This window comes from Rhipicephalus sanguineus, chromosome 8 (assembly GCF_013339695.2).
Source record: "Rhipicephalus sanguineus isolate Rsan-2018 chromosome 8, BIME_Rsan_1.4, whole genome shotgun sequence".
NCBI classification, from domain to species: domain Eukaryota; kingdom Metazoa; phylum Arthropoda; class Arachnida; order Ixodida; family Ixodidae; genus Rhipicephalus; species Rhipicephalus sanguineus.
The window spans coordinates 36,127,736-36,199,824 of NC_051183.1; positions in this window are offsets into that span (position 1 = coordinate 36,127,736).

Here is a 72,089-nt window from a genome sequence, read left to right on the forward strand (position 1 = left end):
GGTGCTTATATGCGCTTTCTTGCCGACAGTTGCCGCAAGCCTTGACAATAGAGGGGGGGCAAGGTCCCCGTGGTGCGGTTGATGTTTTCCGCTGTATTCTGTATGTGCCACGACTCGAGGAGAAGCCGCCGGCGCCAACAGCTTTCCTGTTCCAGGATCACCGCATCGTCAGGACTAATGCGGTGTTCACATTTTTCGCAGTGTTCCGCTACTGTACTCCTTTCGCTGTCCAGCTGACGTAGATCGTTCTTTCGCGGCACCCCTGAAGAAGAAGCCGGTCAGGCTTTGAAACGTCGGGTTTCTTAAAACAAACCTTCTGGTTGGAGATTTCTCTTTTTGTCTTTAGTCTATCACCCAACCAGGCAGACTTCTGCCGAATGTTTACCTTTAATTCACTTTAAAACTGATGGGAAATTTACCGCATCGTTTGTCGAGTAGAGCAGCAAGACGCCTACAGGTGCGCTTAATGCGAGCTTACCTGTGGCGTTCTTCTGGTACAGATATGAATATGCTGAAGGAGATGCTCTTACCATTGCAGATAGCAGACAAAGCTACAGCTATTAGTTTTGAAGCCTGCTAACCATCGAACTGCTCACGAAGTGCCGGTGAGCAACTTCATTGCTTACAAGGATGAGCTCTGTGAGTGGCACTGCTACGCGTCTCCAGTTTCGCTCGCTTAGCTATACGCGTCTTGAGTGAGCTAACGCAGCATGTACATTGTCGCTAAACTTTGCGATACTGATGGCGTGTCCTTGCGCACTAGTATTTAATGTTAGAGAACGCGTGGAGAGGCTATAAATCATCGAATACATAACATGTGGCTCTGTAGTAACAATATAGCGTTAAAGAGCTCGTTTTGCAGAAATTCCGGTCGGCGTCGGTGTCGACGGTGGTGGCGGCGTCGTTCGTTGTGAGCTAAAAATCAGTGTTGTCCGTGTAATGCAAGTCAATAAATAAAATAAGTATTCGGTCCGAGTGAGAATCGAACCCAAGCCTACTGCGTGGTAAGCAGGTGTTCTACCACGGAGCAACGCCAGTGCTTGAAACTGCTCCGTGAAAAAAACGTTAGATGAACATTATGCGGTGGAAGGAGTCTCCTTAACGCATGTAACATTGCGTGCTGGAATCGTAGAATCGCATCAGGCGTCAAGACACGTGAATTGCACAACGAGTGGGTGGTTTAAAGCTTCCCACTCATTACAAAGTGTGCAGCTGTGCAGGTGCGCGTGGCACCTTACGGACGTGTAGTGGGTACTTGGCCAACTTGCAAAAGAAAGAATTGGGGCATAGTGGGCACTTCGCAACTTTACGTGCAGTAAGCATTCTAGGATAGTTTGAAACGGCCAATGTTAGGCGCACAAACGTTATTTTTCTTGCGGCACGGTCGAAGGCGATGCGCGCGGCCTCTGATTAGGCTATCGCGTTCTACTGTTGAAGGCGAAGTTCAAGTTTCCTTCAAGTCTTTATAGTACGGAAACACTGCAGAGGCTTGTTTAGAAAAAGAGTACCGCCAGCACACGATAAAGTTGCAGTGTCATAAGTGAATAGCTTATATTTCGGAAGCAACGAGTTACATTGTTTTGTCCTCACCACTCTGAACGCATCTGCACTTCCTGCTAAATTGAAGAACGCATTTGTTTTGGACAGACCTCAGGGACCACTAGAACTACGCGGTGGCCGTGGTTCCGGCTGTAAGTGAGTGTGCCTGAAACCCACAAACTCAGTACGACTGCACGTACATTCAGCGACTGTGTCCCGCATTCGCGTACTCCAACTGCGCAGCAAATGCGCCTCGTTATCACGACCCACTCAGTGGCGATCATTAAGGGCCCGTATCATCGATAACTGCATAACTACTCCGCCAAACACCCACGTAGTGGCCGCCAGCGGTGCGGCAATGCGTCCCCGCATTTCAACACGCTGCTTCTCCCTTTGACATCGTTTCCTCCGTTTTTCCGGCTGGCTGCCTGCCTTTCGTCGAATGAAACCGTGGTTGTAACGTGTTCCAACCTTGTCGTTGAGGCTGGTGGGTGATTTATTCATGTCGAGGCAATCGGTCAGGAGTGGGTGGCCGAGCACATTTCGGCGGGGCCATTGTTCCGCTGGTCACCCGAATCGAACAAGGAAGGTACTGAGCGAGAATCGCAGCTGACCTATATGCGGTGATGCAATAGCACCAGGCGAAGTGGACCGTGGATGAAAAGCATCCGGTAGTATTGAAATGAGTCTGCCGGTGTTTCGGTGAACACTTGCGCTACCAGGCCAGCTCCACAGGAGGGCCGACAAATGGAACGTTAAAGCAGCAGGACGGTTAGACTCATAAAAGTTGCTTAGTTTCTTTTTGCCGATCTACCAGCTGAGGCCTAAACAATCAACATCATCAAGGCACCTCGTCGGAAGCACCACAGGGGATGCCTTTTCTTAATTGTTTTAAAAATAACTAATGTGTTCTTCCCGTTTCATTGTCTCAACTGATCAGCAGTCTAACTAAAGTCAACCTTATAATAAATGTGACCATCAGACCGTGTGACCATGCATAAACACTGCTCCAAAGGGTGCGGGCACATTGTGCATTGTATGGAAAGCCCACGCATCTGGTATCTACACAGCCCGTAAAATATATCGTTTTACGAACTTATCAGTTCCCATGAAATAACACCGTCTTTGTATAGTTGTGACTACTTCTAGGCGCTATCGCACTGCGTAGTTCCACCACCAAAATTCTAGCTAAGATTCGACTTAGTATCAACGTTTAGCACAATTCATAAGTAGTAGGTTGACCGTAGTGCAGACTCGTGCTTGCAGTTGCTGATTAAATCATTAGTTATTAGATATTATACCGTAGAAGGCACACGTGTACTATTAGTTGGCCCCAGAAATATCTAGTTAAAGGAAACAAACTAAAATCACAAACGCTGCCAAGACAAGCAGATGCTGCCGCGGCTTCAAGTTTTCCTTGTCAGAGCCATCTCATCACTATGTGGGACTTCTCATCAAGATGCTCCAAGAATCAGCGAACGTGAACGCACGTAATGATCTGCACACAAACAGACGAAGCCACACAGCAGAGATAATCTCTTGGGTATTGTGACTGACGCATTTTGTAAAATCGGTGATTGCTCAGAGAAGTACGAACAGCGCTCATCTTTTTATCCAATGTATGTACGTATGGGGCAGGGGCGTAACCAGGGGGTGTTGGGGGTTCAACCCCCCCCCCCCCTCGAAAGTTTTCAGTTTTGCTTGCGTATATATACACGCGCATATACAAACGTACGCACGAACATACATAAAGTACGGTTGAACCCCCCCCCCCCCGAAAAATATTTCTGGCTACGCCCCTGGTATGGGGAGTGTTTGGATGTAGGACGCGTTCGAATGGGCCGACAAGGTTTGGATTGTTTGCTAGGTTCGGTTAACTTCTCATGATGCTCTCCAAAGGTGAACAGCCCCTCACAAGGATCGTCACCACACCATAGGCAAGCTCACGGAACTCTTTAGTTATGTTCAAGTCGGTTCCTCGAAATGAGGTTCACTGTAACACAGCCCCATGAAACAAAATTCCGCTTGTCGTGCTTCGTAAGTTATGCTTCTGTTGTCGGGGGCTCACGGTCTCTTCGTCACGCGGAGCACACGTGCACACTCTACCTGTATCCACTTCCGTACACCGCCAAACCAGGAAGCCACGCATCGACGTGGCGCCTAGCTCTCGCACCACCTCAGTCATGGAACCACTTCCAGCACTCGCTCGTACGAAGCTAGGTAGAACGCCGGCACCACACTCCCGTCTGACGCAACCAACGGTCACTCCTGAGCAGTTTGCGAATACGCTACCTGCTAGACAAATGACCTTGCGAGGCTCTTGGGTGAACGCTTGGAGCTGAGGGAATAGGCTGTTGGGTAGGGGATGGGGATAGGCATGTACCGTTTCTCAAACCTAACGAAGTGCTTGCAGAAGAGAAGCCAAAGCACGAAGCGAGCGCACTTAAGAACGGAGATGAGCCCCCGCAAGTGAACCCTATTAACAACGGCTATGCCTGCCCGCCCGAGCATATAGCGGGCTTTCGAGGGAGAGAAAGATGCACCGATCGGCATGGGAAGGAGTAGATGGAGGGGTAATGAAAGGCAGTACCGTTAACTAGGACTTCGTACAGTCGGCAACCTTACACTTCGGCTAGAAGGATGAGGTAGTGAAAGAGATGAAGAGAGGGGGAACCCAAGAGGGCTGAAATTAATCACGCTGTAAGTCTAAGCAAACAGTCTCGCTTCCACGGCGAACTAAGTAACGAGCATCTATGGCCCACTGGAAACAGGTCCGAGCCTTACAGCCTGTGATGGGATTTAGATTTGTCTTGCAGTTCGTGCGGCGAAAAGTCAAGAGTGCCATAGCCTCTGCGGCTCCTGCGGCAGTGGAAGCTAGGAGAAGGCGGCAAGCACAAACTTGGTGAATGCGCGTTCTGTCTGCGGAATGGAATCCGTGACGCAACCTGCTATGGATGCAAGAGTTTGCCCAAGAAGGGCGAGGGATGGCTCGTTGCGAATATCGTTAATTACACGTTGTTAATCCACCGGTGTTCCATAAAAGTTCATGGGCATTTGGCTTTCTCCGTCTCATACTGTGCGTGTTTACACAAGTTTTATGTTTCCAATATATTTGGCACTAATGGATTGAAAACAGCGACTGAAATATGATCGATATTTTTTTTGAGGGGTGAAGCCAGACATTTTTTCTCGAGGGGGCGGGGGATTTATGTATGTTCGTTCGTGCGTGTAATATACACTCAAAATTGAAAAACAAAAATCAGCGCGTGGCATTCAAACCCCACCCTCCCAGGCTACGCCAATGAATGATATTTTCCTATTGTATGCATTTGGTCATGTGCGCGTGCGCGTACGCGGCAGGGCACGTCTGTTTTTTTCTTTCCCTGCATAAGTGTATATTTAGGGGAGAGCCGCCGATAGAAAGCATCAAAATTTCGCAACACTATAAAATACGACTTAATCACTGTAATCGATCAGTCCACCAATTTAAACTATAAAACAACTCAGAAAGCGTGACATAGCATTTAAGTTCTGAGTATATGCGACTGACGTAATGGCAAACAAAGCCGCGTCAACAATTTCACTGCGACAAAACGGGTCTCACTTGTTCCCACAGAAGCCAGCTTCATTTGGGCTCAGCTTTGTGGAGTTTACGTTGACGCAGGATTAACATGTTTGTTTTTCAAGATAAAGCCATTGCTGAGCCACGAACACGTCAGCTTCCATGAAATCCTCCAACAGTATATCCTGGAACGACCGCTTTCTTTGACGTACACATGCTTCCTGCCTCTACGCTAATCTTCTCAAACAATAAATTGCGTGTCGTGAGTCCAGTTTAGCTCATTAGAAATGTGAAAGCACAACATATACTTGTGAGTATAAGCAGACTCAGCCGGAATTTCGGAGTGTCTATGTTGACCTAATGAAGCTAGTAATTTAGATTTCGGGTAACTCGATATTTCAGTTACATGAGCTTACTCAATGTATTATGAAAGCAGCGGTCGTAATAATGTAATTACGTCTGCCAAAGAACCACCCAATCATAAAGCGAAACTCTCGGAGCAATTCTCGGAGGTCTTCACACACATTTAAGACGAAAATGAATTACCCTCGCTTTTAAACGAAATCCTGAATGGTTTTCGTCGACCCTGTATTCGAAAATGAGACATTGGATGAGTTACATAGGGGCTTGTATTACATTCTGTGCCTGCTGAAGGGTCTAATGGCTGTTGATTTGAGTCCGAAGGTCTAGGTTGCCACTTCAAACAGCATTCTTGCTGGTTTCCAAGATTACAAGGCGCAGTTTACGTGAAACATCAGAGGCTTCCGCGTCAATATTCCGCTTCCATAGCACCGCCTAAGACCTAGTCTACTCTTTAAGAGGATTTCAAAAGGTTATCGCCTATGCAAGCGAGCGTAAGCGCTTGCGTAAGCCTACACTTAGGCGGCGGAGTATTTCAGTATTTGCTAAGTGACAATTCAGGGAATCGAGGAAGCAACGCGTGACACGTAATAGATTGAAAACACAAATAAAAAAAAATAAGTAACAAGCAAATTCGAACAATTTTTCAGGCAGAGATGCAAGATGTAAAGGGGTAGCTAATGTACTTTTCTCTGAACGGCAACATTTGTAGTTGCTTCGAGCTCGCATCATGCGCTAGGAATGTAAAGGAAAACTGTGGAGCTGCGAAGGCGATTTTCGTTGCGTGTTCTGTTGCCCTGCCGTTACGCGGAAGTACGCTATCCATGTGGCAATTCTTCTCGCAAACTTCATGTCGCCGTGTTACGAAAACTTCAAGGATTTATTTATTTTTTTTTTTGTTCGACGCAGCAGATTGTCGAAGTTTATTTCACTCAAGAGAGTGTCGCGCGACATAAAAATTGTGATTTTAATTCGTAGAAGTACTGACGTAGCTTTTTATAAAAGAATTGTTGCGTGCAACAGGACTGTGTGTTTTGGAATAATGTTGGGCCACCATTTTTTTTCCGCGCAATTTATTTAGCCTAAGCAACCATCGCAAAATGTGTGTTCTGTATGATTGAATTGAATTATTGCCAAAAATGCGCATTCACGTATTTCTGGTACAACATTCAGAATTTAAAATTGCACGAATTACCTCTTGAGTGAGATTAATGTCACTTATCACAAAGTGTGCGGCGAGAATTTCAAATAATTAGATATGCAAGATTGGTAGAAACGCACTCAGATTTTAACAGAATTGTAAAATCAGCTTTCGCACATTGAGGATGGCGAAAAGATGAATGTAACCATATATCGTAGAAATATATGGATCTTAATCCTAGGCACATGGTCGCGTGAGTTCGCGGTCACTCCTAGCGATGAGAGCAAGGAATCAAATTTAACGCACATGTAAATCTTTGAGAAAACGAACTTTAAGATTACGGAAAGCCTGGAAAGGTACGCTATCTCTCTGAGCGGCAGTGGCGCGTGCACCAAGTGATAGTATGGCACTTTTGATTGTTTTGTGTTTGGCTTAACATCATCTCGTTGTCGCTCTCGTGTTGCTGGTTTTGTTCCTTTAGGTTGACTACATTACTTTCATGGTGTGGCACTGCAGTAAACCTCTGCGGGAAGTTAGCGCTCGTTTATCTGTCAATTTGTCCGCCATCTTTGATTGAGCGCTACCTTTGTAGTCTTTGATAAACCATCGCTCGAGAAACCGTACATGAACGACGATGATGTGATGATGCTTATTGCCGCAAGGGCCAAGTATAGCGAAATAGCAAAACTATTAATAAATAATTCTTATCAATTATAAAGTAATTAATAATTATTTTTTTATTTTTGAAAAGCGCACATGAAGAGCTCTACGTCTTACTAAGGGCGAACCTTTTGTTGCATAAAGAACAAGAAAAAAAATCTATGGGAGCTTCGCAGTAATGGCGCCAAGTCTGGAGAAAGAGCGCAGCTGGGTGGTCTTTCTTTCTTTCTTTCTTTCTTCTCTATCTTTCTCTTTCTCTCTGTTTCTTGTACCTTTTTTTCGCGTCTGTTTATTTCTCTCTCAACTATTTCTTTTTCCTTCCTCGCACTTTCTAACTTTATTTTGTCTTTCTTCCCTATCTTTCTCTTTCTGTCTCGCGCTCTGCCTTTTTCATGTATGTTTCTTTGTATATCGTTCTCTCTCTTTCTATGTGTTTTTCTGTCTTTTTATCTTTATTCCTCTCCCTTTCTCTCTCGATCTGCTTCTTTCTCTCTATTTCTTTGTTTCTCTTCATTTCTCTCGTTCTTTCTCTTTCTGTCTATCTCTCTGTCTTTCCTATCTCTCTTTATCTTCTCGGTTTCTTTCAATTCCTTTCTCTCTCTTTCTATGTGTTTCCATCTTTTCATGTCTTCATTCCCTTCATTTTTCTCTTTTTTTCCTGTTTCTTACTTTCTACAGCTTTCTTTCTCTCTCTTCCTTTGTTCTCTCTTTCGTTCACTCTCTCTCTTCCCCCTCTCCCTATTGTTTTCTTTTTCTTTCTGTTTCTCTTTCTCTCTCTCTTTCACGTGCTCCACTTCGCCATTTCGCCGAGCATAGTTTTCGTTTAACGCTCGCACCTGCTGTACTCGGTAGTGGGGCTTGCCATTTACCCGCATGTGAAGTTTTGCACGACGGAGCATCGACAGTTTAAAGAGCTTCGCTGCTAAAAGTCCGGCAGCACGTTGCGCTTTCTGTAACGCTTGAAGGCGCGAGCCCACTTCGCATTTGCTAATGCATTAGGTTATACAATCGCGGACCAGTCTTCTTGCAAGACATAAGGCAGTCTCATTGTGAGAGACGCGAATTAATTTACTTTGACGTTCTCAGTCGATTGCATTGTTTCTTCCCCATTCCTCTGAAGATTTCTGCACATCACATGGTGTTGCGCTACTCCCGGGATCGACCCACGTTTGACTAACGACGTCATCTGATGAGATCGTAAAAGTAAATATACCGAAAGGAGAGCGGAGACAAAAAATTAACGCGGCTTGCACTAAGTCGTGCAAGACTGAGTCATAGCAGAGCTGCTAGGCACGTTTCAACTTCTGTTGCTAACCATGTGCGCAGAATGCTTGGGTGGTCATTAAGCGCTTGCCGGTTCATGATGATGATAATTTTATATTGTCACAAAGGTGTTTGTGCCACTGTGAACTAGAGGACGCTACTAGCCGAAGACGAAGTTGAAGTGTCTCGAGCGTTGATCGATGGTGTTGCACTTGTTATAGTGCGTCAACGCTACACCCCTTACGTATTGTAAATATACTGTAAATACCGTAACTCTACGCGTAACATTTTGGTGGAGGTGCGGGGTAGTCTCTACGAAGGTCGGACCTGGATCTCCGCAGCGGACGTCACATCGGTTCCGCTGCTATGGCTACCGACAGTGTCCCGGCCAACCCGACACCCGTGCAATACGTCATGAATCCGCTTCGTGATCCGGGAATCTTCAGCGGTACTGGCAAGGTCGACGTCGAAGAGTGGCTGGCGATGTACCAGCGCGTCGCCAACAGTTACAGGTGGGATCCAACCCTTATGCTGGCGAACGTGATATTCTACCTGGGGGAAACCGCAAAGGCATGGTTTGAGACGCACGAAACCGAGCTGACAAGTTGGGACATCTGCAAAGAGAGGCTACGTGATCTCTTCGGAAGACCAATCAGACGCCAAGTAGAAGCCCAGAAGGAGCTAGCCTCCCGTGCCCAGACGTCCACTGAATCGTACATCTCCTACATTCAGGACGTTCTGGCACTTTGCCGAAAAACGGACAGCAACATGCCGGAGGCAGATAAGGTCGGACACATTGTGAAGGGCATCGCCGACGATGCATTCAACTTCTTGCTTTGTAGGAGCTGCACAACAGTTGATTCCCTCATTAAAGAGTGCCGCCACTTTGAACAAGCAAAAGGCAAGCGCATCGTGCAACGTTTCGACCGGCTTCCAAATACGGCTCCGACCTCATCCTGCAACGAACCCGCGCCGTTGCTTCAACCAGCATCACCAAATTTGACGCAAGCCATACGTCGCGAACTTCAGGCTATGGCTCCGAGTTCTCGTGGACCTCCCACTACGCATGACCATCTAACAATCTCGCTCATTCAAGCTGTTGTTCGCCAGGAAATTGCGAATATGGACATGCCCTGCGCCGTTAGCCCCCGTCCCACCTCTACCGCTCCGATCATTGCCTCTGCTGCACCTCGACAGTATTTCGCGAATCGGTACCGAAACCCATCTGAGTGGCGAACACCAGACGACAGACCAATCTGCTTCGTGTGCTCCCGGATCGGCCATATCTCTCGCCACTGCCGTGACCGCTGGAATTCATCGCCTCGACCATATGCTGACCGCCGCTACCAACACGCCTCTCGTCCTCTGTCACCTCAAGTCGAACCGTCCAATGCTGGCCCTGCTGCTCCTCCATTCACCAATAGCCGCTCGCCCTCACCTCGGCGCCGTCAGTCCCGTTCGCCTACATCTCGGCGTCCCCCGTCCCCATCATACTCAGGCCGCTTCTCGGGAAACTAACCAATGCAGCCCCTGGAGGTGAGGCTGCGTTGACGACCTTGACTGCAAAACCTCTGTTGACCCTTGCTCCTAAACGAAACCTAGTTGAAGTTTTTGTTGACCATGTGCCCGTTAAAGCCCTCATCGACACTGGAGCTCAGGTGTCGGTCATGCGCTCCGACCTTCGTAGGCGTCTTCGAAAAGTGCTAACGCCCGCCGAGTCGCCTGTCCTACGCGTAGCCAACGGCAGCACAACAGCCGTAATGGGAATGTGTACAGCCCGTATTACCATCGCCGACCGTTCAACGTTAGTTCTGTTCACTGTACTTGCGGAGTGCCCTCATGAGGTGATTCTCGGCATGGACTTTTTGACTGCTCACTCTGCGCTAATTGACTGCTCAACCGGTATTCTGAAGCTTGAGCTACCCCAGTTTTGTGCCGACACCACCGCAGATATCCACTCCCGACTTCGCTGCACTGAATTTGTTCGGCTGCAACCTGCTGCTAAGACTTATGTGCTCATGTCGCCTTGCCCACCACTTCGGGATGGTAATTATGTCGTGTCCCCACTTCACGACGTCCTGCTGGAGCGCCAAATAGCTCTCCCTAGCTCCATCATTACGCTCACCAACAACCATGCGTGGCTTCCTCTCCTGAACTTTGGCTCGTCTCCACAAGCTCTCCCTGAGGGTGTGTCTCTCGCTGTGTTGTCCCCTTTGGAAGAGTCCAGCGTGTCTGCTCTCAGCTATGAACGACCATCTGAGCTCGCTCAACTTTCGGCTCCGACGATGCCATCTAACGAAAATTCGCCAGAATGATAGCTCCTGACCTACGACCTTCAGACGCTGACGCCCTCCGCCGCGTTTTGATGTCCTACGAAGACATATTTGATTTCGACATCGTCACCCATTCGATCCACACTGGTGACGCTCCGCCCATCCATAGGCGTCCCTATCGTGTGTCGGCGGCAGAACGTCACGTCATACAAACAGAGGTCGAGAAAATGCTCTCTAAGGACATTATTGAGCCTTCCTCCAGTCCGTGGGCATCCCCTGTCGTTTTAGTAAAAAAGAAGGACAATACTTGGAGGTTCTGCATAGATTATCGTCATCTGAACAAGATCACGAAAAAGGACGTTTACCCGCTTCCGCGTATCGATGACGCCCTGGACTGCTTACATGGTGCCAGTTATTTCTCCTCGATCGATTTACGTTCTGGCTACTGGCAAATCGCAGTCGATGACAGAGATCGCGAGAAGACGGCCTTCGTCACCCCAGATGGCCTCTACCAATTCAAAGTGATGCCTTTTGGACTCTGTAATGCTCCAGCCACATTCGAACGCATGATGGACTCTCTTCTACGTGGTTTTAAATGGTCCACATGCCTGTGTTACCTTGATGACGTTATTGTTTTTTCATCGACGTTTGACAGCCATCTCCACCGGCTCTCGGCCATCCTTGACGTCTTCCGTCGAGCAGGCCTGCAGCTCAATTCTGCGAAATGTCATTTCGGCCGTCTTCAATTACGAGTCCTCGGTCACCTCGTGGACGCTACTGGCATACAACCTGATCCCGACAAAGTACTGCGCAGTCCGAGAGTTTCCACCTCCTCGTACCTCTGCTGATGTCCGAAGTTTCCTGGGGCTGTGTTCCTACTTCAGACGATTTATTGCGAACTTCGCCGACATCGCTCGTCCTCTCACCAATCTTCTCAAAAAGGACAGCCCATTCAGTTGGGGACCAGAGCAAGCTCAGGCATTTTCAACGCTTACGAGTCGCCTTGTAAATCCGCCCGTTCTGGGTCATTTTGATCCGTCTGCTTACACTGAAGTTCGTACGGATGCAAGTGGCCATGGCATTGGCGCTATTTTGTCCCAACGACAGCGGGAGATGAATCGTGTAATCGCTTACGCTAGCCGCCTTTTATCACCCTCAGAGCGCAATTACTCGATCACAGAACGTGAATGCCTCGCCCTTGTTTGGGCCATTGCCAAGTTTCGCCCATACTTATTCGGACGACATTTCACCGTGGTAACAGACCATCATGCCTTATGTTGGCTCTCCTCACTCAAAGACCCTACGGGACGCCTCGGTCGCTGGGCTTTACGCCTCCAAGAATTCACATTTTCTGTGTCGTACAAATCTGGACGGCTACACAAGGACGCCGACTGCCTCTCCCGTTATCCCATCGACCCACCTGACACCGCCGAAACTGAGTCGGATGCCTGCGTTTTGTCGCTCAGCGACTTCCTTCACATCGCCGACGAGCAGCGTCGTGACCCGTATTTGCGATCTCTTATAGAACGCCTCACCTCAGAACAACGGAACGGCCTCCTCCGTACGTTTGTTCTGCACGACGGTACCCTATATCGACGCAATATGACACCACACGGTGCTGAATTGCTTCTCGTTGTTCCTCAGCATCTGCGACCATCTATCCTCTCGCAATTGCACGATGCTCCCACCGCTGGACATTTGGGTGTTTACCGAACCTACGATCGCGTGCGCAGGCGTTTCTTCTGGCCTGGCCTATACCGCTCTGTTCGCCGCTACGTCGCCTCCTGCGAGCTCTGCCAACGGCGCAAAAAGCCTCCTCTCCCACCCGCTGGGTACCTTCAGCCTATAGCTGTCCCCAGCGAACCATTCTTCCGTGTCGGCCTGGACCTCCTTGGCCCTTTCCCGACGTCGTCCGCGGGTAACAAATGGGTGGCCGTAGCGACAGATTATGCCACACGTTATGCCATCACGCGAGCCCTCCCTATACCAGCTGTGCAACTGATGTCGCTGACTTCCTCCTCCATCAAGTCATTTTACATCATGGTGCTCCTCGTCAGCTGCTGACTGATCGAGGTCGCTGTTTCCTTTCGCAAGTTGTCGACGACCTTCTCCGCTCTTGTGCAACGTCCCACAAGTTCAGCACCGCTTACCATCCTCAGACAAACGGACTTACTGAGCGCTTGAACCGTACACTCACGGACATGTTATCCATGTACGTGTCTGAGGATCACCGAGATTGGGACTGCACTTTACCGTTCGTGACGTTTGCCTATAATTCGTCGCGTCACGACGTTACTGGCTATTCTTCGTTTTATCTGCTGTATGGCCGCGACCCGCTCTTGCCTCTCGACTCACTACTTCCTTCAGAGGCAAACTCAACCACATTCTACGCTCACGACGCCATCGTTCGCGCGGCGACGGCACGTCGCGTTGCCCGTGATCGACTCGCGGCGTCTCAGGCCGACCAAAAGCGCCTGTACGACAGCCACCACCGGGACGTGCGTTTCAGCCCTGGCTCCCTGGTCTTGCTCTGGCTGCCTTCACGTCGCGTTGGCCTGAGTGAAAAACTGCTGCCGCGCTACGTTGGGCCTTACCGAGTTCTTCGCCAAGTAACCGAAGTCACATACGAGATCTCGCCACTGAACCGCAAGCCTTTGTCCCCCTCACCAGCTACTGAGACTGTGCATGTTTCCCGCCTAAAGCCCTACGTCACGAACACCGATCCGATGCACCGAGACGGTGCTTCTGCCGCCGGGAGTTTATGTCACATAGGTGTTTGTGCCACTGTGAACTAGAGGACGCTACTAGCCGAAAACGAAGTTGAAGTGTCTCGGGCGTTGATCGAAGGTGTTGCACTTGTTATAGTGCGTCAACGCTACACCCCTTACGTATTGTAAATATATTGTAAATACCGTAACTCTACGCGTAACAATATCTACGGCACGCGGCAAACCTTGACCATAACAACTCTGCTGTAAAAAAATAAAAACAGGTTTGCGAAAAGAAGGGACGTGAGGAATGGAAGGATTGTAGTCTTTATAACAGATATCTGGCACAAAAAGAAAAGATACAAAGGACAATAATACTTTGAACCACTTTCTGTGCTACGACGGTTTGCGTCGGCATTCTAAGATTTCTATTTTACGCTTTTCTTCATCGGGATGGAAGATGATGTCGCAATCCCTGTGGCACCGAGGAAGCTGTTTGAACATGTTCTTTGCCGCTTTCTTCGCTAGAAAGAGCACAGGCGTTCGCTCAGCGGCCGTGTTTGCCCACCTTGACGACAGGCCGCTTTTAGAACAGGCTATCTTAGGATAAAGAAGCAAGTAAATAATCCCGTTTCCTGTCTTTTTTTTTCCTTTTGGTACTGCGTCGTCTTTTGCAGAAAATGCTCTTCAAGTCACCCCGCGATTGCTTCACCCAAAAACGAAGCACCCCGCAATTTCATTTAGTGGTCATGTAGTAACAAAAAAAAAAAACTTGGTATTTGGGTTCTAAAAGAACAGGGCCCGTATTCACGAAAACGACTTACACTAAAAAATTTCCAGAGCATATTTCATCCAATCATGACGCGGGACATATCACCGGCGAAGCTGGCTGACCAATCGGAAAACGCACTTCTGAAAGACAAGTTCTGTGAATTCGGCTACTGAACGCTGGGCAGCGTATAGAGACTGAGAGCGACAGTTTCGTCTACGCGGTGATTTCGCCAGGAGGTGCACCATTAATGGTGGCAATCAATGACGTCACGGGAACTTAATCGGCAGCGCGGTGGCGAAGAGCAAATAGTTGAGGTAGTACATTCCATGTTTCAATGACCTAATGTGGACGTAGATATCATCGCCTGGTCACGTATGCCCTGTTATGTACAGTGTTGCGAGTTTCCGCTTCCCTGACAGTTACAGGCCCTCAAAAAATTGTCGCTCGCAGAGTAATATACTTGCTCAGTGACGTATTTCCGGTCAGGAAGCAGTGCGAATACGATGTCTAAAAAAAATCGGTATGCGACCCTAACACTCGACTTAGGTGTTTGGTAGCGACCCCCGCACCTTAGAGTTCGTGTTCTTAGGTGTATTCCTCGGGTTAACATTGTTTCACGCACTGCCAAAGCGGATCTCAGTGCCCGCATAGAAAGAAGCGTCTAGTTGAGACCTGCTCAGCCAGGTGCTGCAACGATCCGAGCTGCTCACAAGAAAAGCATATCCAACTTCAATAAGCTCGCTTAATCAATTGTCATTCATTATACTGAGCGTTAGTTAGCCCTTATCTCAAGTAAGCTGATGCTTCGATATCGTATGTATCCAATATATAACTTTTTATATAATCAGTCAGAAGAACCAGAACCATCGATTTTGCGCCAGTTTTATTTTTTTAAACACATTTTCAGAATATTAGGGAAAGAGGAAACAAGCGCTCGACCGGAAGTGTTTGGGAGAGAAACGAGAACGTCACTCGTGGCTCCTGCCGCTACAAAAAAAAATAAATAAATAAAGCTACACTTAAGACAAATGGTGCCACGCTGCGTTAACTAAGCGTATCGAGCACGTAAAGTGGACGCGCCGTCGCAAATGCAAGAAAAGATTTACGCTAAGTAACGCCGGCTAGACACGCGTCCTTGTTTTTTACGAGCAGTTCGAGGTTAACGAAAGTTGACTTGTCGGTGACGCGTTCGCCTGAAGGGCGCATTCCGTTGACTTGCTGCCGCCATCTCCGGTTGCAGCGTTTTCCATCACTGCACAATACTCGCTGAGCATAAGGCTGGCGGTGTACAGTCCGCGGAGATGCGTCGCTTCCTGTGATCTGACGGAAGCTTATCCCCGCCCATATTTCAACGGCGAAGATGGCGGTCGCCCAGCCGACTGGCTAGACTTTGCTTATGCGCTATTCCACTACAACTATCTAGCCATGGCGTGCATATCCAAGAGCACACTGCGCCCTCCACAGGGCGACTCTATGAAAACAGTTCCGCAACGCTAACAAGGGCCTCGCACCGCGAAGGGGCGCGCAGGAGTGCATAGCTTTATTTGTTTTGTTTCTTGCATTGTTCGCGCCCGACCGCGCTTTGAACGGTGGTTGTGCTTCGGCTTTGACTTCGGCTTCGTCTGCGTTGTGCACGCACGTGGCTCGGCTGACCCAGTGAACTGCCTTAAGTGGTTTTGGAAGCGATGACCACGAACTTGAGAACTCGCGGCTGTGTGGATACGCTGAGCATTTACGCGTGGTAATAGCGAAAGGTCTCAGCGGCGGGTTGACCCCGAGGCATAGCACCTCCTTGAGGCCGTATCAAAAGGCAGGGACCAGGGTCGCTTCCTGTTTTGACGCTACAGAGCAATGGCCCCTATCGTTGGACATTGACCGGTAGGTTGTTGTATGTTTAGGATCTAGGAAACGCCGTGGGCTTTTTAAGTAGGGTTTATCTTCGGTTGCACCCGAATGGTCACGCGTGAAATAATCGCTACGTGTACGGGTGGTGGTGCTTAGTTCAAGTCGAATAAGATCTGTGCAGCGTACATTTTATTATGCTTTTGGACCTCACGTACTGGTTCAGTGGCCTTTGGGTTCCAGATGCTGTGCACGTGATCACAGCTCTGTGATTTCCGGCTACTAACAATGCGTTCCCGAGGTACGGCAATGCAGAAACACTCGTGTACCGTGTATTGATTTCACTTCAAAGAACTCCAGCTGGCCGAAGTTTAACCGCAGCTCCAACCCTCCGCTAATAAGTCCCCGGTTATGGAGTAGGCACCTTCAGAGAGCTGAATCCGATTAATTAACTCTTTCGAATTTTGCTATGCGTATCGAAAAAAAAATTCTCCTAAATTTTAGTTAGTGGATCTTGATGTACAAAAAGCGATGTTTGGAGTGTAAATGAAGATGTTGTCTCACTACGTATTTCGTTTTAAGTACTGTGTAAAGGGAAGCTAACAATTTTATTCAAATTTTTATTTCTACGTGCATAACGCTACAAACGAAGCTAAGACGAAATTTTTATCTGGAAAGTCTATCGGATATGAGGTGAAGTTCCTTACACACACCGGCTGTTAAAGTTTTTCGCTGGCGTATAATTTCATCAGCTAAAGCTTATTTGCGATTCCCGTGTCTCAGCTGATGGAGAGTTGTGCACCGTAAGGTTTTCCAGCGACGAAAATGAAATGAAGTGACCTTAGCAGAAAGTTTACGTATGACGTCACTGATAAAGGCGCACGTCCCTGTCGACTCTACTTCTGTAAGAAGTAGCAGGGCGTAGGTTACTGCCCCTAATGACAAGGGCTAACTAGTGACACTGGCCAAATAGCGTTACTCATAGAACGCCAGGTCGAACTTTTCCCCTTCATTCAAATATTGGCACTGGTGTGACGTAATACGTGACGTTCCCGCTCAGGTCACATGACTCTCCCTGGCGTGACGTAGACCGGAAGTTTCACTGCTGCGCTCTTTGTGGTACGGAAACATGCGACAAGAACGAAGGCACTTACAGTCGGTTACAACATGAGAATAAGTACAGCCTCCACCTACAGACATTACTGTCCCTCCCAGAGAGAATTCGCATAGACGTTCCATCCAATCACACTTGCTCAATTCTGTGACGTCAAGTACCTTTCAGGTGCTTGAGACAGTTGGCGTACTCATACAGACACATGCTTGGGTCACTGGTTTTAAGTTGAAAACTTGAACGTCCTGGCAAACTTCAACGGACGTTCCGACATCAATGCATAGCCAGGTAATATTTTAGGCAGGAGAGACAAACCTTTAGTTTTCGATATACGTTTTATTTACATTGGCAAAAAAAGTACAAAACCAGCTTGCAGGACTGCTTTACGCGGGTGATAGGGAAGCACGCCACGATTTTGCGGGCAAAGCTCGTGTATATTCGTAGGTTGTGACCGACTACAGGAAGCTGCAAGCCTTTCTCTTGTTTCGTATTTTGTCTCGTTCTTTTGTCTTTTGTCTCTGCCATTTGTCTTTGTGTTTTTCTTTTGTCTTTGTCCCACTCGTTCTCTTACTGAAATTGACGCTTGACCAACTCGTCCATCAAAATGTGTCAGTAGTGCCACCTTCGAGAAACCCTAAATGTCTTCACAGTGCAGTCGGCAGCCATTAGCGAACATGCACGAGGGGAATTCCCGCCCTGCCATAGACACGTTGACAGTAAAGCGCCCAGCGGTGGCGGCCACCACCGTTTCTGTCACCAGGGGTCGCTACAATCTGTTCCTCAGACAACTTCGCTTATCGCGAGTATTGCGCCGCCTTTGACGGGAGAACTGGTTTTTACGCGGTGAGAGGTGCCGTAAGTTTGTGGTCGCGCGACTGCCGCAAGATAATGCTTGCCCGCACCGTTCGTGCGGAGGAGTGAGTTTTATAACCCATATATCGTTTTCGTCGGGCTCCAAGTGAACAGGAAAGCAAACTTTAACGTGGTTCGATGACCGCTGCGGAACTCCGGCTAACGCGCCACTTGGTTCATAGTTGCTTTCTGCGCGCAAGTACACGCGACGACCCACCGGCGCCATGAGAAAGACGCACGCGTATCCTGGTTAGTGGCTGGACTTCAGTAGCCTAGCCAGAAATTATTTTCGGGAGGAGGGGAGGGGGGTCGAACCATACTTTGTGTATATTGTTGCGTGCGTTTTTATGTGTGCGTGTACATATACACATGCAAAATTACAATTTCCGGAGGGGGCTCGAACCCCAAACAGCCCTGCCTCCTCCCCTTGCTACGCCAGTGCTAGACAGGGTACTCGTTGGGTGGGTTTGAAAAGGAGCGGGAACTCAAGCTAAAAGCAGACAAAATTAGTCCTGCCATTTGATATTGCCGACAAATTAGTAGCCAAATGTAACAGAAGCTGTATTATATGAGTAGAGTGTTTTACTATTGAAGAATAAAAAGCCATTTTCGATAAGCAGGACCATAAAAATAAGGGAACACTTTTTTTCACTCTTGATTTATTTCAAGACGCAGATCAATCACAAATAAATGAGAAAATTGTGATACATAAAGTGAGCCTGCTTACAGTTCATGTAGCCAACAAATTAGTAGGAACATTAAAAGTTGAAGCAGTTTTTCTTGAAGCTTCAGAGTGAAACTGAGTCGTAAAGTTTACCGTAATACCAGTGGATCTTTAAAAGTGAAATCTGGTTGAAGATGAACAGTCCGGATAGAGAGTACTAGACTACAGAGTGTACTAGAGTGTACTCGTCAAGTACACTCTAGTTTAGCTTCATTTCGCTTTGGATATCTGCTTTTTGTCAACTTGACCTGAAAACACGCAGTGTGCATCGGAATTTGAAACTTGCGCGTATCATCAGCATGGGTAGAGGGTATAGTGTGAACAGCGTGCTAGACGCGCGTTCGCCAACATGCGCGCAACTTCGCTACTCTGGTTTTGCAGGCGCACAACGCATTGTGTTGGTGTGCTTCGATATGTACAAGCCTGCTGGGGGGGGGGGGGGGGGGGGAAGGGGAGAGAGAAAGTGCGCGCGCATGGTCAGAGACGAGAGAAAAGCTTGAAAGCAGTGTATTTTGTTTAGAAATAGTAAGTAAAATGAATACTGAATGCGGCAAAATAAAGTTCAAGAGTATAAGAGGAAGTAGCCGTGGACGCCTCCTGAAGTTATCGCCACCATACCTGGTCGTAAAGTAGCCAATTTGGCACGAAGCAGCCACCACCGGCGACCCTTTTTCTGGATTTCCCAGTTTTACGAAATCACACCTTCAGTAACGAAACAAGTATTCTACCGACCGAAGCCTAACGTCCAGAACTGTCGTATGAAATATATCTAAATTTAATGTTTTATAAAGAACTTAATTCCGCTTCCCCAGCCATTAAAATCCTAGCGGCAACTTCTGTGTGTTAAGAAAAATGAGAATTTAAAGTACTAGGCACTCTACATCTCCTATACCGGGTGTTTCAAGAAATGTGTCCAAGATCCTCAAAAATCAGAAAAATGCGATATTTGCTCACTGCCTTCACAGTTGCTTCTTTTGTAGCGGCAGGCATCTTAAGAAGATTTAATACATCATTTGGGACAATAGTTTGGGAAGTTAAATTAATAAACTTTTTAGCTAGTGGAGTTAGGCGGTTATGTAAAACGGAAGAATTGAAGTTCTTCATGCGAAGAGCCCATCGCAGCTTTGAGATGTAGAAAAAGTAGCCTCTGGTAATTATTGTGACGTACAGAAATTTAACAAAATTCAATGGTGAAACTGAAACCAAGGCACCGGTGAGCGCAACAAGCGGACGACCAGATTGATGTCACTGTTCAAGACAACGATTACAGAGGCGTGGTCTTCCCGCGTTCGCTAACGTACGTATGAGTTCGATGCGGGCTATAATTGCAAGTGCAGCCCGCAAACCCACGCAAAGAAGTTGGTTATGGTTGATATAACTACGCCAACTTATTCTGGATGTCAGAAGAATATGGCAGTTGCGCTATTCCGCGTTTAGTTTTGGTTTCGCCGCTGAGTTTGGTTGGATTTTATTACTTCGCAATTATTACTACAGGCTGCTTTTTCAAAATCTCACAGCTGCAATGGGTTCTTCGCAGGAAGGACTTCAATTCCCCCATGTGATATAACCGCCCAACCCCACTAATTAAGAAGTTAATTATTTCAACTTTATTAATTACTGCCTGAAATCATGTCTTTAGCCATCTTAAGATGCCTGTGTCGACAGAAGAAGTAATTGGAAAGGCATCGAACAAATATCGCATTTCCTTTATTTTAAAGAACTTTGGACACATTTCTTAAAGCATACTGTACTGACTGGCATGGCCTCAACTTGTTTCAGCTGCACGTCAGTACCGATGCTTGTCAGCTTGTTTTAATTACTTTGACATTTATTATCGCCTACGAACAATCTTATTAATGGGCAATATGTGACTGTCTTTAGTGTTTTCCGCTGTTTGGTGCAGGCGTGTGGGCATTTCTGCGTGCCCAAAACTCACAAGGGTTTGAAGGTAAAAACTGGTAAGCGCAAATAAACAAGACAGGGACACAGATACTACAGGGACAATACTAGACAGGGACAAAGATACTACCGCCCGTGAACTGATGGAGGCGTTCCATATATCTGCAAGAGGGAAGGCATGTGTTAGCGACACGTCCGTATCATTGTTTGCTAGTGAACGTGCTTTTTTGAGTGCTTTTCTGTAACCGGTTAGATTTGTGACCATGTGACCACGTGCTCAGGATCATCCCTGTATCATGAGTATATATTGAAGGTTGAAGATAAATAAAAGTTAGTTGAAAGTAGCGCCTGTCCGTGTTCTGTCTTCCTGTGTCCCTGTCTTGTTTATTTGCGCTTACCAGTTTTTACCTTCAAGTATGAACCAACTCGCCCAGTTACAAGTTTTATTGAATCACAAGGGTTTCTTTTGTATTTGCCTAACACGACTCAATTCAATTTCAATTCAGTTTATTCCGACATCACAGGAGACATTACAAAAGTCACAACAATGATGCTGTGGGGCGAAAGCAAAAAGCCATTAAGGCTTGACGAAGGCTTTCGCACCATTTGACAGCATAGCAACAGCAGCATGAGATCATCAGTTATTATACAATACCAAAACATGTACTTCAAGGTCATGCCTATTTGCATTTTATTAACACGTAGAAAAACATTTAAGGAACGGAACAGTATAAATGGTTTATTGTAAGAAACTGCTTAATGTTAGTGGCAGTAAGTAGCTCATCATTTGGCGACTATAGTTAGTACGTGTGTAAGGAATTTTCCAGTCATCGGTGGCTCGTGTGCTATACGGGCAGGTATAGCGTGTCAAACGCGCTAAATCAGTAAGAAAAGAGTCGTGATTCTTTCGGGAAGTACGATATCGCTTCATTAAAATTGTATTGTACATCTCAGGCATTGGTTGTAAATTAAGGGCTTCGAAAATGGGTTTCGAATGTTCATCGCGAGGAACACCTGTAATTATGCGCACAGCCTTTTTCTGTAATCTATATATTCGGCCTAAGTTCTTTTCCGATGTGGTGCCCTATACTAGGTAGCAATAGCTTAATGTAGATAAAAATAGCGAATTATATAGTAAGAGTTTAATTTTTTGTGGCAAGAGAAAACGTAAGCGCGATAAGATACCTACAGTACGAGAAAGTTTAGTATGGCCTCGAAGGCGAAAGCCATCTGCTACTTTTTCTTCTCAGTCTATGCATTCATGCTACCCCGCCCCCCTCCGAAAGCTTTCTGCACCTAAGGCGATTTTAAAGGGCCCCTAAACCACCCAGCGGTCGAAATTTAGTTGAGGTGAGGAAGTTGTGCTCGAGTTTACAACGAACACGTAGCCGTGAGAATTTTTCGAAACGGTGCCGTAATAGCGGAGTTACACGCGTGTGACGATCGAAACGCGACGATCGCTTCTTTCCCTCTTTCCTACGCTACCCTCTTCCAAAACCGCTTTGCCCTCCTCGCTCAGTCAGCTGAGTGCCCCTCCTCATCTCGCGTGGCATACGTCACCGCTGACGCGCTGTTCGAGACAGCGTCTACTTCCGGTTGCCGCGACTCCGGCGACTCCGACGCTCCAGCTCGCCGTCAACTCTGTGTGGTATCTGGGTGCACTGTTCGTTGACTAACCGCTGTTGCTGCCGTGCCGGCCCGTGCCCCTACGAATCGTGCCGGTATGGACCCTGTGTTGCGCGCACGCCTTCAAAGGATCGCCAACGTGATGGACCCGTACGGTGACACGCCGTGCCAGACCACCTCGGCTCGAGATGAGGAGCCGCCGTCACACGGAAGCGTAGTCATCGCAAAACACTGGTTAAGTTCACGGAGCTCATCAAACCGCAAGGCGTGGATGTGTATTTACGCTACCGACTTTGCGGTTGCGTTACGGGCCGCAGATGTCGATACAGCAAGGTGCGCTCGAACAGCTGTTTTTAGAGTAACCGGAAGTCGTCGGTTGTCGTTCGGCCAGTCGCAAGCATCGAAAGTGATAACGTCATCGAGTTTCACTGGTGATGTCACGCATGTCAGTGGCGGGAATGGCGGGGACCGGAAAGGAGAAGCTATTGTTTTTTCGAAATTGTGGCGCGCCCGCGACCTGTAGCGCTGCGGCGTGCGGCATCGTTGATCGCGACGGCATTCTGCACGCGATGCGCTTGTTTACTTGAAATGTTTGGGAAAATGTCGGAGGTGGTTTAGGGGCTCTTTAAGGCGTAAGCCTTAGATGCCTCATCAAACTCGAAATTTGACCGTCGGCGGCATCGGGGACGAGTGATGCAAAAAATCCTCATCACGAGATGACGTCACCATATGACGTCATGATTACGTCACAGATAGCCAGATTTGTGACGTAATTATGACGTCGCAGTGACGTCACGTGGCGTAACATCACACGATGACATCACATAGCACCGTAGCTTGTTCAAAGGTTGTCCGATCACGGAGGTGATGCAAAACCAGGTGAGGTGCCTCCGATCTTGGAGGCAATTTAAAACCTCGTTAGGTGCAGAAAGCTTTCGAAGGGTGGCGGGGCACGATCAATTTACCGACTGAGACGAAAAAGACGATGGCTCTGCCTTCGAGTCGTCTTAAGTGAATGCATAAGAGACTCTGAGTTGTTTGCATTGCCTCCAGGATCAGAGGCATTGCAAGCTTTCTGCACCTCATCTGGTTTCGCACTGATTCCACGATCGGCCTACCTTTGACCAAGATGTGATGACGTCATCATATGACGCCACATCATCACGACGGCGTATGGTGACATCATCACGTGAAGATTCCTTGCATCACTCGTGTTTACGCCGATGCCGAGGGACGCCTACGGTCAATTTTCGCGGTTGATGAGGCATCTAAAGCATTCGCCTTAATAAAGCCATCAGTATTTGTGCTCTGCAAAAACAAAAAAAAAGCGCGAACAATTCAGAACACTGTGTATCCTGCTATGGGAGTGCCGTGAGGCTTCTCGATAAAGATGTCATTCTACAATAACAATGCAGCCCGAAAAAATGCACGTGTACTCAAAATGCGACCGAGAAACTGTATGCAAGTTATGTTGGCTGACGTTAGAATATGCGATGGAAATCTTCCAGTTTTACCTCCTGTCGAGTACGGATTCACATTCGCTTAAATAATAATTTAAAAATCAATAAAACGCATTACCCACTGTCAGCACATTTCTTATAGACCAGTTTGACTGAATGCGGACTGTTACTATTTCACAGCTTACCAAACAGTCTCAATAGAAAAAAAAGAAAAGAAAAGACGTCTGTATAAATGTGCACTTGTTTTCGTCTTTTCGTAGCCCCAGGAACTTTATCAATTCGGTGGATGAACACAAAAACGTATCAAGCCGAAGGCCTCATACGGTTTTGATACTCGCGGCGTCTGTCAGGTATACATGTGCGCAACAAAGCACCGTCATCCTTTAGTGTCATGTGAGCAAGGAGTCGTGTACTCCACGCCAATCTCATGCGGCAAGTATTATGTCGGACAGACGGGTAGGTGTCTTAACTTAGAGAGCACCAGCAGAACCTGCTAGCGGTCGCGTGTACTCATCTAGCGATGCACTGCCGCGATTGTACCTGCTCCCCGCATTTTCAGGGATGCACTGTCATAGCCAGGCACGGCGGGCAAATTGTTCGAGAAGTTTTAGAGACCCCCGATATTCAGACGCTTGGTTAAAGATGTTTCAGCATGCCCTTACTTTCACTCTCCAAGAAGGAAGTACACTACCTACAGTGCATGCCTTCTCAATAGCTCTTTTTACCCCGCTTTTTTAATTTTTATTTGTTTTGAGCTTTGTCTCGTGTAACTGCCATAGCTTGTTTGGTTTCATCGTGTTAGTCAGTCGGTTTTAGGCTTAATTACATATTTTATACTTTCGTTTTGTATATCGGGGGCGTGCTCGAAGATTTAAAAATTTTTGACTGCAATGTCACCTTTGCATGAACGTTCTTTTTGGCATCCTGTTGTGACGAGGCTTTTTCATCGCTTCATTTCATCTTGTAATCTGGTCCGTATTGCTTTGATGCGTGCCATAAAAAGGCCTTGCGCTCAAAGTAATGAATCATCTGTGAGTTCAGCGCTGTGAGTGTGTGTGTCTCGATCCCTAGGTGTTCCTTCCATTTGCGCTGGTAACATTTGTCAAAAGCACAATGGCTTAGATTTGCATAATAATTCCGGTGACTGACAGCTCTGTCTCTTTTTGACAGACTAGTGCCGTGCAAAGAAAATGTTTCCACATCCACTTGCAGTTAGCGGGCCAACATTAGGAAAGGTGATCATTCGGGTGTTCCCTTTAGCAGTGGACAGTACTGTACGTACTAGCATACACCTACATATACACGCACAATTTTTCCAGCAGACACAAGGTCAGATAACAAACAACGAATAGTGCGCCGAACGATGGAGTACATAAGGCGACGGAGCGATAAAGTAATATAAGCGAAGTAAAAGGTAATAAAATAGGTTGACCTATGCTTCTATACATAGCCATGTAGGATTTAGTGGTCGAAGGTGGGAGTATCTTCGAGAGCAGAAAATAGCTCGGCAAGTGCACCTAGGGTAAGTGGCAGGCGATTTGTGGTATGTACTTCGAGCGCTGCGTGGGCACAATATGAAAATCGCCCACGATTCCTCCGTTCTTCCGCAATAGAAATTCGGCCCACCACTTGCATTCCTTCCATACTTGGCAGATAAATTTAGCTACAATAAAGCCGACTCGTGTTTTTGAAGGTTTCAGAGTGTAGGGTTCCTAGAACGTACTCGCCTGTCCACCGACTATGTGGTTTCGCAAGAACTTGATCGATAACTTACATGCGATTTCATAATGATGGGTAGAGCTAGGCGCGTTGCAAAATTGTGGCTAAAGAGACTGAGTCGATGCTTGTTATTAGCTATTCAACTGTCTACGCAGTTATTATCGTCGATGAAATTATATTGTTTAGCTCATTAATTATTATCTGCTCGCCTATAGCCAATATAATGCAGAACGTTCAGGGGAATATGGGGGACTCAAGAGATGAAAGGTCCATGAACAGGGGCTGCCACTAGAGCCCAGGGACACCCGATGTTGAAGGATATGGCGTATAGCCAGTCACTCATAAAATTATGTTAAAAGCAAACGCATAAATTTCAAAAAATGTCCTTCTTACATTGCGTGATTCCTGAAATATGTCGCCGTTATGTTCTATATGCGATAACATTGCGTAAACGGGATAGTATTAAGCATGTATTCTTGTGAAGTGAATGCGCACTACTGAACGCGTAACGTTTTACTGCATTGCAATAACAGTGGTTAAAGATTATTTTCCGACATAAGCCAATACCAGACAAAACTACGCAGTGGTGGTAGTATGCCAGTAAACTTGCTAAAATTGCGCACCTTTTCTCAAGGTTAATTATGCGATAGAGTGTACGTCGTCTTCATTGTGATATCATCGAACAGTTTACGTGTCCTAATTAGCATTGAGACATTCCCTCAATTTTTTTTTATCTAGGAAACTATTTACATGATGGTGGCATCAAAACTTCTTCTCAAGATCACGTCTATTTCATACATACTTGTTAGCAATAAAAAGATAAAAAGTAGGGACAGTGGACAACATTTTTAGTAGCTGTGCCCACTATGGCCTGCTGCCAAGCGTAGTAGACGTCTGCTTTAAAAAATAATAAGCAAGGCGACGTAGCAATAACTGAAAGAACTTAGGCTTTTTCGTGCAAAATATCGCTGTTTTTGATACCATAAACTCTAACGAGACCCCAAGCTAAAGTAAGAACTTGTGAATGTATATGTATTAAAGCACCTTGCGGGGGAATTGTTTAAATGAGATAAGACTGTTCCACGAATTTTGTCTGCGACACACTGTGCACTATCTGTCGTTGTGAGTCTCAGCTGGACAATGCGCTTGTGTGTGATGTGCGACTATGTGAATCCTTCAGGCTGAGTTACAATTCGCACAAATACATTTTAATCTTCTTCATTCTTTCATTTTTTTTTGTTCTTCTCACAGCGAATGTGCTTTTTTTTTCTTACACCGTGAAGAGTAGTCAACCAGTTATGTCTTCTGGATAACCACCCTGTTTGTTTTATATTTGCTTCTACTACTCTACGCCTCGACATCATCATTCTCATATGCGCAGGTCACGACTTGACATGGGCTTTAAAACAAATTCGCTCCTCGCTCTCACACTTCCTTATGGGCGTACCGGCTCATCCCAACTCGTTCGTGCCATCTCTCCAGACGTCCCTGCAGGCGCTTTGACCGAAGGGCTTCTCAATCAGGCCCTAATGAATACGACGCCCAAGCACGAGGCAAATCCAGGAGGACGCTTCGGAGGCGTGTCTCAGTAATGGCCACCCTGGGCTATCTTTATACACAGCGCCAGCTTAGCCCCGGTATACATAAGCCTAGAGAAGACTGAAGACTACATGGACTGTAAGCACCCCGCGGTGAGAGCTCGAGCCATTTCTCTTCGCGGACAGAGTGTTCGCCTTCATCGACCTGGCACATTCGCTCGGCCTGGTAGGAGGCGACCATGCACGTTACGTTCACTACGGGTCAGACCACCGCTGCCGGGTTAGGACTACCCCGTAAAGCACATCTATAGTTGGATCTTAGCCCCTGTGGGCTTCTCGTACTTCTTCGCTGGCTAGGTAGCTCTTTACATGGGTGTCCGCATGCGAGTCGGTCGTTCTGAGGCGATGCTCGTTGGGTGAGCAGTTAACCCGCTTCTGTTTCGTGGTGGCTTTGACTCTAGGGCTTTCGCTGGCGCCACGGCTGGCAGCAGTGAACGCTTGATGTTCGTGGTCAAAGTTCAGAGGTGTGCTTACATACGCGACGCCCCATTTCGCTTGTCACGTAACTGTTTGCGAAGGGGCCTCTGGCTTTCGCCTGGGGAACGTATACCGGCTTGCGCAACGGTTGAGTTTTCGCTTGAGTTGGCTTAAGTTTGTCTGTTTAGTTTTTGTTCGGTTAGCGGAGACTATTTTTGAATCGCCTGCAAAAGGACTATGGTGAGTAACATTTGTGTGAAAGATGGTTTTTGAGAACATTTTTCTTTGTGTCAGAGAATTAAGCATTGTAGCAACACCAACTTTACGTAGTCTATAACGAAAATTTAATCATTTTGTATAAAATGGGGAACCGCGTACACTACTTGGAACATAGCACTGACATTGCGATATGGCGTACGACAGAGTTATACAAGGAAAATATGTATGATAATAATAAAAATTACAATGATGGACACGATACTGTAGAACTGGTGGCGGGACAATAGGCAGCAAAATATTAAGTGCAAATAGCGGCATGACGTAGGGCACGTAAAGGATCTGATCAGCCTGAGGAAAGTACGCAAGCTGGTCTCTTGTAAGTAGTTCTTCAAAAGGCTGACAAACGGAGCCCCAAACTTAACTAAATTGTCTCAGTGCAATTCACTTTTATTTGCTTAAAGGTGATCATTCAGAGAGTGTTATATAAAGGTTGGGATTACATTTCCAAGACTCCCGAAACCTAACTCAATGATCGTCCACCGCAAAAAGTATTTAACTATAGCAGTTAACTCTAAAGGCTATTTGTCGAACCGCGTGGAGAAACCAGTTTAGTTCTGGCTCTACTTTATCTTTTTCGTAGGTGTCTTGGTTACGTCACACAAATGTTTTCTCGCTGCAGCCGGCTGAACTAAGTTCACCGGTACTTATGAAGTCCCATGATGACGCCATCACATCATCGAATGGTGAAAGGTGGGCCGCTCACGGAGTCAGTGTAAAACCAAATGAGCTGCAGAAATCTTGCAATGCCTCCGATCCTGGAGGCGTTGCAAGCTTTTAGGGGCCGGAGCTGATCAATACATTGACTGAGAAGGAAAACAAGAAGAAGAAAGTGGCTTTCGCCTTCGAGTCCTGCAACATGGTGTAGGCTAAGGCTGGTGTTCATTAAAAATAACTCTTCATTCTAATTGACTCAGTAACTTGTATTAGCACTTAAAAATTTCAGACTATATGATCCGCCCGACTCTTGGCCAATCCCCCTGGGTGGGTAGGTGCCATCATCAAAGGAGCATCATTATCATCATCATCGTCCAAGGCGAATACATAAGGGACCCTGAGAGCTTTTTTTGAACTGTAAAGTGCAATTTGACGATCCCTGTAGAATAAGCAGTTTACCTCAGGCTCCTGTTCATCTTATGTAGTCTTCCGCCTCGGTTGCATAACACAAGGTTAATTTCGCTACAGCCGGCTAAACTATCTCTACTGGTAAAGCTTGCGTGAACGCTCCTTACAGTAGGCGTCCCACATTTAAGCGTGTCCTTACGCAAGCGTCCCTTTTTATTCGTTGAAGGGGACGCAACATCCCTCCAAGAAGGAGAGCTCCTCCTGCGCAGCGAGACGTCGAAAGCGGAGCGAGGCTTCTCCAGTGAGAACGAGCCGTGACCGAAGAAGCTAAGGCGAGTGAGAGCGACCGCCGAAGCCCCCAGACAACAACCCTTTCACGCCGCGCTGCCGAGACGAGGTTACGGCGGTGGCGAGCGTTAAGAGCGTTACTGACCCGGTTTTGTACTTGGCAGCTGGGCGGCTTCTTCGCAAAGAAGAAAAGCGGAGCCGAAAGTAGGCGCCCTAATTAACGTATTACCGCGCCGAGCTCTTCTCGCCCTCTCGCTTGGATTGCCCGGCGGACGCGACGGAATTCTTTAAACACCGGCCGGCCGGTCGAGTGGGACCCACGGCGGATGGGCCACACAGGAAAGGACAAGCAAGGGACGGTGTGAAACACTTCCAGGGGATAGCCGCGTCGTTTTTATCGGGGTGTCGCATCGACAGAAGGTCAGGGTCTCTCTCGCGCGCTCGCTCTCTCAACAAGAGAAGGAGGGGCTGCAATCTGTCGATAATTGCCTAGCACCCAAAAGATGACTGGTAGACTTGCTGCGGTGTTGTGTAAGGCTCAGTGTCGGTGTTCAACCTAGCTGTGATACTCAAGAGAACGGAAAACTGGCCTAGTTGGTGAGCATTCATTGTAGCTATAGTAGCGCGACCAACGATGCTGCGATATATGTACTGTTTCTGTAATGACCAGGAGAATACCAGCTGGGGCTTGTTGGTACAGTTAGTAAGTGGGAAAGCGTACACTTAAACAGGGACGGAGTGATAACAATTGTAGGGGTTTTTACCTCTCAAAACCACGATATTATTACGAGGGACGCCGTAGTGGAGGGTTTCGGAAATTTGGACCACTTGGGGTTTTTAACGTGCGCCTGAGTCTAAGTACACCGGCCTCTACCACTCTACCATTTCGCGTCCACCGAAATGCAGCCGCCACAGCTTGGATTCGATCCCGTGACCTAGAGACGAAGTAAGGAAGACGACACAAGCGCTTGTGTCGTCTTGCTTACTCTGTCGCTGTCTAAGTGTGGATATTCCACTTACGACAGGGAGAAGGCAACAACGTTAAACGCATATTTCGCTAGTACAACATATAGCACCAAATGGCACGGCCGCGCTGAGTGTATGTTAGTAGGTGATTCCATAAGAAGAGAAAGGAAAATAATAAAATGCACACAGGGAGTTTAGCCAGAACTAAGCCCGGTTGTCTATCCGGCATTGGGTAATCATAAATGAGAGAAAAATGTTCAGGAATCTTTGCTTCAAATAAAAGAACAAGACAAAGAAAGAAAATCACGAAGTGTGTATAGTAATGGTGTCCTGTTTTCTATGTCCTCGTCTTTCATCATCGAAAAACACGTCATGTAAAATTGTGATTACGTCAAGTCAGCTTTATTAACCTAATTATTAGACAGATTGCTCATAGCATGCACAACGTTAGGCTCCATGGAGAAGTACGTTGAGAATTCACGGTACGATTATTTGCATTCTTCTTAAGAACGTAGAACAGGAATAAACAGTGTCTGTTTATTGCTGTCCCATACGTCCCTAAATGGAGCCGACATAACCGCACCACGAATTCTTACCGGCTATACCAGGTCAGTACCCTTCTAAGACATTGACAAAGAAATGCAAGCAATCAGAGCAGGGAATAAAGCAACAAATGCCATAACAAAACATTGCTACTTCTACTTCCTGCCACAACTTATAGCAGCACTACTCTACTACTACTACTACTACTGCTACAACAGCTACTACTCCTACTACTGCTACCACCACTACTACCGCTACCACTACTACAACTACTGCACGTTAAAGAAGCCCAGATGGCTAAAATTATCTGGTGCCCTCCACTACGGCGTCTTTCATATCATAACCTCAGCCGCTTTGGGACGTTGAACCCCACAAACAAACTACTACTACTACTACTGCTAATACTAGTACCAAGAAAAACAACAAGCAAGAGCAATAAACAAGAGGCCAACTAGTGTTGCTTCTTTTACTGCGCAACAACTTACGACATCAACAGATGCAGCCGCCTAACTACGCATACTTAGCAAACTGGACGCCTGTCGTTACAGAAATATCCAGCCCTGCAAACGCTTTGTGCACCGTGGTCCTGTTACCTGGTTTTACCGACGTGGACCAGCACTTGCACCGAGCTACATTAAGCAAAGGGCCGGCAGACCCGCACATAACGCGGCCCGTTCGTTCTGCTACGGCACTTACCTACGCGTCCAGCCTAATTTGCAGCATACAGTGGATGGGGGATTGTAATTCGCGTGGAGACGCCGAGCGGCGCTTTTGCTTTCCTGGATGCCGCCTTCGATTCGTGCCATATACGACGAAGATTCCCTGTCGTATTACCTCACGCTGCACCCATCGCGTACAGTTCTAGAATGAGCAAGGAGTGGCCCTGCGTTGGGTGGGGGGAAAAGTGGCGCGGAACATGGTCGCGTGGCCATAGAGTATTGCGTAATGCGATCTGGAGCGTACTGGTGCCTATATTCGGGAGCGAAAAAAAAAGTGCGCCCAAGTGGACGATATGTTTCGTCAGAGACCGCTGTATTTGTGGCGTTAGTTTGTCGTGCAACATCGAAATAAGTCGCACGTGACTGTACTGTTTAGGTTCGTGCGTAAAGTCCAGAAAGGAGCGGTGGTTTGTACCATATTTGGAATGTTGTAGGCCATGCATGTACAGTCATGCTCAGTATCACTTGCAACATGGCAGCGCGTGGCTTCGCGAGCTCCAACGTCACCCATGGCTTCCACTAGCCATTATTTCCACAACTACATGATATTTTCTCATTTGGAACCATCCCGAAGTACAACGCAGCTTCGAGACCACTGGGTCCGAATCGGATACTACGTGCAGCTGTATGAACTCTTCAGCACACAAAGAGAATTCTGATTCTTGCAATGTCGATGTCTCAACGTAGTTAATCAGCACAAGTTTAGTGAAATGTAATGCAATTAACAGAATGGCCATCATGTTAGGGACTGTGTTCGGTTCAGACCGAGAGAAATTTCATCAGACAGCAACCTCCCTCGGGGTAATCCTATTCCTGTGCCCACTGTAGGATATCCAGCGAGTTTCAGTTACGTCCGTAATGTGAGTACTGAAGTTCGAAGGAATTACTATACATCACTAGCTGATATACACCGCAATAATCGGAAAATATACACGCCCTCTGCGCGTACACATACCTGTTCTTTGATGCTGTGTTTACTACGCTACTTATCGGCAGCCATGTCCATAGTTAAGGGACACCGCATTTTTCCATCTCTTTCACGCACAAAAGAAGCTTACCCCTTCTACAGAGTCCTCGGCTGCGTGTACTTTGTTATTGGTACTGTTGTGTTAGACCAACAGACCAGCGGTTATCTGCTGTACTACTTGCACGACTTGTCCAGATCCATTCCTTGCTCTTGACCTCGTCTCAAATATTAACTGTACAAATCTTATATGTATAAGAGAGATAGAGAAACTAAGAGGACAGGCTGGGAGGAAGAAAGCAACAGTTGATGTGAACACACGTAAACATAACCGCGCTAGTAGTTGACAGACGCTCGTCGTGAAGTCCGGTCGTGTTCAAGTAGCACATCCGTAGAAGACGCACCTGTAAAAGCATTTTCTTGTCTCTTAGGGATCCACGCAACATGAAACTGCAGCTGCCTTTTCACAGTGCTAAGCTCCTTCACCACTAAAACTATACAGGAAATATTTGGTACATTACATCCGGATATTAAAAATGCAATGTAGTTAAAAGAATTCAGTCTTCATTCCATACTAATAAAACACCACTGGTACATGCAACAGCACATAACTATGATTGTACGAAAGAAGGGTAATTTTTCGAGGGGGTTGTTTCTTGGTTAGACACAACTAATGAATGGGAATGAACACATTTGAATACCCTACAAAGTGGACGAGGGAACGTCCTCCGTGGTAGCTCAATCGGTAGAGCATCGGACGCGTTATTCGAAGATTGTGTGTTCATATCCCACCGAAAAAAAGGGTGATTTTTCGTCCACTTTATTTCTTATCTATTTGGGTCAAAATGATTGCACTGTAGCTGAAAAACAACAACAAATAATTTCCCATACTCTCTCCTGGCCTAATTGTCTCTTGGTTTCATTAATTTTGTCTAACGCATCACTATGTCGCTCACATCTGCTCTTTCATTCCCGACCTCTTCACGTAGTCCATCTAAGCGAAGGCGTTCATTGAAAAGAAAAATAAGGATTGGACATTCCTTTCTCACGACCTTCCACGGCTGGCAGTCACGACGTCGATTTGTGTACGCGCACGGCGCATGCGCGTTTGATGATTCACCCAAAGCACGATCTACCGCGGAATGCTCTAAGATAGTTCGCTCGATTCTTGCATGAGCACGGAGCTCGTACGGGAGTGCGCCGAACGCTTCCAAATGCGGCGGCCTGTCGGTCGGTACGGCGTTATTAATTAGCGGTGATGCCTCGGGGATCTGCCAAGTGAAACCCGCCGCAACGGGCGTTATTTTCGGCACCGTAGTAGTCTCACGTCGTGACCACTTTGCGTAGCCTGGGATGACGTAATGAGGCTTTCAGATGTGGCGCGCGGTGTAGCCTTTGAAATACGCCCCCCCCCCCCCCCCCCCCATCTTCCCAGAAGAGATGCTATTGCATAACACCCGCCGCCACAGAAATCACGATTACGCGCCGCGAACTGGGCCTTCGTCCGCGCGTGACAATCGAATTCGTGCTCCGGCTCGCTACGCGACACGACATTGTTCCGTATTCCTCGTCCTTGTTAAACGATGGAACAGTTATCGCAATCGTACAGAGCTTACTTGTTGTTTTCAGAAGAAACTAATTATCCAAACAAACACGTAAATAGACAGACATGCGTTGAGTGGATCGGTTGGTTCGTTTACGAGGTTTAGGGTGTCAAAGCCACTCAGACCATGAGAGATGCCGTAGGGAAGAACTCTGGATAGACTATCTATCTATCTATCTATCTATCTATCTATCTATCTATCTATCTATCTATCTATCTATCTATCTATCTATCTATCTATCTATCTATCTATCTATCTATCTATCTATCTATCTATCTATCTATCTATCTATCTATCTATCTATCTATCTATCTATCTATCTATCTATCTATCTATCTATCTATCTATCTATCTATCTATCTATTGGACATGTGACAGGCATTGCAGAAATAGGGGCGATATTTTCAATAGGTGGCTGCCTCCAATAGGTGTGATCAGATCTGACAAACGCGTCGGTTGAGCATTATGCACACTTACTGCTTTGGACACAGATCATGGCGAATTAAGTACGTAAAGAAGGATGAGGCACACAGAGCTGACCAACAGTCCAAAGGTATCACAGTACTTCAAGTAGCAGCGCAAAAAACAACAACAGGATGACGATGATGACCTTTTCCTGATGGCGCTCACCCACAAAGGGGGATGGGCCAAGGCACAGGCGGCAGGATGCTTAAGGTATAGACCTATGAAACTAAAAACAAGAGGAGATGCACACAGTGCTGTTGTCTTCTTCTCTTGCTTTGTTGGTGTTACGATGTTCCTTGAAATGTGTACGACAAACAAACCCAACTATCTGCACGTTCGGTATAACTGTACTGTTCTCAACCCCGAATAACTTACCGTACATCGATAATCGCATGGGCAATTCAAGTATTCCTGTTCCAGAATTCCGGGAATTGAAAAGTTTCTTCTGTTTCGTTTTCGTCAAACCCCTGTCATCTGAATGCCACCGGCGCTATCCGGAATCGTAGCCGTGACCTCCATCCTTGCACTTGAATGTCAGAGCCGGCCACAAGCTTGCAAGATACAGCTACGCTTGGGAAAGCGCGAGCACGCGCTTTGTGATCAATCTCTCCGTAACTCGGAAGCAATTCTGAAGCGAACCTTTCGATGCTGTTCAAATGTAGCACCAAAACCAAGTCCGTATTTACTTACACAAGCGTGCTCTGCGTCTCTTCAGGGACTTGGAAAGGTTCCCAGTGAAGTGCGGAGTATATTGATGCGCAGCGCTAGCTGACATAGCGCAACCACCCACTCTTGAAACCAAACTTTCAATAAAAGCATAGCGGAGCTCTTGGCTTTATAAACAAACCACGCCGAGATACCCTGACTTGTTAACTGTAACGGAATTTTCCCCTCCACTAAGGACACGGATGCCTACCCAGAAGACGCTGAGTATGTATATATGTGCGAGCTGCTCCCGTAAACTGAAGTCGTGAAGGTGTTGTAAGGGTGGAGTGGAATCAGAAAGTTGCAAGGGAACGTATTGATTGGATACACCAGATAACTTTTGCACACGCTTCGTCGCAGTGCATATTGAAGTTAAAGTGTGTAAACAATGACTTTCAAAGAAAGCAGAGTTTAGCCACGGCAAACTATGCAGCGTGGATTTCCTGCGCTCGTTAGGCGTGGAAGCAGTGTCCCCTCCCTGAGAGATTGATAGAACAGTTGCAACATGTGGTTGGTGAATGCGCAATAGTTAACGTACGCCGAATACAGCAAAGCTTATGCGAAATAAGACATGCAGACCTGCTTGTTGCAGATGCTAAGTGAACGTCCTTACTAAGCTGTTCTTAATTTAAAAGGTTATCGGCCCACTGGACTTTAGGTTGGCATCTCTGAGCACTTAGGGCCTCAAGTTAGGACTCTGGTTCCAACCCCATTAGATAAAGGTTGCATAGGACACGCCTCAGGATCTAACACTGAATTCTCAAGGACAGGTGATGCAAATTGTAAAGGCAACGTACCCCGACGTTTCATGCTACAACGTGCACTTTACCTGGCATACATTATCGTCAAGGACGTCGACACGTGGAGGTACACGATCACATGTTGTAAACTGCAAGATAGTGGTGATGTTTTGTTTTGTGTAGTACACTGTATTTACACTGGTTAAGATGGCTTAGACATGTTGCGATAGTCCAGTGGGATTTTCAAGGTCAGCTGTGATTACCCTATGGGGATGTCGCGACTACATTATTTTTTACTGAAGTTTTATATAGTACAATCTAACATGCAATGCATAGTCAGAGCAATCACTGGGAACGGATTACCAGGGAAATTAAGCTAAAGGCAACAAGACGCCAACTGACTAGGCTACAGCACTCCACGCTCGTACTCGCTTATGCAACATAAATGCCATACACGTTGCGTATCATGCAACTTCCTTTTCGTGTTAGACAGTGCTAACACTTCCAGCTTTGCATGCACATAAATACCCAATAAAGTGGACGGGAGTACGACCGCCGTAGCTCAATTGGCAGAGCATCGGGCGCGTTATCCGAAGGTTGCAGATTCGGTCCCTATGGGCGGCAAGTTGTCTTTTCGTCCGCTCTAAGTTTTTCACACTTATGTCACAATTGCTACACTGCAGCTAAAAGACTGCAAATCATGTCCCTTATACCTTCCTTGGCTTTATTATCTGTTGGTTTCATTCGGTTATGTGGCAGGAATAATTTCAGATTACAGATAGCAAGCGAAGAATTCGGCCAGTCATCTGTATTCACTCCAACCTTCAACGTTATCCTCTCATGTGCTTCGGTGCTGAGCCGTTACAACTTGCGTAGCCAATATAATGTACACTTTACGCGTAAATTCTTTCTCTCCCTTTTTTTTTTGCGAGCCTGTGTACTTGCGTGTTTGCACTACCTCTATTGGTTGCCTGCCCACATCGGCAAAAACGTCCACTCGCAACAACCGAACCTCAAAGAAACGGCTCATGACCGAGCGCGAGACCTCCCCCGCCGCTACGATCAATGAGCCACCGAAGAGCTGGGCCCAGACGTACAGTTTAACGACCCCTTACACACCTTCCACAAAATCATCTCTCACTATCGTAACAGCAGAAGCCAATACCCCTTACCACACACAAAGCTCCAACGCGCGCAAGTGGTAGCCTCTCGCATGCTACGAACGAGATCGCACCCATCACTGGGCCCGCCTATAACTCAGACATCACTCCACAATGTCCAGATTGCACGGAACTTTATTGTTCACTCTCGCACATGCTCTGTCAATGTCCCGCGTTACCTCAGGGACCTCTCACCAGTGAGTCAGACTGGGAAGACGCACTCAGGAGCTCCGAGCTCCACCACCAACTCAAGGCAGTCCAGAGGACCCAAGAACTGCCACCACGTCCCCACCCCGACTCGGGCGTCGCCTACGGTAGCGGCTGCTAGGTTGTCCCTCATGAATCTCCTTGCGGCTTAAACTCCTCAGGACCTTTCAATTAAGTTCTTTGACCGACCGACCGACCGACCGACCGACCGACCGACCGACCGACCGACTGACTGACTGACTGACTGACTGATTGACTGAATGAATGAATGAATGAATGAATGAATGAATGAATGAATGAATGAATGAATGAATGACTCACTCTCCTTTCTTGCACTGCTATTTGGAAGCAGCACAGAGATCCTCATACCGTAAAAAAAATTAAGACTCACAGGGTCCCTTTTGCATTCACCTAAGACGACTCGAGGGCGACAGCCATCTTTTCTTTTCAGTCGATGTATTGATCCCGCCCTGCCACCCACCGAAAGCTTTCCGCATCTAACGTGGTATTGTACTGCTTCCAAGATCGGAGGCGTTGCAAGCTTTCTGCACCTCACCTGGTGTTGTACGGCCTCCGTGACCGGATAACCTTTCATCAAGCGACGATGTCATGTGATGTGACGTCATCGATTTTGGCGATCTGTGACGTCATCACGTGATGATGACCTTTTGCATCCCTCGCGTTGGAGCCGATGCCGCCGACGCGGGATGCCGGTCAATTTTCTCATTTGATGAGGCATGTAAAGCTTTCGCCTTAATAAAAGTATTCTTAAGATTCCGGCGTACATGACTGTACCATGAATAATATGCATACTCATTGACAGTTATGGACTGTGTTTCCGAATTTCCTTAAAGAAAGCTTGATCGCCACAAGGTAAATCAATATTCCGGCCCTCTTCAACTTTTGATAGAATAAAGAGGGGCAATGAGTATTTGCGATTGTTAGACAGTAAGGAGCAGGAAACGAATTTCACAAAAGAAGGTCGTTGCGTTCTCATGAAAAGATTTCAATTTCATCAACCCTCAAGGTGGTTTCAGATCAAAGTGCTTCCAGTGAATGTCATTATCAGTTGAAAGGAATGTAAAGCTTTTGAACAAGGAGATTGAATCCTTGAACCACGATTGCCTTGTTGCTGCTTTGTCTTCGCGATATGAAAGTGATTGACTATATAGAAAGACAAACAACACCTACAATCAAAATCATCGACCGGTGCGTTCTTAATATAAGTGTATCGATTCCAATGCTAGCGCCTTCCTTTATGCTCATTCATCCTTTTGCAATGAAGGAATTCGTGCACGCACGAACACACACGCACATACATACATACATACATACATACATACATACATACATACATACATACATACATACATACATACATACATACATACATACATACATACATACATACATACATACATACATACATACATACATACATACATACATACATACATACATACATACATACATACATACATACATACATACATTATCGCGTAAACTCTTTTTTGCGCTGTTGTTTCTAAGCGGTGCAGATATTTATTTCGACCACGAAAAAAAAACATTCTTGGGATTGTGGCGCTGGAGACTGAACCACGAACGTCGTTGACAGTTATTTTATTATTTGTTCTTATGTCTATATGAAGAAACATGGGAAGGTAGGGTAAGTGAGAGCCCGCTGTCACATCGATATGATATTACTGCTGAAGAAAAACAAAAGCAAGAAACGCTAGAAAGAATAAGAAAAGAAAAAAAAATTCGGCAGATCCCACTCATTCTGGGAGTCGACGTCACGCGATGTAGTGGGCGATTAGTGGCGTATATCTAATTTTTTTATTTCTTTGGGTCCAGCGTTTCGAGTTGCACCAACGTACGTGCTTGTGCATTTCGACTGGTTATGGGTACATCGTGGACAGAACCTTGCGAGGAATATTTTTCGGGGCGCAGGGGCGCGAGGGGAGGCAGCATTTTGCTGAAGGAATTGACTATTTCAGCAAAGTGCCTATTTCGAGGGAAGCACCTATTTGGGGGAGCACCACTGTAGGGACGGGGGGGGGGGCACTCCTTCCCCCCCCTCTCATAGCAACGGGACTGATCGTGGGCCACATTGACGCCCAAAGGGTATCCTATGGTCCGACGTCGCGTCGTTACTCATATTACAGCACATATGTCTGTTTCATCGAAATGAACTGCACGCCATTGTGCGATGATGTGCACATCATAAGAAGCGGTTTTTACCGTTTTCATCCGGGTTGAGAAATGGTTGACCATAGATTGGCAAGTCATAAAACTTAATATGTTACAAACGCCGATAGCGAACCAGGCAAGCCACTGCTGACGCTTCCGCGTTATGACACCATTATAGGGCCGTTTTCGTAACCAGATTCAAGCACTGGCGCAGTTCTGTGGATGAATACTCGACTGCCACGCAGAATGCCTGGGTTCTATTGCGGCCTTAACCTTGAGTCTCAATATTTCCGTCCCTCTGATATTTCCCTCACCGACAGCGCTGCCGACGCCGGCTCCGCATTTTCTGCTGCCAAAGCTGCATAACTTGATCGTGTAAAGGTTTTTGAAAGCCTCATTGCCCGGATTGCGGTGACGAATTCTCAGCTTTAGCCCACATGCTCTGGCAGTGCCCTCTGTTACAGGACCTCCGTAACAGCGAGGACTGTGAGAAGGCCATGACGAGCTCTAAACAGGAAGTCCAGTCCAAGGCTGTCCACAGGGCCCGTGTGAGAACCGAGAGGCATGGCCTCCTGGCTCCAACATAGGATTAGCCAACAGCTAGCCAGTGGTCCTCTCTGCGGCTCGACTAGCTGGCTCCTCAGGACCAGGGTTGCGAGGTTTGGCTACTTTGCGCTAATTTGGCAACTTTTTTAGGCCGGTAGCGGCAGAAAGAACGTCTTGGCTACTTTTTGGCTACTTTATCCTTGCGTCGATTTCAGCCAAACTATCAATATTTGGTGACGTCGCAGCCGCTGGCGTTTGTGTATGTGGTGCCAATACATGGCTGCAAATGCGTGCTTGCAGCTGCCAAAATTGAATTTGGCACTTTGATTACATAGGCAATGAACTTGAATGGAAATGATGGCTCAGTCGGCTGAGCAGGAGGAAGGGTCAATGTTTGGTTCATAACAGATATATAAAGAAAGCTGCACGTTGATAACCTGCTTGTCAGGGAGGCCTCGCGCACAACAAAAAAAAAAACAAAAGAAAATAGTTTTAGATGCGTGGCTGGGACTCAGGCAAAACTGTTACATGTGGCCTCATTTTGCAGACCACCTACTGCTGAACGCGGCTCTAAGCCGCTATTGGAAGTAAACGGGAATCGAAAGCGCTTCGCACCCAGACTTCTCTGCACTCATGGACATTAGGAGTCTGACATCCGACAAATTGCTTTTGTCATTTCTTAGCATTACGTTGCGACTGCGACTCTGCAATATTAACTGCTCTGACTTCGTCATGACGCAAGATATTGCGAAAATTACTACAATTTATGCCTCCAGGCCAGCAAGTGTGATTTTGAGCGCACTCATACCGCATACTTAACTTCCTTGTCCTTACTTCTAGTCCTTTTAAGAAAAGTCATGGGAGATGCGAGAAGAGAATGTTATTTTTGCAACAGCGCAGGCACTTTGTTATCCAACTCTAAGTGATTGCTAAAGCGGACAGTTTATTCTTGAATCACAGAAATTCTGAGATCGAAGTGTTTTTTTTTAATTAGATGTATATAAGGAGAGGCTGCTACCCCTCTTTTCTTGCATAAAAGTTATCGCCGCAAAGTAGAAAACAAACACAAACCTAGCATTGATCCAGGCATCGAATTTAATATTCCGATAAAGGATAGCCGATCGTAGAAACAGTCATTCATAAGCAGCGGCTTGGCACGGCCTATACGAGGACCTTCCTGTGCAGAATAAGAAAATCAGACAATGCTACATGCTCATGTGGAGAAGCTGAAGAAGACATAGAGCACCTTCTTCTACACTGTAATAAATATGATGCTCCTCGAACGCAACTTTTACAAAAAACTACGTTTGGATAAACGGCCCCCTATAATAGCAAAAATCTTGGGACCGTGGCCAAGGCGAAAATTTCAGAACATTGTTGCACGAGCAGTAGCGCCATTTCTGGAGGAACCAGAAATATCACAAAAGTACTAAATCTGATAAAATATTGTTCACCTTATTGTTAACCGGTATGTTTTGCTGCACTATTCTTGTATTTTCGTTTTAGCAAAGTATCCTTTGTGAAAACCTACTTGTTGCAGTTACAGTGCGGCATTTAAGAGACAATTCCTACGTGACATAATCGGTTATGACAACGTTTTCGTGAAGCCTAATATTTTGAGTGTACAAGTGAATTGCGTGTTTTGTCAACTGTTGTGTTGCGTGGACAGGTTTTTGCATTGAAGATCTTGGACTGAGTGCGTGAGTGTTGTACTATATCCCTTTGTATATTTAAGTGTTCATGTTGTACATATTTATATTGTCGCCGAAAGGCTTTCGCATTTAGTCATATAATTGTTTTTAAGTCTACGTTCTTTTCACACACACGTAGCTACTTTCGGCTACTTTCACTGCTCTTGGCTGAAGTTCGCTACTTTTTGGCCAGGTTTTCCAATTTTCTGGCTAATTTTTGTCTTTCCGACCTGGCAACCCTCCTCAGGACCTTAATGAAGTTCCTTGTCTGTCTGTCTGTTATCGCCGTTCCTGGGTTGATGCACGCTGAGAGTCACCTGTGGCTCATACCCACATTAAATGGGCCGTAGCATACGTGTATGTGCCACACGTGACTGAAGGGAAGGGTTTCATGACGTACGCTACAATGAATGAATGAATGAATGAATGAATGAATGAATGAATGAATGAATGAATGAATGAATGGACGGACGGACGGACGGACGGACGGATGGACGGATGGATGGATGGATGGATGGATGGATGGATGGATGGATGGATGGACGGATGGACGGACGCACGGATGGATGGATGGATGGACGGACGGACGGACGGACGGATGGATGGATGGATGGACGTATGTATGTATGTATGTATGTATGTATGTATGTATGTATGTATGTATGTATGTATGGATAGATAGATAGATAGATAGATAGATAGATAGATAGATAGATAGATAGATAGATAGATAGATAGATAGATAGATAGATAGATAGATAGATAGATAGATAGATAGATAGATAGATAGATAGATAGATAGATAGATAGATAGATAGATAGATAGATAGATAGATAGATAGATAGATAGATAGACAGACAGACAGACAGACAGACAGACAGACAGACAGACAGACAGACAGACAGACAGACAGACAGACAGACAGACAGACAGACAGACAGATAGATAGATAGATAGATAGATAGATAGATAGATAGATAGATAGATAGATAGATAGATAGATAGATAGATAGATAGATAGATAGATAGATAGATAGATAGATAGATAGATAGATAGATAGATAGATAGATAGATAGATAGATAGATAGATAGATAGACAGACAGACAGACAGACAGATAGATAGATAGATAGATAGATAGATAGATAGATAGATAGATAGATAGATAGATAGATAGATAGATAGATAGATAGATAGATAGATAGATAGATAGATAGATAGATAGATAGATAGATAGATAGATAGATAGATAGATAGATAGATAGATAGATAGATAGATAGATAGATAGATATGTTAAAGTGCCTTTAGTTCACTAAGAAATGCTTCGCATTTAATAAAAATAAGAAGCACTATGCCCGTATGCGATACCTGCCGTATAAAGCATGGGCAGAGTGGAATAGATACGGGTTGGTCACATTGATTACCGCAGAAAGAGTCCGTACAGATGGTTTTTTATTCACTAACATATAAGAAACGACTACGAGATATGTTCGTTAGCAACACAATGCTATCCAAGGGAGCAATAATTACAATTATAATTATGCAATTTGTAGCCGAATTTCGCGAAACATAGCTACACCGGTCGTCTCGAATGCCTCAAAGTAAATGAATATTCTGGCTCTAATAAACTTTTGATACAATAAAAAAAGGCAATGAATATTTATGATGATTAAAGCGTAATGAACACAAAACCAATTTAGCGATAAAAGGTAATTGCGTTCTCGCTGAAAGGCCTCAATTTAATCAACCCTCAAGGTGGTTCCAGATCAAGCTGCTTCCAGGGAATGTCATTATCAGTTTGAAAGGAATGTAAAGTTTTTGAACAAGGAGATTAAATCCTTGAACCGCGATTGCCTTCTTGCTGCTTTGTCTTCGCCTTCTGTCATTGATTGGCAATAATATAGGGGCAAACAATGCATTCAATCAGCTGCATCGGCCGGCACGTTTCTAATATAAACATATCGATTCCGATGCTAGCACATTCCTTCATGCTCTTTCCCTCTATTGCAATAAAGGAATTCGCACATACATACATACATACATACATACATACATACATACATACATACATACATACATACATACATACATACATACATACATACATACATACATACATACATACATACATACATACATACATACATACATACATACATACATACATACATACATACACACACACACACACACACACACACACATACATACATACATACATACATACATACATACATACATACATACATACATACATACATACATACATACATACATACATACATACATACATACATACATACATACATACATACATACATACATACATACATATGCGATCAAAGCACATTTCTGTATCACTGTTCTGTGAGCTGCGTTTTTTAATGTTTAAACCGAGATGTGTAGTCTGTGATTGCGAAGCGTACATGAAATTGGTTGCACTGTTAACATTTGAATTCGGAAGTACTATACATAGCAATTAATAAGATAGAGGTATGTATGTAAATGATCCTGCAGTTAGCAAGATGCCGAGGTCTGTGTTTACTGATTTGTCTGTTTATGAGCCTCGCGCGTCATCTCTGCTGGGATTTCTATCTTTTCTTTTTATAATTCCGCCTACTTCTGAATAACTGTTAACAATACCACACCTATTTAAATAATTGTACGGTTGCTCGCAATGCCATTGAAACGATAATTAAACCATACACGACGTTTCTTGATGTTTCAACGTAAGCTTTCTATAAAAGGCGACGGAGTCAGGAGAAACTTAATACGACTGTCTCGACATATTCTCTAAAGTAGAGAAAGATCTACATTAACCTTCATAGTTTATTGTGTGTGCCAGATCAATAGGATCCACGTGGGCGTTAAATGTTCTTTTTAATTAATGTGGCGTGGCATGTCTACAGGAAGATTCCACGTCGTATTGACGCCTATAGCGTAGCATTAATTAGCTTTTCAGCTCGCGATGGCGAGGAGGGAATCTTTGACGAGACGTGTTTACGGATGTCGATCGTCGTCCGCCATCTTCACAAGGCGAAACGAAAAAAAATGAAGAAAGCAGCGAAGGCAATACGACTTCTTGGAGGTGTTAATTTAGACTCTAATTATCTCAGTGACAATGAACTTTTGGAGCTTGCCCTGAATAGCGTTGACATTCCGTGGCGCTGCATAAAGGACAGACAGCAGACGGTCGGAGGAATGAAATGTCAAGAGTAATGAGACGTTCCGAGAATAATTGGTGCGGTCGCTCTGAGTTGCCTTTCAGTGCCACTTGTCGTTAAGAGATGTCATTTAGTCTGCATAAACAAGTACAATATTACCCCCCTTAGCACACACACCGGGCCGCCTCGGTGGTAAAGTGATTACGGTGCCTGGCTGCTGATCCGAAAGTCGCGGGTTCGACCCCAGCCGCGGTGGTCGCATTTCGACGGAGGCGAAATGCTCGAGGCCCGTGTACTGGGGGATGTCGGTTCACGTTAAAGAACACCAGGTGGTCGAAATTTCCGGAGCCCTCCACTACGGCGTGCCTCATAATCATATCGTGGTATCAGCACGTAAAACACCAGATTTCATTATTATTATTTAAGACACACACACACACACACACACACACACACACACACACACACACACACACAAAGAGATTTGGCTGGAAGGTTTGCTTAAAAACGTGCGTCTCAAGAGTTGCGGAGAATATTACGTAGGAGCCGTGAAATCGTAATACCTATCTCTCAAATGACGTAAAGTATATATATATATATATATATATATATATATATATATATATATTTATATATATATATATATATATATATATGTATATATAAACTAAAGATCGAAATTCCATTTTTAAAATCACTGTAGGGTATAATAATTGTTGCTAGAAAAAGAAAAGAAACACTATATTCAGCGGTCTTTACGGGAGCACGGCTTAGCGCTACCGGGAAGGGATTAAAAGGAAAGAAAAGTGATAAGCTAGGTGGTTTGAAAACTAAGATGGAGAGCGGGAGGCTGCATGTGGGCGAAGTCCTGCTGCCGTACGACGAAGCCTGTTTTTTTAAAAAAAAAAGACGAAGAAAACGTGCGAAGAGCTTTTCTGCTAGATAAATTCTAGCATGTTAGCTATAACTTATCTTAGTATGCGAGAGTTGCCATATAGCAAGTAAAGACAAAAAACTTGCTTTTGCATCCCATATGTGCGACAGCCAAATACCTTGTCATGTGTGAGCTCGGGGTCTTATTACCTACGGCTGGGGCAAGTACAAAGCGAAAACAAAAATGACCTGTTAGTTTCTCTTGTATGTGTTTTTATAACGAGTGTGAAAAAGAATTTCAAGCTCTCGGTGAAAAACATCTCGTGGGTGAAGGTCAAAACAAACGCTCTGTAAACAGAAAGCAGACGCAACGGAACGCAAATGCTTACTTAGCTTAACGTAAACAGGAAGGGCTAAGAACATAAATACGCTCAACCGCGGCAACAGAAATGTAAAAAAAAACGTTTCAAAAGCACCAATTGCAAGTGCCAACAGACGAGTTGTTGACTCAGAAAGCGCGAAGAAATACCAATGCCGGTTGTAGCGTCGGTGATAAAAAACAATAATAAAATGGTTTCAGTTGTTTTCAGGCTTTGGGGTGATTCGTAGCCGTTCTATCACGATCACTGAAAGTTCGTTCACTGCTTCTTACTAAGTGAAAGAACGCCAACCTACTATGAAGTTGATAAGATTATGCAAGGAAGAGTAGATATTTAAAATGATTTCATGAACCGGAGGTAGACTGATACAAACTGCCACAGACATAAAATGACTGATCTTTAAATGTTACGCGCAAACAAATAACAATACTCGGAACTATGTTCTTGTATCACCATCCAGCACCTGTTTTCCTACTTTGTATTCTTGTTGGAATGGTGCCTTGTTTCAACATGGTCATGAGCCCTCTAATATTCTTCCCGGAACTACTACAACGAAAAACCCGCCGCCGCAGAGGCGCATGACTGACCTCATGCTCTTTAAAAATGCATTCGTCAACACAACTTTGTACAAACAGTCTACAGCGCATTAAAAGGGAAATACAACTATTATTCTGAATAGCAAGTTTTAAGAGCGCATGCAAAACATTCACGATGAAGTTGAAGTTAGCTTGCATGACCACTTTGGAGACTGGTCCTTCATGGTGGATCTGTGGTTACGGTGCTAGGCTGCTGACCCGAAAGGTCGCGGGTTCTATCCCGGCCGCGGCGGTCGCATTTCGGTGGAGGCGAAATGGCAGAGACCTGTGTACTGTGCGATGTAAGTGCATGTTAAAGAACACCTGATGATCCAAATTTTCTTAGCCCTACACTACGGCGTCCCTCATAATCATATCGTGGTTTTGGGACGTAAAACCCCATATATAGAAAATATAGACTCGAGACTCCCTCATTTTCACTTTTAAGCAATCCATGGCTAGCGCGAAGTATGAAACCGAATCTTAAAAAATGTCACTCGCCAATTGTCACCATCATAATTGTGTGTCGTTGGGAGACGATGAGTAATCCCAGCGACCCCAAACTACGGCTCTATCGCGTCCACTGACGTCATCTCGAGCGCTTACATTGTCTAATATATCATAAGAACAGCTAATCACGTGAGTCCTTGACTAAAACTTCCAATTTATTTCGGCACACGTACTCTAAACCTAACGGACAAACGATTATCTGATCTACATATTCATGACCTTCCAAACTTCAAAGTTCGTCTAATAGGTTTCATCTACAGAATGCAGCTGCATCATTTCACATCGTGATACATGCAGCCATCTTAGGTCACTGACCATTTTGTTATATTGTTGTTCGCCACATCCATCGTTGCGCGGTCCATCCATTCTTGTCAAAGATATTTGCTAACCTCCAAGATTGAGCCCCAATAACCTTGGTATTGGTAGACTTGACGGATTACATAGTTTCCTTACAAAACACTCAACCAACAAACAAGCAGATGTTAATATCCAAGCACGAAGACATGCTGAAGGTCATGCCATTCCAATGAGGCATGGTTAAACGCCGAAAAATTCGACGTGTGTTACACTCTTGTAACACGAGCAACTCTTTTAAATCGTGCAAGATAAGTGAACGGCAACGAGCTAGTATATATGTTTGGCATTAAAAGAACCATCTGAATTCCCCGTGCGAGTACTGTTGTCTTATGTGCTTTTCGAAGGTGTTAGCAAAGTACCAACTACACATCTGTAACGCAATACACGCACCTGCATAGCAGCACACAGTGTCGATGCTGCAGCGGATGATTGTGATGATATTTAATGGCTGAGCCTTTCGTAATCGGTGAGAAGCATTAGACAACTGACACGTTACGCAATTTAAATGGTGTAAGGCCTGATGCAAATCTACGCTTCTGCCAGGCGATGCTACGTCTGTTAACGTGTCTTCTCTCACGACGTGACGCCTGTATATAGGCTTTTTTCCCAAAGCAGTTCCAAGCACTGGCGTGGCTCTGTGGTAGAACACTTGACTGTCTCGCAGAATTCCCGGGTTCGACTCCGGCTGCACTGTCCCTTTAATCCCCAATCCCCCGTGAGTGTATCGGTTGAGGTGTCCTCACTTGAGAGACAGTTATCGTGCACTCCACACCCAATTTCCATTTTCATTTCCTTCTTCCTTTTAAGAATCACCTCCCCCCCCCCCCCCCCTGTCTCTCAAGGTCTCGTTTTAAAGGTCACTTGAGTGACCAGCAAGCCGCGTTTTTCAAGGCCATCGTCTGATGACGCGCTTGAAGCGGCACTAAAGTGAAACAATGAATCGATTTAGATTGATCTGTTTGCTCACGTCTTATTTATTTTTAAATTTCACGCCGAAATTTCTACGCGTAACGTCCCTGATTTCCTAGTGACTTTTTTCGTATTTTGGCAAAATGATTTCAACAAACTTCAGTGAAACTCGGTATGTTCAGTCTCTGGCCGCCTCAGAGAAAAATGTACTCAATTTTTCACCCATTAGGAAAAACGTAGGCGTAGACGTCGTCAAAGTGTGTGACGTCATGACGATTGGTGCGGGGAATTTCAAGGCGGTGTCGCCACCCGCATTTTATTGCGTATTTTTTTGCTTACCAAGGGCCTTCACCCGGCAAGCGCGGGGATTTTGATATTGTGAAAGAATAATTTATTAATACAAGAAAAATCGTATCTTTTTCTTTAGTGTCCCTTTAAGGCTTTCGCCTTGAAGCTTCGTCTTAAAGCTTCGCCTTAAAGCCTCGTCAGCACTTACGTCTTGGTCTATGTTGATGAGTCTGTTGGGTTTTTGTTTTTGATGCGCACTGCCAGAAGCTATCATGAACCAACTAGCCCACTGGTACGTCTTAGGCAAGCTTCACTTTAAATACAGACACAATTAAAATACCGAAGATGCATTCTGGACTGGGCTTTGTCGATCCGATGAAAGCGCGAAGCAATGAGAAATTTGACCCCCCAAGCAACGCAGGACGACGGCCCGCTACAAGGTTCAATGCCTGTCATCCTTTCGTGTTGCGTGGAGCGGCATCGATGCTTTCCCTCGCGTAGGAGGCAGAAGCCGGCAGTTGCGGATTGTTCTCGGAACAATGTCGGGGGTGGACGACCGATGCCACAATAGGGTAAGTAATCTCTCTTGCTAATCCATTCTGTGTTGTTTTTGGGGAGCGCTATATCTCGGTAAGGAGTAAGCGTTTCCTTACTTTCGCTCGCAGCCGGGTAAATTAGCACCTGTGCTCTTTTTCCCTTCACTTAAGGTCAGCTACCGAGCCCGAGACGGTGTGTTGAACCCCGTGAGCTCGTCAGGACATTCCCGCGAATCAAGGTGGAAGGGCCGCGGTCATCTGTGTGGCCCGGCGGGATTAGCTTACACATTACGCGGTCAGTGTTCTCAGTGACATCCTGATCTGGCTCCTGCTCTGTGTTCATGTTCCCTTTGAGACTTCTCAAAGCTGTCATCGAAGCCTTTGTCGAGGCGATCGACCCGCCTCGGTGGTGTAGTGGTTATGGTGCTCGACTGCTCACCCCAAGGTCGCTGAATCGAATACGGACCGCGGCGGTCGCATTTCGATGAAGGCGAGAGGCTAGAGGCCGGTGTGCTTCGGTTTAGGCGCACCTTAAAGAACCCCGGGTGGTCGAAATTTTCGAAGCCCTGTACTACAGCGTTCCTCATAATCATATCGTGGTTTTGGGAGGTAAAACCCCAACACTTATTGCATTTTCAGACACTGTGAAACTTTGTGACATCACGGCAAGCTAATGCGCAACTTCAGCGCAGCGGCGCCACCAGTTTTTGCTTCTTACTTCATGTCTAGCTGATGAGATACTTTCCCACAGGAGTTGCTCCTCCTGTGCGATGTGTAAAGTGACTTACAAATACCGAAAAAAATTGTTCATCACTCTGATATTTTCTAACAATATACGTCAAGGAATCGAGTACACGACGTCCGGACGAGGTTTATTATATTTACGAAACTTCACCGATGATAAAAAAGGGTCGAAGAACTTTTGATGACATTAAAACCGTGGTTACTGACCATCACCTAGTCGGCGACATATAAATATTCCGGCAAATAATGTTCACATGCAGACCTTGGCTTCCGTGCACGACAAAGGGCCTCTTCAAGAGACTCGCTTCCTTGTGTCAGCTCTCTCGGAGTTAGGTATACGTCCTCCCGCGCCTGCATATTTTCCCAATGTCCAGCTATCTGGTCAAACTTATCGCTGCCACTGCGATTCAATTAAAGTAGTTGGCCATTAGACTCGCATGCCTCGAAGGGGTGAAACTTGTTCTAAAATCTCTGTTTCACTTTTTACTCCTGTAAAAATAGGATGTTTGTCCGCTTTAATGACCGCAGTTCCTAAAAATAGAGCCGATAAGTATAATACCAAACGTTCTTACGAATTTGCAAATGGACGTCAAGGTAAGTGCGCAACAAAATCGCAAGAAGCTCTCAAAACGACTTTACGCATTCCGGATGGGACGAAAAAACAAGAAAAGAACTTGAGACCAGTGGCACAAAATTAAAGAAATCGTGAAAAAACAAACAATACACTCAACACACGCGACTGTTTTGAGTGTATCGTTGTTTGTTTTTCCACAATTTCTAAAATTTTCTGCTGCTCTTCTCAACACGTACAATCAACTAGCCCGCCATTACCACCTAAACAAGGCTCTTTCAGTTGTACAAGCACATACAAAAATTGGAAACACACGGAAATGACTCTTTGTAAAGTATTTCCCCGTCATGTAGTTATGAAACCAGTTGGAATAACAGAGAGCTGAGCTAGTTGGTAAGTATTCATTGTAAAGAGATATTGCGTGCAAACACGGACACAAGAAAGAAGTCAGGACACCACAAACGCGTTTGTGGTGTTTGTGGTGAGGCGTTTGTGGTGTGCTGACTTCTTTCTTGTGTCCGTGTTTGCACGCCCTATCTTTTTACAATGAAACCAGTTGTATACGTGGTCAAAAAGGCACCACTAGACGCGCTAGAGCAGTTATCGCCACCGCTATGGAGAACATCCATATATAAAATATATACTAGATAGAATATATACCATAGAATATATACTAGATAAATTCGAGCAAAATAAATTTGTGCTAGGTATTTTTATAGATTTCACGCAGGAATTTGACTGCATAGTGCATAGCACTTTATACAATAAATTAGATTTTTGTGGCATAAGGGGTCATGCTTTAGAATTAATGAAGTCGTATCTATCACATCAAAAACAGTACGTTCAAATTGGCAGTTTTCATTCAAAAACGCGCGAAATCAAAACCGGAGTACCTCAAGGTAGTATACTGGGGCCCCTTCTTTTTAACATCTACATCAATGGCATTACGCATATTGATGGTGAGTCTAGATTTATAATTTACGCGGATGATTTCACGATACTATTGTCAGCTGACACTCATCAAGAGTTATCTTTGCATGGTAACAGTGTTTTGAGAAATTTAGAACCATGGACTAATGAAAATGCATTGTCGGTCAATGTAACTAAGACTAAAGCTATTATTATCTTTAATTGCAAGAATAAGAAATCAGATACTCCAGTAAACTTACAGTATAAATCACAGTCGGTTGAAATCGTGAGATCTTTCAAATCGCTCGGAGTTTATTTTACACAAAGTATGCAATGGAATGACCATGTCAATAATGTTTTACATAAGGCCTCTAGAGCTGTTGGTATGCTTTCGCGTCATAGATCACTGCTACCATTAAAAGCAAAGCTTGCAATATATCATGTTTTATTCAGTTCACATTTAAATTACTGTACATTAGTGTGGGCCATGACGACACAAAGTAATCTAAGAAAGATTTCTGTATTACATGATAAAATCATTCGCTTAATTTATAACCTTCCTCACAGACATAATACTGAAAACTTGTTTACTGAACACAGTATCATCAACGCTTTCAATTTATACGATTATAGACTGCTACGGTACTATAAGATAGAACAAAAAAGACGTTTGTCTACTTTATCAGGATTAGCCGGTATGCAAACTTATAAGTCACATTACCAACATCGTAATCAGCCACGTTGGGTACTTCCTCACACAAGAACAAATTATGGACTGCAAAGAGTATCTTATCAGTTACCGTCACAAATAAATAAACTCCACTTGGCGGGCATTGAGATTACAGACATTTCACTTGCGCAACTCCGCGAATTTCTAATTAAATGTTCAAACAGTTAAAGTATATCATTTGCCTTACCCCTATTTAGATCAACTAATGTGTGGCCATTTTCTGTTTTTCCTTGTGGCCATGTTCTGTTTCTCTTTTTTCTCTTTTTTTTTCTTTTTTTCCCTTTTTTTTCTTGCTTTGTCTTAGCTATACTTGTACACATGCTTGACTATGCCTATTGCTATAATAGGACTGTATATAACCTGTATTGCTTCCATTTCAAATCACTCAAGTTTATGTATATCACTATATTTTGTATAACTAGGGCCAGTTATTCCTACATTCTATGTGTTCTGTCGCCACCACTACCCCTGCCTGATGTAACTGGGGGGTGGGAACTTAGTCAAGCGGCTAGTCGCTTTTTTTCTCATCCCCTCCATCAACACTGTATTGGTGGGAATAAATTTATTATTATTATTATTATTATTATTATTATTATTACTATTATTATTATTATTATTATTATTATTATTATTATTATTATTATTATTATTATTATTATTATTATTATTATTATTACTATTATTATTATTAAAAACGACAGTGAAATCAAGGCTTCCAGACCTCTCGCTCCTCCGCGAGAATTGATGTCGACGACCACTACTGGGAAGTCCCAGTGCGACGACAACGTCTCAGCGACGACCGGGCAACGTTCGCGACTTTGTGCTCGCAGCCCTAAAAAAGCGAGCGAGCCGCGCGAGTCGATAGCATTGGCTCACAAGGGGATTCCTTAGTCACGTGACAAAACTTTTGTAGAGTCAGAAGCAGTGACAGTGCGGCGTCGTTGATGGCAAGATTCGAGCTCACTCTTTTTATTTTTTTTTAAGTGGTGTACGGTAGGCCCGGAAAGCGAAGCAATGCTTTCGGGGCCAGTGACAGCTGTCGACCGTGGTAGACGGTCGCTGAACGGAACGACATCGAACTTTGAACTTTTAAGAGTCCGCGCACAACCTTCAGATGACAGGGGAACAGAGGAAAAGGTCATTCCACCAATTGGGCTTGATCGTGTCCGTTCGCCTACCGGCAGTACAAAATACGCGTATGCAATTAGTGCATCGCTATGTAAATATTGCGAGCACAAATAGCACGTGTCGAATTGAAGCATACGGTAAATATTATTTCAACCATCACCGTGCGCAGAAAAAAAATACGCAGCTGAATAAACAAAGCAAGTACGCAAAAAAATACATAATGAGATCGAAATTTCCAGATTGGAAGAAGGAAATAGGGCTCCTAAAAAATACACAATATTTAGGTAAGCGACCGTAAGCTTCATAACAGTTCATGATTTTCACGTAGATTTGACGGTGTATTCCTAACGTGTGCGCAATATGATTACAAAGGTGCATGACCTCCGCTCAGTGTTTTCCTGTTTCAGGATTGTTCTAATGTCGAAAAAAAAAAAAAAAAACTCGCGGAAACTAAATATCACTCCTCCTCTCCCAAATACAATGACAGCATTAATATTCACATCCACGTTTAAAGGGCCCTTAAAGCCCTTCGAGTTCAAGGACGAGAAAGGGGTTTAATTCTCGCCTTCACTACCCTTCCTAAAGACGATATCTCCTCCACCATAGGCGCGCGCAGGGTTTCCCTTCAGGTGGAGGGGGGTAAAGGTTCGTCGTAGTGCCAACCCCCCTCCCAATTATGTGAATGTATGGTGCTGACATTGCGCCCCCCCCCCCCCCCCCCCCCGAGTCGCAGCGCCCCCCCCCCTCACTATTATGTCGATGTGCGGACTGACATTGCGCCTCCCCTCTTAGGTGAATAGGGGGCCGCCCCCCCTGCCCCCCCCCCCCCCCCCAGTGCACTCGCCTGTGTCCTCCACGTCATTTATTTCTTTATAAGACACGTGGAGAATGTCAGCACTAAACGTGGAGCATATTAGGATTTTGGGCTTTTCGGCAACACGCTGTTCAGTACGCTTGCGCAGTCGAAAACGCACAAAATTAAGTGAGACCAGTTGATAGCGCACGATAGCCATGCGAGACAACGCAGATCAAGCGTGCGACTGCATGGCAGAGGAGAGGAGACGATTCACAGCTAATATCTCTCTTATATGGACCAATCGAGGGCTTATTACCTCATGACGTCAGGTGAAGAAACTGCTGGCGTCACGAATTGTGCCGAAAAGATAGCAAACGCCCGGAGAGATTAACGCGCTCGTTGCTTGTACTTTTGGAGGTCGTGGAATAAGTGTCGGTGGTTTGCGTCTCAAAACTACGACATGATTGCGGGGGACGCCGAAGTGGAAGGCTCCGGAAATTTCGACCACCTGGGGTTCTTTAACATGCACCTAAGTAAGTACACGGGCCTCTATAGCATTCACGTGTCCACCAAAAACGCGGGAGCCGCAGCCGGGATTCGATCCCGTGACCTTCGGGTCAGCAGTCGAGCACGATAACCACTAGACCATTTTTTCAAAGGTTCCCTCCCTTTCTCTATCTTGATATCTGCCCCATTCCTTCCCCCAGTGCAGGGTAGCATACCGGTCCCTCTAGACTGGTTAACATCTCTGCCTTTCTTTTCTCTCCTCTTCCTTCCTTCCTTTCAAAGGTTCTTTAGGGGCCTTTAAGTTTAAACCTAAGATAGCTTCTGCAACAGAGACGGTGGCGTCTGTACATATTGCATATTCGCCTCTGTCCCCTTCAGCAGCGGTGGCCACCTTTGTGTACGCAACTTTTTTCTGCTAGTTGTACGTCCACTAGTGGCCAAAAGAGAACAAAATAGTCATTGCTCATTGGATGATTTCAAACTTTTGCGTGGTAAGTATATCTTGAGTTAAGCTCAATGTGCGGCGTATGACTATAACCAACTGATTTCGTCAAGGGACGTGCCGCGTTTCAGGACCAACATCGAAAGTTTTTTTTTTTTATTCTTGAAATGAATACAACCAAAGACTAATAGCGCACACATTTTTAGCCTAAGATTTCATTCTTTTCATGTAAAAAAATGGAACATGACTGACTGCCGAATATTTAAATATCTAATTACACGCTAATTATGATCACTCACTGTAACTCGCACAAAACAACATATTCCGTCATTTTCTTTCTAGGAGTGTAATACTGAGTGCCTTGGAATTATGCAACGCGAATTTGACACATTTGTAGACGGTGCATCGTAATTCACGCCTGAAGAGGCTATTATGCTTAATATAAATATGTGATGAATTCAGTCTTTCTGGATTAATATTGGATAGCCATCCCTATCGGAAAAACTACCATGGTGGATACTGGAAAAGGTGGTGGTTATATTGTGGAAATAATGCTGGGTATGCTGGAAATCATGGTGTTCATAGTGGACAGTGGTGGGTGTCATGGTGTACGTTAGCTGGGTAAGGTGGAAAGGATGGTGGACGATGGTGGAGAGTAGCAGCAAAATACTGGGTAGGGGTAGGAGACAGCGCCCACTATGGCGCGAATGGTGGAAAGCAGCGAGGGAATGGTGGGTGAGGAAAATGATGGTGTACCATGCTGCACCATGCTGGAGAAGCTGCGCCAAACACCGTCATTATACTCGAAAGCAGTGGCAACTATGATGAGTATAATGTGAAATATCATTGCAGTGCAAATGAACAGTATTTTGAGCGAGTTGGTAATGCCTAATGGAGCAATGTAAAACTCAATAGACAGGATATCGAACTTGTTTTGTATTTGTAACACACCCCTTGTGAGCATGCCTTTTCTTTATTTCTTATTGACTGACATGAAATAAATCTATATTTTTGTGGTGAGTGGTCGAGCCCCTTGAGCTTTAGTTTTCACTGCTACATTTGTTTGCAGTGCCTATTGTATTGATCGCGAAAAAATGCTCAAGAGTGTATTGCCTGATTATTCGTAAATTTTAATACGATTTTCTTGGCTGAGAATATTGATTCGAGCACGAAGAAAAAGCAAAATTAGTGATCACTGGATAGCAGTTAATTTTTGGACTTCCGTGGGATGTACCTACCCGAGACCACGCCTGTTGCGCTTTGACATTCGCGCTGAATTTGCTGCTCGCTCACATTTATGATAAGGCTGGAAGTAAACATCAACATCATGTGCGCTACGGATGTAAACGTTGAGAAAAAGGTCCGTGAAATGCATGCTGCAACCGAATCACCTCGCGTAAACAGACTGACAATGTACTGTATTTCAAAAACAATTTGCGGCTTGAGCCGAGAACCTCATTTAGACGGGGGCAAGGTGCAAAGCACAGCCGTATACTTAGATTTTGGCGCACGTAAAGAGCCCCAAGTGGTCGAAATTTCCGGAGCCCCCACACTACGGCGTCTCTCAAAATCATATCGTGCTTTTGGGACGTCGTCAAACCCCAGCAGTTATTATTATCTGAGCCGAGCAGCTGCTTCCCAGCTCCCTCCTCCTCGCTGCGCTGGTAGCGGCTTACAACCTAGCCTCCGAGATTAATGTCTACTGCCCGTCTCTGAGGCCGTGTTCACCAGAGGCGCTGTCTCAATGGCGGCGGTGACGTCACGTCCGACAGCGTCGGAAGTGAAATTCGTTTAGGCCGTGGCCACTGGCGTCGCCGCTGTCGTCCTCCCAGATTTTTCTTTCCTGGCATGGCGGTGCGCTGCTTACTGCTTACAACGTGGTCATGGCGTGGTGATTGTGTTTGTGCTGATGCGGTTGATTTTCGTGCGTGCCCGTGCTTTGTGTTTTATGTTGCGGTCATTCACTTAGGCAGAACATCTTGAATCAGTATGATGCGCGGTACACGGCACACTAAGTGAGCGGCAGGCACCAGCTTCCCAAGTACGATTCCTTTGTTGGTGATCATCATCGATGAAGGGGGCCGGAATAGTTTCTCGCAACGCGCGCTGTGGCATGGAAAATCGACGTGACAGTTCGTGCACATGGGAACTCACCATATTGCCTCTAGACCGACGGATGCCTGCAAACGGGGTGCTCAGCCAACGCCGACTCGTTACATCACCTGAAGACCGGCGGACGTCGCAACGTGTACGCTGCCAGCATGCTCTCTTGCGAAAGGTAGGTGGCTGTGAGTGCTACTCTGTGCACGTTATGTATTATTATTGCTGTATGCGTATTGCCAAGGGATATTGAATACGGTGGTGCTGAATGTCTGCAGTTGTGTTGAAGCTGCTCCCGCCCGACGTTTGTGAACAGCTTATTCGCTACTGTTACAAAATGCTTGGATATGTGAGACGGGCGCACTACCCGCCGTAAAACTGAAAGCATAGATCAAATTTTCGACAAAAAGGCTCTCGTCTTACACAGGTATTTAACAATCGTCACTGCACTTGTAATAATCAAACTAAAAAAAAAATATTGCTACTGCCACCGGGTTGTGCTGTGACTGGGAATCGGTGAGGCGCGATAAGTTTCATTTGGCGATGTAATAAACAACACTGATTATGCTAGCACCCTTGTGCACTCATAAGTTTTTACGTCGGAAATAACGGGAATTTGTTCAGAATCCGCCCCTGAAGGACGATATAATGTGGTAGGTGGGCTTCTGGGGAAGGCGGAATGGGGTGGGGGTTCGGCACTGCAGCGCTAGCGTCAACTGGCCGGCTGTGTATCCCCGTTGCCTGGCCGCCGGCATCGTCCAATGTGGATTTCTTTTGCCGCTGCAACGTTTGAAAGTTTAGGCTGTGGTTTCGGTGTGTGTTTTTTTTCTCTTGCTCAACGCGGGCTAGCGAATCGCGCGTTCATTTTGCGAGGGGTAGGTTAATTGCCGCGAGAACTGACCCACTTGTGGTTTTAATAAGATTTATTTCAAGGGCTACAATCAAGTGAACGCTGCCGACCCGTTGCGAGGGCAAGTAATTGTCCCCGCACGGAATGCCGGCACTATTTCGCTTACGGCAACTCGCGAAAAAAATAATATAACAGCCGGTAGTACCTCACCAGCTGTAGTGATTTGTAGTGCAATTTTACTGTATTAATTCAAAAGTCACTTAGTCGTAAGTTCAGCAGACACGTATAAACTGCGCGAAGACGAGCGAAGCGCAGAGAACACACACACCGTGCGCTTCGTGTGTGTCTGTTTATTTCTGTCTTCTAACGTGTTGTCTTCGCCCAGTTTAAAGGTGTCTGCTGTATCTATGAACCAACTAGCCCAACAACCTGCCATACTTGCAACAAGGACTCACTATAGTATCTATTTATTGGATTGAAAGGAGCAGTGTAAGACGCATCAATATATATTCATTTATATATTCATTACTAAACAAATCATTTATATTTTTAATGATGCTTTTTAAATATTTTTCAGGTTGCTTCAAGAAATGCATCTCTTTGTAGCCGCTTCAACTATAGCCACCGAGGAACTACCGTGATGTCGTGGTGAGGGTATTCTACAACGGTTTTCTGCAGAAGCTGCTCGTCGAGGCAAAGGACTAAACATAACGCCAAGAAATGTAGAAAAGGGAATAAACTTATTCACTGAGCCAATGTGTTTTTTGCTTAGTGCAAACATGGTGTTATTGTGCCTGTTTTGCCTGATAACACATTTGGAACCAAAGCTGAGAGTTACCAATTGGTTTTCTGTGGTTAACCTGTATGCCTTGTGTAACAGGCAAATATGTTTTGAAATATAACTGAAATAGCATAGAAAGGGAAATAGTTCATTGACAAATATGCTCGCCATCTCCGTACCTGCCGCGTACCTTGTACACAGCATAATTTCTGCCCACCAAGGCTACCGTCCACCATCTGCCCACCTAAATTACTGTCCACTATCCACCCACCTTATCCACCACCGTCCACCATCCACCACCATCCACCACCGTCCACTATCCACCCACCATCCACCATCGTCCACCATCCACCCACTACATTAATCCACTATAATGGTGGATGGTGGTTTCCACCATGTCCACCATTTGACTTTTTCCAATAGGGATTTTATTGATTGGGCTGCTGCTCAGTGAGCAGTCGTTAACGACTTGGTTTGTCTTATTTACCCTGTCCTGAGTTCCCATATGCAAAAATAAGCCTGCCCCCTATGAGCGAACTAACTGCCCGTTATGTGGCGCCCCATTCATATTCTGAATATGGAAGACAGCTGTTTCGTCGAGAATCGATAACCGTGCAAGCTGCGTCGAACCCGGAAATCCCACCCCGCTTTGATTGCACATATGATTTCCTGTAGACCGGGAGCTTCCAGAAGAAAAAAAAAAGAATAATAGAAACAAGCTTCAAGGGTACAGATGATCACTGTACATTCTGTTACTGTCTCCCCAGAGCCCGTCTCTCATTCGTTTATAGCGTATTGTTCTACATACATTCCTCGAGTAGAGCGAACGATGTTTCTTTGTGCGGCCCATTGACCGAGCACGGCCCTCGCGGGATCATTTCTCTTGCGCAGCATCGTAAAGGTCCTGCATCTTTCTTTCTTTCTTTCTTTCTTTCTTTCTTTCTTTCTTTCTTTCTTTCTTTCTTTCTTTCTTTCTTTCTTTCTTTCTTTCTTTCTTTCCTTCTTTCTTTCTTTCTTTCTTTCTTTCTTTTATTCCTTCCTTCCTTCTTTCTCTCTTTCGTTTTTGCTCTGTTTCTCTCGTTCGTTTGCTCTTTCTTCCTTTCTTTCTTCATCCCTCCTCTTGCTGAGGATCGCAAAGGTCGCACATCTTTCATTCTTTCTTCATTTATTTCTTCATTTCTTTCTTTCTCTCTTTCTTTCCTTCTTTCCCGCCACTTCAGCCTTTCTTTTTGTGCAGGAAGACCACACTGGCTGCTATAAGACGATTACAGCAATATAGAATTGATCCGCCCTTTAGGCACGCCCGCGTTGGAGGCCGCCTTAAAGAGCGCCCTTCAAGGTCACATCGTTGAATAGAGGCCCGTAATAAGGGGGCACACCGGAAGCGAGGCGTACCCCCATCGAAGAAGCACGGGCATACGATGGCCAATTGAATAACGGCAGTATAGCGGCTTCGTATGTACGATCCGACCGAAACAGACACGTAGGAGTCACGTGACAGGCATCACGTCGAGTGGATCACGTTCTTGGACTGAAAGACGCGTGCGGTTCACGGAGGGTTATAACGGTTTGTTGCCTCGTCTGCATCGTCGTCGCTTGGGTGAATTTCGTCACGAATTCTTCATTGTGCCAGGGTGCCGTCGTTTCGTCACAGTGCGGAAGCATGTGATTCACCCTCCGGCGTTGCACAGTAGCTGGGGCGTTTAGCACGTAAGCGCGAAGCCAAGGCCGCGCTTTTCGACATCACCGGTCGCATTTCAATGGTGGAGAAACATTGGAAAAGCTGGCATGCTTACAAGTAAGCCAGATTTTCTGATGTCTCCAGTCTGTTCTAACGTTTCTTTCGAATCGATATTAATAATAATTGTTGTGGTTTTACGTCGCCAAACCACGATATGATTATGTGGGACCCTGTAGTTGAGGGCCCATGGAATTTAGAGCATCTGGTGTTCTTTAATTTTCACCTAAATCTAAGTGCACGGGCTTCCAGCACTTCGCAACCGTCGAAATGCGGCCGCCGTGGCCGTGATTCGCTCCCGCGACCTTCGGGTCATCATTCGAGCACCATAACCACTACACCACTGTGGCGGGCCACCGGCCGCACAGCAGTGTTGGAGAAACATTAGAAATGCTAGCGTACTTGCAATTCAGCGAAATTGTCTGGCGTCTCTAGTCTGTGCTAACGTTTCTGTTTAATCGATACGTAGATTACGGTGAGCTTCAAGAAAAGTATGCCGTTATTGTTGAGTTTCACACGTTCTTTCAACGAAAAGAAGACGACGAGCTTCGTGCCAGGGATCGCGTGAACGCGTTCGACAGGGAATTTGGAGCCCTCTTAACCATATGGACACCGCAGCACTCTAATAAATGTCGATGCGAGTTCTTTGAGTATTAGACAGCTTTTCAGTTTGCCGTATTTACAATAGCGATCTGTTCGAAAATTTGAGAGAGGTCATTTCAGTATTAGTTCACTAAACAAAGCATTAAAAAAAAGAAAGCCGGTTTACCTCCGCTAAGCAACGTAGTATTGTGCGGAAGCACTGATTAGACTTATGAACAGCTAAATTCGGCGAAGTTCATTCAAACGTCAATCTTCGAGTGTGCTATGACATTTCCTATGGACACGTGCAATGTACTAGTGCATGCATTGGCAATGATATCCTGCAGGGCCGTTGCGAAATCGTGCATTGTTTGCTGCGTTGACATTGCTATCTATTCCCTCGTTGTATTCAGCTGAAGCCTCATGTTCTTTCCTGGCTGACGAAAATGTACACTCACCAAATGAAAAAAACACAAGACAATAAAATTTCTCGACTTTTCTGCTCCTAATACGGGTTCACACTTGTTGCTTTCTGTTGAACTTATAGTGTATTGTGTTTTTTTTTTTTTTCAGCCGGCGAGTGCAAGTTTTCTTCAGTCATGTTCTTGCCTCGCCAGACAAGTTTTCGTCAAACCCTAGACTTCATGTTCCTCCCTGAAATCCCCGAAGCCTCGATAAGTAGGGTATAATTTCGTACTAAACAACGATACCTGTGCTACATTCATCACATCTCTGGCTTATGTGAGCTTCGTGAACTGATGGGGTCGCATCGTTTGGTACGGTCCCACACGGACGGTCCATCTTCTTGACGTCAACCGGGTCCTTTTCCACGATGCCTGTTTGCATAGCAGAGTGAAGGGTGCCACTGGTACGGGGGAAGTACGGCCGTCTCGGCGCCTCGTCGACACCGGTGAATGATGCTCCTTGTGTATACGGAGGGTCGCGGCCAACGCGCTCCTCTCTGTCGCCTCGCGAAACGCGATCCGTCGACGACGTCTCTGGCTTCGCGGTCGCCAAGACGAAGTGTCGCATTTAGACACGCTGGAGCCTTTGAGGAACGCAGACTGACGGGCGACTGGTGCATGCCCGCGTGACACTTGGCACACACGGCGCGGCTTTTTCGTCTTTTCTCAGTGGGATTCATTGCTGTGCGATTTGTAGCCCCTCCTCACCACCAAAGGGGACCTTCTTCTTTTTCTAGGTCCTTACACTAACCACGGATCCCTGACCCACTGACGCCGGTGAATATGAGCTGCGGATTGCGGATTATAAAGTTCCGACTGTTTATTTGCGAAACATAACTAGTACAGTTCCGTTATTCTGTCCTTGGTTCCGTGTGCGCCAATGCCCCTCAGCTGCACCGACCCTGTCAGTCAAGCCTTAGCACCCATTAATCCAAGACATATGAAGGCTGTGAAAAGAAGCATATGGTGCATGATTAAAATGCCCCACTTTAGGCGTTTTAAGATGAGTAGATCTTCAAGAGGAACTGTAGATTCGTTGTTAACGGAAATTTTACGCACTCAATATTACTTTGTACTAACACCGATCAAAATTTCACAGCAACATCAGCAAGAAGTTAGAAACGTAGTCTGCACTGCCCGTACATAGGTGAAGGCGGTGAATTATGATGCACGGATTGCGGATTATAAGGTCCCGACTGTCTCTTTACGAGACATAACTAGTACAGTTCCGTTATCCTGTCCTTCGCTACAAGCGTGCCAACGCGCCTCAGCTATACCAACCCTGTCAGTCAAGCCCTAGAGCCGATTAATCCAAAACATATCGAGGCTATGAGAACAAGCATATAGATTCATGATTAAAATGTCTCGGCCTCGTCACTAAGCTGTAGGCAGAAATGTACATATAACGTTCATAATTGAAAATTTTGTTGAAGCGCACTAAAAAACAGACGGACAGAAGAGACTGACAAGGACAGCGCTTGCTCTCACAACTGAAGTTTTATTGATCAGAAAAAGGTATTTAAAGCGGTTACATGGCTCATCGCGCATGTGCATGTACATATAACGTATCCCAAACAAAATATTTACAAACACGTGAAGAATGCGGCAAGCCAGGCGATAAACCAGGCCAACGTCTCCCGGATTATAATTAAAATGCTCTATCTATATCAAACTCTGTAGTGGTTTTAACCCACCAACAATGCTACACATTTCAAGCTTCAATGAAGTTCTCGCTCAATAATTTACACATGTTTCAGGCTATAATCAATATTTTCGCACAGGGCGAGTGAAAGTACCTCTTTAGAAGGACACTGCTTTTGTGATGACTCATACGTTGCATCTTACCGCACTACCACAGTTGTTCTATCGGCATTTGCTGAAACTGAGCGACCGTGATACTTGGCTACTGTGATCGACAAGGTGAGATAGAATATCGAATATGACAGATAAAGAACATAAAGAAATGCGAACATCCTGGGCACCAGAGGCAACGTCAGGTAATCAAAGTTAACAATAAGGAGCCCAACACTGAAGCATCCTTCTCATAATCTATCTCGCAGGTTGCCCAATATTGCAAAGTAGAACACCGGGAATTTGAACGTGGGCTGTCAGCTGATACGCTACAGGCGCCCACGCATTCCAACATATATAAAAGGGGGAGAAAATAGAAAATGTTCATGACAGGTGGCGCGCACAGAAACCGAGAAACCAAGATTGAAATCTTGAGATTAAAAAACTCATTTTTTTTCTACATCATCATACATGCCTCTTTCTTTCTTTCTTTCTTTCTTTCTTTCTTTCTTTCTTTCTTTCTTTCTTAGTTCATACCAACTTCACATGGTAGCCTCATTCAGATGAAGTTCTTCGACAGCGATTGACCACTCTTCGTAGCTTGCATAGATGGTCCAATCAAGAACCGAAATTTGATTCGGATATCAAGAGTGCACCACACTCTAATAAGACTCGTCTGAGTTTTTTTTTTTTTGGGGGGGGGGGAGGGGTGTTCCGACTTGCCACATAAATTACCATCTTTAAAAAGGCACGTGAGCTCTCTTCGGACATTATTACACTTTCGTCGGAGAGTCGGGAGACCCACAAGACAGCTGACGTGTCTCTCTAAAAAGAGTCATATATCTACGAAGTCAGGACTTCACTTATCGTCCGTATTCACTTATCGTTCGCTTCATATTCATTTCAGTTTAAGGTCATTGGCACTCACATATTTCACGAATCGCGATTTACACTCTGAGCATCGCAAAAGGCATACGCTCTCGAAACCAGGATGCAATGGGCCACACGAGCACTCGCCTTGGCCCCACGGACCTCTCCCGCACAATGCCAAAGTCCGATCGACTCTTGCTCTCACGGATCAAGAGTGACTGGCGCTAGGCCAATACGCACACGCACCTGTCACTTTTGGACGTTGCATAAGCGAGTGAAAAAAAGGTTACAGCACGCTCCGGGAGAAGGCTGAACGCGGAGGTTCCCCGTGCCTGTCCGTGTAACTCGCCACACCCCTCTTACAGGCATAGGCGCCAGCGTATACGGGCTGATGACCCGCATGCTGCGGCCGCTGTCGGGGCGGTTGGTCAGCGGATGGAGACCTTGAGCGACTTTCGACCGCCGCTGGGTCGGTAAACTCCATTTCCGCGGCCGCGACCCCGGTATCTATCACGCCCACTGTAATAGCGAACAGAGAGGGAAAAGCAATTGAACGCGAACTTGGGCAGGTTGGCAAATGTGAACTTTCCTTTAATATAAAATTTGAGGAGCCATTCCACTCGGTGAAGGTGGGTAACCAGCAAAGCTAGGTAGCACACGACACAGGTGTGACGCAGAATTTCGATCCTTAGTCAATCACACAGCCTGCAATTGGATTCGAAATGTCTGCTCAGAAAGTCCCTTTTGAATTTAGCGCCTGCTCCTTTAAAGTTATTCGTTTGAGCTGCATGCGTTCTTTTGCCGCGTCATGCGTCGTCTTTTCTGGCTTGCCGCATGTTCTTGGCGTTTCGTGTACGATCTTACTCACGCGAAAGCCTTAGGTGCCTCATAAAACGCGAAAATTGGCCGCCGCCGGCGTCAACGCGAGTGTTGCAAAAAACCGTCATCACGTGATGACGTCAACACACGACGTCTTCACGACGTCCCAGATCGTCCAAAATTTATGACGTCATCATGACGTCACAAAATAGGACGTCACATGATATCAGCGGCTGATGAAAGGTGGGTCGATCTCGGAGGCAGTGCAAAACCAAGTGAGGTGCAAAAAGCTTTCGTTGGGGTGCGGACTACGTTCAATACATCGACGGAGAAGAAAACAAAGAAGATGGCTTTCGCATTTGTTGCGTTTTGTTGCGGGACTATTGCGTTTTGTTGTGGTCGCCACACGGGTGTTCCCTTCATTTTCAGTGGACCAGGGGTAACTAATGAGGCTTGCCCAATTGTTTATGGCACACGCGTTGTTGTTTGCCGCCCGTGTGTTCCTTTCAGTTTAAGTGGACCAGTGGTGATTAGTGGGTTTTGCCCACTTTCTGTAACACATACGTGTCCTAAGTAAGTTGGACACAAACAGGCGCGATGCCTTAGCCGTACGCAGCGCGCTATAATAGTAACAGTGCAAGATACCGGACCGAAAAGGTAGCAAACGATCCGTGTCTTCATTTGTCCTCTGTCTTGGTGCTGTTACTCGTTCATACCCGCCGGGGTGGCTCAGCACGCAAGGTATCGCGCCGCTAGGCTCGTGAGTGCAGGTTCCATCCCCGGCTACAGCGGCTGCATTTCCATGGAGGCGAAATCCAAGAACACCAGTGTACTTAGATTCGGGTGCACGTTAATGTAACCCAGGTGGTCAAACTTAATCAGGAGTCTTCGTGGTGAGGCACCTCATGATCAAATTACGGTTTTGGTGCCTGAAATCCCGTAAATTACTGTTATTGTCACTCGATAATTTCATAAAAAAATGGAAAACGTCCAGATTGCCGGCAATCCACGCAGGATTCTTCCGTTTGCGCGACCCCGGCTTGACCAGGAATACACTTTCGGACCATTCTTGAAAGCCAGAAGGTGATACAGAGTGCACACAATGCTTCATATTCACCAGTCTTATGTGATTCCTTGCTAAATGCGACGGAAAAGCTGTTCAGGTATTTGTGCAATGCTTGAAAGGCTCAACACTGAGTGAGCTTCGTGAGTCAGCATATGATTCCTTCTTTTTGCGTGCAGCGCTTACTCCATCTTTCATTTTCTGATTCAACTTTTCTCTTGCCCCGAGTGCATTGCACAAGAAAAGGTCTACGGATGCTAGAGGCGGGTCTTTGCAGAGTTAACACATAGGAACCAACTAGAGATAGCAGCACTTGCTCATCAAGCGCTTGCCTTTTTTATGGGGGAGCTGCCGTGCCCGTCGTTTGTTCGGTTCGCATTGTAGACAAGAAACAATCATCACCATAACGGCGCGCGCTCTTTTCGTCATCTTCTTCATGTTCCCTCCCCGAACACGTGCGCACGGCGCGCGCTCGGCTCTTGCGCCGATTTGTCCTGCGTGGTATTCAATAACTCGGATGGGCGAGAGAACGAGTACAGAGAGAGAGAGAAATAGATAGAAATAGAGAGAAAGAAAGGGAACAAAGGGCACAAAGATGGAAAGACAGATAAAAAATTACACCATTTCCCGCTAAAGGGGACCATGAGGCGATGCGAAGCCGGAGCACTTGCACGATCGCGTTCCGTTGGCGTTCGCTGGGCATGCTACCGACCTCGCGTCGTGGAACGCGAAGAGGAACGCTACGCGCTTCTTGTCTTCCCTCTAGCCTGGCCGTTAATTCTCACAGGGCGAGCGGGGAGCGCAGTCGGCAGGCGTGCGAGAGGGGGGCAGCGTAGGAGAGGAGAGAGAGGCGGAGGGGACGCGCATGCGCTGGTGCTCATCGCGGCGTTGCGCAGAGGAGAATTTCGGCATGTCTAGCCCGCGTTTCAGAGGAAGAGTGGAAAGAGGGAGGGGAGAGGGAAAGTGGAGAGGGGACAAGGGAAAGGGTTAGTGGAGAGGGAGAGGGGAGTGGAGAGGGTATGTGCATGCGCAGTAAGGGTGGTCACGCCGCACACCACCACCACCACCACCACCACCACAACCACCACCGGATTGAACTCCGCCATAAGATACTTCGCATCTAACATAGACAGAAAAAAAACAGACACAAAAAAGACAGAGAAAAAACAGACATCAAGACAGATAGAGTAAGAAATAAATAGAGACAGAGATAGAACGACAGATGAAGCGAGAAATAGAAAGAGAGAGAGGGGGAAAAAAGTAAAGAGAAGAAATAGAAATAAAGATAGAAAGAGCAATGAATAGATGAGGAAATAGAGAAAGAAAGGAAGAAATCGAAAGAAACAGATACAAAAAAAAGATATTTTAATTAATTAGGCTATTTGGCCTTGTGATTTCCAAGCGATCACCAATCGAACCCGATCGATACGTAGCCAATACTCGTGATTTACAGTGTTCACATGAACACTTACTGCGTTGTCGTGTGAATGCACGTGGGCCTAGTCAAGCCAGGACCAGCCGAATGCCGACGAGCTCTGCTCTGCCCCCAGCCCTGTGCCACTCAGGGCAAGCTGCGCAAATTTTTTGTTGCCATTTTTTTCATCCCCCCCCCCTTCCCTTTTCCACTTTTCGTTTCATCTGTGTGCGATTGCTATTCAGTGTACAAAGCTATAATCTTTCTCATCGTTGCAAGGCTAAGGATTTTCGAATCTCCTGCTTCATTTCTTTGAAAACTTCAAACTGCAACATAAATCAAAATTATGCTCCCAAGAGTCATCGTACATTAATTTCTTGTCCCGATAACAAAGAAATTATGTTCAATTCAGGCAGGTTTCGTCTAATTAAAGCATTTCCGCTTTGCTCACGCGTGTATCAATCGAACAATCACAGTCGCCCCTGAACTTCCTTTAATATATTACGAAAGCTGCTTCCCCAATCGTCGAAGTGAGTTTACAATAGATATCAAGACAAAGCTCGTTTTGCGGTGCCTTTCTTGTCGGCGCAATGGATGATGAGAGGAGACGAGCTACAGATGAGGTCCTTGCTAGCCGCTGAACAAAGGCTTGCAAAGTACTAAAAAAGTCATTAATTTTCGGATCGCTCGAGGGCGTCACGAAGGAGTCATGATCGGTCGGTATCGGAAGCGTGCGTAAAAGTGTACGCACACGACCTCGAACGACCCTTTACATCTCTCTAGGCATCACGCTTGAAGTCGTGCTAAGCGACATGCGAAAGTGAAGTTAAGTTTATTTCCAACAACGTCAAGTTGGAGGTACTTAGGCGAAAAGATGTCGGAGACATCTTGAGAGAGCTCGAAGACCCGTTTATGAGCTGAAGGCAATTTAAAAATATATCACGTAAATGACTGTGCATGCACGTGCCAAAATGAACCTTTTTTTTTTTTGGTTAACTACCGTTTTAGTCAAAAAAAATAAGCACGCAAATATACATTTGTCACAAAAATCATGCATACACACTTGGAAAGACAACAAATGTTGCACACTGCGCAGAGACAACAAACTTTTATACGAAAAAAAAAAGATGTACATCATGATAACAAAAGATAGATGGTGGTGTTTGAGCAGTTGCTGTATGTCTGGAAGCATACTTCGCACATGTTTTTTGAAGTTACATTCAGGCAGTTCGAAGTGCATGGCAACAAGACACGTGCACTTGTTGCCGTTCCCAGGCTGCAGCCGATGCCTGAGCATGAAACAAGTGGTAGGTGTAAACTATGCGAATAAATTGGCCGACTTGTGAAATGTCGGCAACTCTCGCGCAAAATAGCCGAAAATAAGTCCAATGAACAAACCAACGAATATAAACTGTACACAAGCAGCTGAATGGTTCCACGTGGATTCTGAACATGCTGCTCAATGACACTCTTCAAGACTAAAAGTTTTTCAAAGAAGCTTACAAAGCATCTTAGAGTGCGTAAGAATGAAAACTTTATTGCTTGAAACTGTGTTCTTCTGAACAGTTGTAATGTTCTTTTTTTTTTAATTCCCGACGGACTGATTCTCTGACTCTTGGTTCTCTAGCTTTAAGTATACCAAATGATTCAAAAAAGAAATGAATTAATGAAATGATTGATAGATTGATAGATTGAGTGATTGATTGATTCATTCATTCATTTAAATATTGAAAATCGCATCATATTAAACGGGTGAAAGAATACTATTTTCCATATTTAGTGAACAAACTCCTCAATCGATAATTCCTTAATCGATCCAAGAATAAACAGATAGAATAGCAAATAATCACATTCAGACCGTGACGGCAGCCTGTCAGCCTCGTTCACGGCCAAAAAAGCCGGGTCTGAAGCAAGCCCTGAAGGAACGCATTGTGTTCAAAGTGTCCAAAAATAGCTGTCGATTTCGTCCATATAGAGTACTTTAAGGTGGTCCTCTTTATGTCCATCATGCCCAAAGGTTGAATTGAAATACTGAGCAACATTCTCCAGCAGTAGTAGGCACCACGTATTCATGGAATAGCACTTTCTGTTGCGAGAAAAAGATTTTTGTTTCGCTTCACCTCCTAAGTACGTCCTGTGGTTCCTTTGTTATCCTCCTATGTGCGTCAATCGATGCGCTCGAAAAAACATGGGACACGCATTGAAATGCACACGTTTGTCCCCAATGAATAGACCGCGACTTGCTTTCTTCTCGCAATCGAATATTCTAAATATAGCATGCTAGCTTGATGCAGCAGCGACATAGCAGATTTATATAGCTACTGTAGCTGCTGTTAGGAATAGCCTTTTCTCTGCGCTCACGTTATGACACCGACGTGTGCGCACGTCATCTCGTTGCAAGCTAGTGCTAAATATGATGCTTTAGTAAATTTACAAGGTGTCAATAGTGTTTTGAATATCAAAGACGCGCCACAGAGGCCACGTTGGAGTTCGCAGATTGCCACAGGAAGGTCTTAAACAGGAATTCTTGTAACATTTAGTAGTGCCTAATGTGTCCCAAAAGATCTTTGTGAATATCGTCCCCATTCAGAGATGTTTCCATCCCCCCGCATCAAAAAATGTCTCAATATCTATGGTTTTCCACTGTCTACGCGCGGCTGAGGGTTTCTTTTTGCCGGCTGGTCTTTGTAACACTGCCAAAACAGCGCGTTTTGCTCTGCATGCTAAAGAAAGCTCACCGCGTTTTCAACACGACGCGAGAATCGTATATAGAACCACTCGTTCCAGCTATAGCGTTGTACTAAAAGCGACGGACGAAATGACAAAGACAAGTGCTGCTACTTCAAACCACGGAAACTAGTCGAGCGAAGCACGAAAAAAAAAAAGAAAAAAAAAAGTCAAGAGCCCTTTGCCTATCCTGGAAATGGGGGCAAGCGGAGCTTGACGTATGCGTGCCTGGCGTACCATTTCTCTTTCTTTCTTTCTTTCTTTCTTTCTTTCTTTCTTTCTTTCTTTCTTTCTTTCTTTCTTTCTTTCTTTCTTTCTTTCTTTCTTTCTTTCTTTCTTTCTTTCTTTCTTTCTTTCTTTCTTTCTTTCTCATTGCCCAACGCTTCCTCTTAACTGTTTCTTTCCTCGATGCCTGGAATGGGACCTTTACCCACGTGCTTAGCAGCACATCACTTTCTACCGGCAACAACGACGGCCATGCATTCATATCCAGGCAACAACGAAATGTGGCAACGAGAAATAATATGTCACCTGGATAAAACATCAGATAGCCATATCAAAAACGGCTGACCATCGACAAGCCCACGATCGTGGGAGAGTCAATCATTGGAAAATGGCGCATACAAATACGAATCTGACTGGCACACATTCAAGGGCCGCATTTCCGCACGCACGTAGGCGCCGGGTCATTCGTGTACGACTCCGAAATCTCAGTTATAAAAACCTCGCTTAAAAAAACAAGAAGAAGAACACGTAGTTAAAGGGGTACTGACACGAATATCTTCAGTTGTCGTTTTTTCGTCAAATGAAAGGTCAAGCCCTCAAGAGCCTAAAAAAGGTAGTGCTAAGCACGAGTGCGCCCTGAAAAAGTAATTACAGTTTGTTTTTAAAAGCTAGTTTCGGTTCCCACTGCACCGTGACGTCACAACACGGTATGAGCTTCTCGTCACGTGCTCGCACAATATATAGTCACGTTTCCACGGCCGCTCCACACCCTGGCTCCGTTGGTGACGCTCAAGCGGCCATTTTGGAATTCTTGATAACGCACAAGTGGCCATCTTGAAAGTTTTGGGGTGCTATTCTGGACTTCCGCCATTTTCTGTCAAATTTGACGTAGGCGTGACGTGTACACAATGATGACGCAAACGCATGAAATGCTTGCGAAACGTGACGTGAAGGGGACATAAGATGCAAAGAAACGTGCAATTAAATAGTATTTTGTATCTGAAATTGCTAATGTAACAACAAAAAGATAAAAGAAAAGTGAAGCGTTTAGTTTTAAAGTTGTGAAGCAGACGATATTGTCTGCAATTTAGCGCCATATTTGGAGATGGACGACAAAGCCATAGTAACTTTTTTAGCCAATAAGCGAGCCAGCCAAGCCAGCGTCGACATTGCCGACATCGTTATTTCGCTGGTTGTTTTGTGTAGGTGTTCTGTGGTTATGTCGGCAGATCGTGAACAGTGGGCCGCGATGTTGCATTTTTTTACCGATCGTCTCTGTACGGGGAGGGTGGTTTGCAACTTACTACCGGAGGTACGATGGGAGCCGTGACAGACGATGACAGAGCGCCTTTACCGCCTGGGCCCCAGCAGCAGGCCGCCGCCGGAGTGGTGGCAGCTCGAGCTCGAGGCGCGGAATGACGGTGCAGTCAGGTAAGCTTGCGTTTCACTCGGGTGGTGTTGAAGTTTCAGCTATGCACATGCTTATTGCAGGAGAACAGGCGGATGGCCGTTCTATTTGGCGACGCACGTTTCGGTGGACGACGCCCGCATCGTTACAAGTATGCGCGTCGACCCCGTCTTGGGCTGCG